The 71,831-nt window shown below is 50.7% G+C and overlaps 1 protein-coding gene across 1 annotated transcript; it reads left to right on the plus strand.

Annotated features, from left to right (window-relative positions):
- Positions 1–3,176: 3,176 nt before the first annotated feature.
- MYG1 (MYG1 exonuclease) lies at positions 3,177–37,561 on the plus strand. The gene is made up of 7 exons (XM_075334534.1): positions 3,177–3,412; positions 6,846–6,958; positions 7,039–7,198; positions 11,196–11,345; positions 26,205–26,327; positions 26,452–26,633; positions 37,287–37,561. Exons 1-7 carry the CDS (start codon positions 3,191–3,193, stop codon positions 37,444–37,446), a joined length of 1,110 nt encoding a protein of 369 aa, XP_075190649.1. The 5' UTR covers positions 3,177–3,190; the 3' UTR covers positions 37,447–37,561.
- The last annotated feature ends 34,270 nt before the right edge of the window (positions 37,562–71,831 follow it).

The following is a 71,831-nucleotide window of genomic DNA, read 5'->3' on the forward strand; positions in this document are numbered from 1 at the left end:
AAGCACAGTGTGCAGGAGATTTCTATAAATCCATCCACTGTGCCTGTACTGTACAACGCAGCGTTTTGGAAGCAGTGAAAATACGCCAAGTCAAAAAGCAGCAAACACAGATCGCACACAGCCTAAGCCTCTTTACTCTGCCTCTGTTTGTTGGTGTCCGGTTTACCGATACTATATGTATGGATTTGTAAGCATTTGCCGCTTTATGGATAAGTACTCACAGAGATTTTTGAGGAGGTGAAATACATGAGTTTTTAAAGCAGAAAGTTTCAGGAAACCTATTTTTGGTGAGTTATTCTAACAGTTTACATTTCTGAAGTACGGTATTTGTGTCTTGGGTGCATAGTCTGAGGCGTGGGCCGCCGTGGCTTCTCCCCTCACTGACCCCATAACTGACAGGTCACACGTAGGGACAGACCTGTCACACAGCTGGGCTGGGAGAAGGCACTGGGCACAGGCCTCCTGGAAAACTCATTCAAGACACTGGGCTCTTGATTTATTAAGACTCATGTATCAATCTTAGGCCGGTTTCAGACATCCGTGTTTCAGGTACTGTACGTGTGACATCAGTTTTTAACACGGATGCCACACATACCCATGTTATTCTCTGGAGTTACTCACATGGTTATGTTTTCACACGGACAGTGTGACCCTGCATAGCCCCGCACGCACACACAGAGACATGTCCGTTTTTCCCCCGGCATCACGGGTGTCACACGGATCGGGACACTGGTGTGATCTGTGACATCAGTGTGACACATAACAGAGAAAACACGGGTCTTTGAAATAAAAATATTTTCTATATTTACCTATATCTAGAGGTTTTCTTCGGCTCTGCTGCCTCCTGCTTCCGACCCCCAGTAAATATATTCATTGATTATTCACTGCACTGAGGACCTGGAAGCCGGAGCATCGCCGGTGACAGGTGAGTATCCAGCAAGCAGTGTGTGTTTAGTGACGTCCAGGAGGTCTTTGGAGTTCCCAATGAGCTCTGATGAATCAGTGAAGTCACTGTGGTGACACCCGATGTAGCGTGGGTGTTGCAGGGGTGTCATCAGGAGGTCATCAGAGTTCAAATTACCTCCTGGACGTCACTACACACACACTGCTTGCTGGATACTCACCTGTCACTAGCGATGCTGTCCCCGATGCAGTCCTCGTCACTGAAGTCTCCAGTGTAGCTCCAGCTTCCAGCTCCCCATTGCCGGGAATAATCAATGAATATAATGAGCGGGGGTCAGGAGCGGGAGGCAGCAGACAGCAGAGCCGAAGAAAACAGTGTACACATAAATACACATAAATATAGAAAATCTTTTTATTTCAAAGACCCGTGTTTTTTCCGGTAATGTCACATGTATGCAAACACAGATGTCACACGTGTGACACACGTATGACCATAACCATGCGAGGCTTGTACCTGATTAAACACGGACATCTGAAACCGGCCTTAGGGCTCATTCGTATGAGAAAAACAGTCAAATTACTGCAGCATGAATGAGGGGACAGGATTTATAAACTGGCTAATGCATACATATACCGTAGTATAGGTACAATGGATGCAGCCATACGGTGAGGGATACATACATAGTATAGGTACAATGGATCCAGCCATACGGTGAGGGATACATATATAGTATAGGGACAATGGATCCAGCCATACGGTGAGGGATACATCCATAGTATAGGGACAATGGATCCAGCCATACGGTGAGGGATACATACATAGTATAGGTACAATGGATGCAGCCATACGGTGAGGGATACATACATAGTATAGGTACAATGGATGCAGCCATACGGTGAGGGATACATACATAGTATAGGTACAATGGATCCAGCCATACGGTGAGGGATACATACATAGTATAGGTACAATGGATGCAGCCATACGGTGAGGGATACATACATAGTATAGGGAGAATGGATGCAGCCATACGGTGAGGGATACATCCATAGTATAGGGACAATGGATCCAGCCATACGGTGAGGGATACATACATAGTATAGGGAGAATGGATGCAGCCATACGGTGAGGGATACATACATAGTATAGGGAGAATGGATGCAGCCATACGGTGAGGGATACATCCATAGTATAGGGACAATGGATGCAGCCATACGGTGAGGGATACATACATAGTATAGGGACAATGGATCCAGCCATACGGTGAGGGATACATACATAGTATAGGGACAATGGATCCAGCCATACGGTGAGGGATACATACATAGTATAGGTACAATGGATCCAGCCATACGGTGAGGGATACATACATAGTATAGGTACAATGGATCCAGCCATACACTGAGGGATACATACATAGTATAGGTACAATGGATGCAGCCATACGGTGAGGGATACATACATAGTATAGGTACAATGGATGCAGCCATACGGTGAGGGATACATACATAGTATAGGTACAATGGATCCAGCCATACGGTGAGGGATACATACATAGTATAGGTACAATGGATCCAGCCATACGGTGAGGGATACATACATAGTATAGGTACAATGGATCCAGCCATACGGTGAGGGATACATACATAGTATAGGGACAATGGATCCAGCCATACGGTGAGGGATACATACATAGTATAGGTACAATGGATCCAGCCATACGGTGAGGGATACATACATAGTATAGGTACAATGGATCCAGCCATACACTGAGGGATACATACATAGTATAGGTACAATGGATGCAGCCATACGGTGAGGGATACATACATAGTATAGGTACAATGGATGCAGCCATACGGTGAGGGATACATACATAGTATAGGTACAATGGATCCAGCCATACGGTGAGGGATACATACATAGTATAGGTACAATGGATCCAGCCATACGGTGAGGGATACATACATAGTATAGGTACAATGGATCCAGCCATACGGTGAGGGATACATACATAGTATAGGTACAATGGATCCAGCCATACGGTGAGGGATACAATATTACAGATTATGTAAGGTACTAAGTGTAAACAGCACCCCGGATACTGGATAATTGGGCGCTGTGATATCAGGACAGCAGCCAGCTCCCACCACCATGTACCTGCTTCCCCTACACTCACTGAGCGCTACTGTGGGCAACACCCTCACTAGCAATGGTAGAATCGGCTCCCGGAAGTGCCAAGTCCGCACTTTTTTCCTTTCCGCCTCCAGGTCTATTTGGTTCCACATGGTGTGGCGGGCCCTGCAGTCCCGCACCGTCCATCTGCTCTGCCGCGCCAGCTTCTCCATCACTGCAGGCAGATTCACTCCACTCTTGATGCCTGAAGACCCAAAGCGGCCCCGGCGGGAGGAACGACTCATGGCGCCGAGAATTGGCACCCACAACGGCACCTTCCACTGCGACGAAGCGCTGGCGTGCTACCTGCTGCGGACGCTGGAGCCCTATAGAGTAAGACGGTGTATAGGACGTGGGCGCCGCGTGTGCTCACCCGGGACTTGTAAATAAAGTTTATTGAAGTGAACAGTGTGATTAGGGCAGACAGTCTTGGTGTGGCCCCCATTGTACAGTGCAGCCCCAGTGATGCCCACATTGTCATTACCATACTGTGCGCCATCTGACCACCCCACAGTTATGGACCCTGCCCCTGGCGCACTTCCCCTACACTTTATGAGCAAAGAGCATTTGTGGCATGGGAGACCTATATGGGATGTGCAGATTGTCCTATAGTGGAGACCAACCGCCTGTCAGACTCCCTCCGTACACACCCGCCGTACATATACGGTGACCGTGGCGGTGTTTGAAGCTTTGTATCAGCCCGCGGTCCTGGCTGTGTCCTACACCAGGCACCCACCATTATAGCAGCGACCGGAGCTTTCTCCGATTACTATTTAACCCCTTAAAAGCTGCTGTCATTAACTGACCGCACAGTGATTTCACCCCATGACGATTCTGGCATACATAGCAGCGGTTGGGTTGCCATGACAATTGGAGGCATCAGCAGGCCCACCACCACTGCTATCGTTGTTCTCCTATAGGAGACTGTAGTTTTCACTATATACTGTGGTAGTTAAAGTGGTTGTCTACTAGTTGGATCAGAAAAACGCCATATACTGGGCCCAGCAGTAGTGGTGATTGAGCACTACCACGCTCAGCTGCTCAAAACCTGCAATTAATGCTTAGATGGGGGCAACTCGGGCACGCGAGTATAATGGAAGTCAACGGGGAACTCGAACATTTTTCCTGATGATTTCCCAGAGAAATCTTTGAGTTCCCCATTGACTTCCATTATACTCGGGTACTTGAGTCACCCCCATCTGAGCATTGAAGTGAACCAATCACCAGGATTTTCGTATATAACCTAAAGCCAGTGCTATACCGGCACTATCAGGCGGATTCTCTACATGCCCGTAGTGGTCACGGTCAGCTCAGATGTTTAGGTTTTAATATTCAAGAAAGTAAAGTTTATAAAATCGGCAGAGTCACAGCACCTGAGGATCAGGTACTATTTGGGGGGTATTCATAGATATCCCATCCCCCTGTAAGGCTTTGTCCCCATGTTGCGTATTTGCGTGTAGTTACGATGCGTATTGCACTGCAGCGTAACTGCATGCGTCCTGCGTCCCCAGCACAATCTATGAAGATTGTGCATAATCCATGCGCACGTTGTGTTTTAGAATGCAGCGATTTGCATGCTACCAAAACGCTGCGATCTAAAAAGCAACATGTCACTTCTTTTGTGCATTGTGGTTGCAATGTCGGTCTCTCTCTCTGTCTCCCGGTCGGTCGGTCTCTCTCTGTCTCCCGGTCGGTCTATCCCTCTCCTACCTCTCATACTCACCGATCACTGACCGAACACCGGCGCTGCACGGCTATCACACTGCGGCGGCTTCTCCAGCTTTTGAAAATGCCGGCTGCTCATTATTCAATCTCTTATTCCCTGCTTTACCCGCCCACCGGCACCCATGATTGGTTGCAGTCAGACGCGCCCCCACGCTGAGTGACAGCTGTCTCACTGCAACCAATCACAGTCGCCGGAGGGCGGGTCTATGTAGTGCAGTAAAATAAATAATTAAAAAAAACCGGCGTGCGTTCTTCCCCAATTTTGATACCAGCCAAGATAAAGCTACAGGGCTGAAAGCTGGTATTCTCAGGATGGGGAGCCCCAGCTTAAAAATATCAGCCCACAGCCGCCCGGAATTGCCGCATCGATTAGATGCGACAGTCCTGGGACTCTACCCGGCTCTCCAGAACTGCGCTGGTGAGGTGGCAATCTGGGTAATAAGGAGTTAATAGCAGCAGCCCATGGCTGCCACTAAGTCCTACGTTAATCATTCCAGGCGTCTGAGACACCCCCAATGATTAACCTGTAAGTGAAAGTATATAAACACACACACCCAAAAAAAATCCTTTTATTTTTAATAAAAGACAAAAAAACCCCTCTTTCACCACTTTATTAATATCCCCAAACACCCATCCAGGTCCGGCGTAATCCTCATGAGGTCCCACGACGCATCGAGCTCTGCTACATGAAGCTGACAGGAGTGGCCGAAGAATACCGCCACTCCGGTCAGCTCCACGCAGCAACTGAAGTGAGTCGCACTGTCAGCGGAGACGTCACTCAGGTTACCCGCGGCCACAGGTCTCAGGTGGAGGACTCGAGCTAGCCGCGGGTAACCTGAGTGATGGCACCGGTGATCGCGTGGCTCACTTCAGTCACTCAGGAGATTTGTGGTCACCGGTGAGTCTTTCACCTGTGATTGCAAATCAAGCCGTGGCGCGCACACAGAGCCGCGCGATCACAATGAAGTCGGGCGAAGTTCATCCGAGTTCATTCTGATCGCGCGGCTCTCTCGCAGCCAGCCATGCTCTTTTTGACAGTCCGGTCCCACTCAGCTCTGCTGCAAGTCTATGTGGATTCAGCAGAGCCGAGTAGGACCGCACTGTCAAAAATGTGCGTTCTGGATGCTTTTCCCATGGCAGAGCAAGCATCCAGAACGCAGGAATTCTGCAGTTACAATGCATCTCAGAACGCAGCTTTTCGGCTGAGACACACATGCAGTGACTTACACGCTGCGTAATAGAACGCAACATGGGCACATAGCCTTAGAATTAGCATAAATATTATACAATTGACCTATCGGGACCTCTGCTGAGATCATACCCATGTGACCAGCTGGTATAAGCTTTGTTGGCTGAGGCCCCGCCCCTTCTGCTCACATGGGTATGACCTCACACAATTCCTGCTAGGTCGAATGTATAATACTTATGCTAATTCTAACGGGGAGGGGGATAACTATGAAACCACCCACCCCCCAATATTATCTGATCCTCAGCTGCTGTCACTCAAGAAGCTGATGATTTTATAAACTTTACTTTCTTGGGTTTCAAAACCTAAACATCCAAACGGACAACTACAGGTATGTAGAGAATCAGCCTGATAGTGCCAGTATAGCACTGGCTTTAGGTTATATAGGAAAATCCTGGTGATTGGTTCCCTTTAACTGTTGGTTATGATTACCCAAGCATGGTAGTGTTCACTCATCACAACTCTGTACCATTTCAGTGATGGCAGGACTCCCTCACCGGGCATAACAATCAGCGGTCATTGTTGGGCTGCTGCACTCTCGCTTCTTCCGCTTGTCCAATGTTTGTCCTAGGGAAGTGAGAGGGCAGCAGCCAATAGCAACCATAATTGGCTGCAGGATTCAAGGAGTGTAACAATGTGATGTAAGCCACAGTTCAGGAGGTGAGTTTATTTTTCAAGGGCGTTCTCACTGCATTTGAAAAGGGATTGTCCAGAGTGACCTAACATTACATCTTGCTTTTCCTGTAAGCGTCCCAATTTATATATAGATATATATATATATATATATTTCTTTAGGAAGCAGAAATTGTCAGAACCCGGGACCCTCAAATTTTAGCCCAGTGTGATGTTGTCGTCGATGTAGGTGGCGAGTATGATCCTTCCCGGAATCGTTATGATCACCATCAGAGGTAAAACTACGTCTCTGTGTTTTATGTTTTATTCTGCCATATTTTTTTTTTTTTTTACTTCATTCATTGAAATGTTGCAGATCTTTCTGCGAAACCATGAACAGCTTATATCCTGACAAGCCATGGGTCACCAAGCTGAGCAGCGCAGGCCTGGTATATGCTCACTTTGGGGCACAGATACTAGCCACACTTCTAGGAACGGATGAGGAAGACCCAATTATACCCATTCTATATGACAAGGCAAGTGAGAAAAATGTTAAAAGTTGATTTTTGTGTGTTTCCTAGCTGCATCGATCATTTTAATCACCAGTGTACGTGGGCAGCGAATCGGTTCTATCAATTACAATACAATTACTATAAAACACGACTATTAGAGATGAGCGGGTCAGGCAGACTTCAAATTTACCTGTTGTTGCTTTATTTTCTCCTGAGAGATTTGATTTGTGGAGAAATTATTTTCTGACCTTTAAATGTCTCTTATTAAGCTTTGTGGTCTATTAAGGCCCCAGAGCATAATAAATGTAATATGTAAAGAATAAAGTAAAACATATACTCTGCTTAAATGGAACTTGTCAGGTCCAATATGTACCAGAACCACGGGCAGTTCTGGGTGTATATTGCTAATTCCTGCCCAACTGTCCCTGTATACTTATACACTCGCATAGATAAAGAGATCTTTAGAAAAACATTTCTAAAGATCTTTTATCATATGCTAATGAGCGTAGGGACTAGTCCCAAGGGCGTTATATCCCCCGACCAGTCTGCTCTCTTAGCATGTTAGTACGCAAACAGGGGCGTACTAATGTGCCATTCAATGCAGCATCACCAGGGGTGCCGCGCGTACCTGTGTTCGCTGTGACAGCGCTTCTGAATGCTGGGCACTTCTGGTCATGCGCAGTATGAAGCCGGGTGTACACGTCCTGGTTTCAGAGAGGTCTACTGCGCATGACCGGAAGTGCCCGGCATACAGAAGAGTGGTCACAGCGAACACTGGTATGCGCATCAACGCTGGTGATGCTGAATTGAACAGCATGTTAGTATGCCCCTGTGAGCATGCTAACATACTAAGAGGGCGGACTAATCAGGGGATATAATGCCCTTGGGACTAGTCCCTGCGCTCATTAGTATAAGATAAAAGATCTTTAGAAATACTTTTTCTAAAGATCCCTTTATCTATGCTAGTGTATACAAGGATTAGCAACATGTATCTAGAACTGCTCATGGTTCTGGGTGCATATTGCACCTGACGGGTTTCCTTTTATTGCTCACCTTTCCATCCCCTCCATTCCTCACTATTGTGGCCCCTCGCCCTGAAATTTCTGGGCTAGGACCAATACCAGATATGGGTTTTGCACATGTGCACGCAGTGACGGCATGATGCTGTGACCTTGCACGCACATGACCCCTCCAAGGTCATCATCAAAGCCAGATATTTTGACTTGGTGTGAGAGTCCTGTGAATTTCAGCACGAGCCGTGGGGATCTGAAGATGCGGCAAAGACCAGACAGGTGACCCGGAGGGGTAAGTATAAGGAATTTTTTTTACATTCGTATTATCTTTTACGGCTTACAAAAATGACGGCCAGCGCAGAAGCGAATTATAAAGAATTTCGCATTTTGACGTTTGTAGATTTTTGTAAAGTTTAAATTCACTCAAATTTATTTTCTTATCTCTAAAGGCATGGGTGCATTAAAAGTGGTTAATAGAAACTTCTTTGAAATAAAAAGATTTTCTATATTTATCTGTATCCAGCACGGTTTTCTTCGGCTCTGCTGCCTCCTGCTTCTGACCCCCGCTCATTATATTCATTGATTATTTACTGTATCTCGGACCTGGAAGCCGGAGCATCGCCAGGGAAAGCATCGCCGGTGACAGGTGAGTGTTGAGCAAGCAGTTTGTGTTCAGTGACATCCTGGAGGTCATTGGAGTTTCACGGGTTCATCAGAGTTCATTGGGAACTCTGATGACCTCGTGGACATCACTGCACACACACTGCTTGCTGAATACTCACCTGTCCCTGATGATGCTTTCCCCAGCGATTCTTCCAGGTCCGAGGTACAGTGAATAATCAATGAATATAATGAGCGGGGGTCAAAAGCATGAGACCGCAGAGCCGGAGACAGCAGCGCTGGATACAGGTGAATATAGAAAATCTTTTTATTTCAAAGACCTGTGTTTCCTCTGGTACGTGTCACATATATTACATCAGTGTGCGATCCGTGTGACACCTGTGCTGCCAGAGAAAAAAAATGGACACGTCTCCGTGTGCGCATACAGGTACACGAGGAGGCTCACACGGTCCGTGTGAAAACATGGACATGTGTGTAACTCCAGAGAATAATATGGGTACGTGTGGCATCCGTGTTAAAAACTGACTTCACGTGTACCTGAAACACAGATGACTGAAAGGAGCCTAAACTGTAGTGGTGGACTTTATCAAATACAGGGGCTTCCCAGAAATCTACAAGGTGGTCACACACAGATGGCTGTTGGCCGAATGCTTGGTCGGCTAAAAGTTCTTTTTATCATCTCACACATACACACGCACAGTAATGGAGTAAGCTGCAGTCACACGCTCTGGTGACACTTATCTTCCCTGTGAACAAAAGAATTGAGCATTACAGAGGTCTTCTGGAGCGCTCCTGATGGCTGACCGTTGAACCTCTGGCTCTAACTGCTGTCTCTGATTCTGCTAGCAGACGCGGCTTTGCCTTTGTAGCCTCGGAGCACTGTATGGACGGATCCTGCGAGCTTATCCATTTCAGAGCAGCGCTTGCCAGCTGTATAGCAAAGATCATGCTTTTTACTTGGGAAATTGGCCGCTTCTCATAAACTATAGAAATAAAAATCCCTCCCATTCTTGACAACAGAAAATATATAAACTAAGGGGTAAAGTGCACGTTTTTACAAGTATTATCCATTTTGATAACATGAGAGAAACCCCCTTTAACTTTAAAGGGAACCTGTCAGGTCACATTGGCCTCCAAGCCAACAGCATTTACACTTGCATGTCTAAATTCCCTTCCTAACCATCCCTGTATAACATCATTCTCTAAAATAAAACTTTCAAGAAGCATTAATTAATCATTTTTACTTATTCAAATTAGGCCGTTGACTAGTCGCAGGGGCTTTAGTTCCCCTGACTAGTTGGCCCTCGTTCTGTGTTAGCATGCCTCTGTGGGCGTAATAACATGATTTTCGACTAGTCAGGGGAACTAAAGCTAAACTAAAGAATGATGTTATACAGGGCTGGCTAGGAAGGAAATTTGGTATGTAAATGCTGCTGTCTTGGAGACCATAATGGACCTGATCCGTTTCTCTGACCATGCCCGATCTTTATCTCCCTCATAATCTTTCATAAAGTTGGGAGTCCCTCGTACACATTAAATAGTGATCCAATCCCTCAAATCTGCAAGTTCATCCAACATTGCTCTAATGGCTTTGACCAGCTTAAAGGTGGTGTCACACATAGCGACGCAGCAGCGATCACGACCAGCGATCTGACCTTATCAGGATCGCTGCTGCGTCGTTACATGGTCGCTGGTGAGCTGCCATCAGGCAGATCTCACCAGCGACCAGTGACCAGCCCCCAGCCAGCAGCGACGCGTGGAAGCGTAACTAAGGTAAATATCGGGTAACCAAGGAAAGCACTTCTCTTGGTTACCCGATATTTACCTTAGTTACTAGCGTCCGCCGCTTTCACGCTGCCAGTGCCGGCTCCCTGTTCCCTGCACTTCTAGCCAGAGTACAAATCGGGTTAATTACCCGATGTGTACTCCAGCTACGTGAGCAGGGAGCCAGCACTGGCAGCGTGAGAGCGGCGGACGCTAGTAACTAAGGTAAATATCGGGTAATCAAGGAAAGGGCTTCTTGGTTTACCCGATGGTTACCGTGGTTACAGCTTACCTCAGGCTGCCAGGCGCCGGCTCCCTGCTCGCTTCAGTTCGTCGCTCTCTCGCTGTTACACACAGCGATGTGTGCTTCACAGCGGGAGAGAAACGTCCAAAAAATGAAGCAGGACATTCAGCAATGACCGGCGACCTCACAGCAGGGACCAGGTCATTGCTGGATGTCACACACAGCGACAGGACGTCGCTGCTACGTCACAGAAAATGGTGACTTAGCAGCGACGTCGTTGTCGTCACTGCTATGTGTGACACCACCTTAAAACACCTTTTTGTTAAAGAAGCCAAGGTGTGGATTTGTTGTGTAAATTTAGGACATTTCTGTTTTCCAGATGTATGAGAATTTTGTTGAAGAAATCGATGCAATAGACAATGGGATATCGCAGTTTGATGGGGAGCAGAGATACAACATTACCACCACCCTGAGCTCCCGAGTGGGACACCTGAACCCGCGCTGGAATGAACTTGATCAGGACACAGAAGTAATAACTCAGTCACGGGGATCATTATATGGGGTTACCCTGGTAAACTGAAAAGCTAATGCTGTAAGCATAAGGACCTCCTGTAGTGGATATGTTTCTTTCAATGTATCCAAAGTGAATGCAATATTACACAATAGCCCCCACTGGGATCACAGTCAGAAGAAGGGAGATGATGCTCATAATAATTCACAGGATAATGTGCATAGAGGTGTCACAGTTTGGGAACCATGCAAACAGTAATGCCACTATAGTCGGATAATGCACATTATGCCCTAGTACAAGAAACAGTCAGCTCACCAGTCTTGTAGTGGGGATAATGTTATTCCAAGGCCGGAGAAGGTAGGAGCTACCGCATATAGAATAAGTAATGGGAAAAGATTCCCGCGAAGGATCCACATCCAGGTGTGTGTCCGTGTCCGGGATTGGCATCTGCACCGTCACAGTTAGAGCCACAAAACTTGCACACTCACACGTCTGGACCCCGAGAGCATCATAGGCTATGTTGTGAGGCGGAATTTTAACCCCGCGCGTTCCAATTTGCCAATCAATTTTGCCCCTATCTACATAATGGGGAAAAAGTGAAACGAAAAGTGTATCCGCAATGTCGCATTTACAATCGCGAAAATTTGCACAGATGCCTCATGTGACCCAGGGAACGTTGTAGACTATGTTTTGACAGGAAAATTTAACCCCGCGCTTTACAGTTATTCTCCAAAAAACATGCCTCCATTAAAGTAAATGGAGCCTGGAACTACAGGTTATTAGTAGGAGCTGTGATTGGTTGCTATAGGAACAAAAGACATTCATAGTATAAGAAGCTTATATGTGAGGTAATAAGATGTCGGAGAGGCAGACGGTGAAAGAGGCAGACGGTGAAAGAGGCAGACGGTGAAAGAGGCAGACGGTGAAAGAGGCAGACGGTCAGGGAAGGAGGAGACAGCAATAGAGACAGAGAAATAGAGACAGACAGGGAAAGAGTCAGACGGAGCACATTACTTGGCAAATTTAGTTAAATCTGTGTGGAATATCTGTGGTGTTGAAATATATGTTGTGAAAAGCTATTTACGTCTTCTTCATGATCTTAGTCCAGACCATGAAGAAGGCGTAAATAGAAGGATTTTTGTGTATTCACCGTAAAATCTTTCTCTGAGTCTTCATTGGGGGACACAGGACCATGGGTGTATGCTGCTGTGACTAGGAGGCTGACACTAAGTAGACATAAAAAAAGTTAGCTCCTCCCTAGCAGTGTACACCCTGAGCCGGAGGCGGATCTATGCCAGTTTAGTGTACAAGCAGTAGTAGGAGAAAACTGAACAACCATAACTATTCAAGGTAATAACAAGAAACACACAGTATCTTATCTAAACCTATACTGTATATAAATATACATATAAAAATAATAAATACGCCGGGTACGGAAGAACGTGTTTCCACAAGGAACCAGTAACATCCGGCAACAAAGAGCAACCCAATATCCAAATAGGGTGGGTGCTGTGGCCTGGGAATATGGCCACTGAGGCAACAGGCAGGTAATATTTAACAAAAAAACACAAGCAGGGTGGGTGCTGTGTCCCCCAATGAAGACTCAGAGAAAGAGATTTTACGGTGAGTACACAAAAATCCTTCTTTCTCTATCGCTTTCATTGGGGGACACAGGACCATGGGACGTCCAAAAGCAGTCCCTGGGTGGGTACAGGAGTAATCCTGCAGATTCAAAAACATATCCAAACTCTGTAGGAATGCTCGTTGCAAAAATATACCGGCTTATCATATTGTGTGACAGCCACTTGCTGTATCCAGGAAACCCTGGAAAAGGTATGAAAAGCTTGACTACGCGGCAGCTCTGTAGACTTGTTTGGCTGACGCGTGGTATCTGATTGTCCTAGACGCCCCAATTGCACAGGTGGAAAGGCTTTTACACCCCTCGGAGTAAACCTGGCTCTATTCCTGCAGACCTCTGATATGGTCGGCCTGATCCAACTTGCCATGGTAGCCTTGGGCGCCGGCATGCCTTTCCTGAGTCCAGTAGACCGGACGATTAGGCCGTCCAAGATGCAGAAGGGCGCGGATCTCGAAACGTAACTCCTCCGAGCTCGCTCTAGATCCGGTGTAAGCCGTGACCTCTCCAAGGAACGAATGGAGGCTGGCACGAAGGATGGCGCCGCCATCATCTCATTCAGATACTACATCCGGTAGGAAAAAAAACTGAGACTGGTGCCGAACAATTTCGTCTTGGTGAAAAACACAAGAAAAAAAGTGACCCGCATGAGAGGGCTGACAGAACAGACCTTCCTTTGATTGAAGTGACTGCCCTAAACAAAGCCACCTTCCCGGATAGGCGAGAGATTGCGGATCGAACGGGGCTAATTAAAGAGACCCTAGAGCCAGCTGGAGGTTCCATGGTTCTAGCGGGGAACGACCTAGCGGTGCCAGATGGAGGACTCTTTGAATGAACGTCCTGACTTTCGGCCGAAATGCATGATTTCTCTAGAAAAGCCAGATAGAGCCGACATCTGCCCTTTGAAGGTTGCTGGCGAGAGACCCGCCTGCAAGCCTGACTGTAGGAAGGCCAGTAACACTGGGAGTGACAGATCCAGTGGAGATGAGTTGACTTTGACCTCACACTCTTGAAAGCAGATCTATCTGGTGCGGTAGTAGATGTTTGAAGACTGAGGCTTCTGAGTTCTGACCATGGTCTGTAACACCTGTGGGATAAAGCCTGCCTGGGCTAGTAGCCATGGTTCCACAGCCATGCGGTCAAATTGAGAACCCCTGAATATTGATGGAAAAGAGGACTTTGCGACCGGAAGTTCAGACGATCTGGAAGCCACCCTGGGGTGTCTGATGAGCTGCGTGAGCTCTGCGAACAACGCTTGCCTGGGTTAACGCAGGCAATGAGAGTCACTGGTATGCCCTCTGCTCTGAGTTGCTTGAGGACTCCCTTGACTTGATTGTTGAATCGAGAAGCCATCAGGTCCACATTCGGAATATCTCATCTGAGGCAGATCCATTCGAAAGCCTCTCTGTTGAGGGATCATTCGCCTGCCGCCAGACCTTGCTGATATAGTCTGCTGCCGAATTATCTGCGGCGGGGAAAAATGATTGCGGGCAAAATCTGGAGTGGTGAAGCTATGCCCACTGTAAGATCTTCTTCACCTATGTCACCTCCGTGACGCTCCTTGTTCCGCCCAGGTGATGTCCGACTGGATTCTGGATGGCGATTCTTGTATGCAAGGCTGAAAAAAAATCTGTAGGGCTCGGAGAAAAAACTCTGATCCCTAAAAAAAAAATTGATAGGCAGACTGCTCTCCTGGGAGGACTACCGACCGTGAGCCGTATGTTTCGGAACACCGCTCTCCAGTCAGAAGACTGGTATCGGTGGTGACTGCCTGCCAGTGTACTGGTATGAAAGACATTTCACTGGACCGATGAGGGCCGCTGGCTCACCATAAAAACGAGCGGCGGGTTCCCGGAGTCAATTGGATCCTGCGATTCAAGGTAAATAGAGAATTGTCCCATCTGTTCTGCCAAGTCAGCTGAAGGAGACAAAGGCGGAAGCGGCAAACTGAACCGCCTCTATTTCTGCCCCCATCCGACTGAGGACTCTCCGGCTTGGAGTGACTGAGGATCTGGCGGTCTCTTTGTAAGGACACGCATCCTTGGATGGTATCGAACTCCATGCCTAGACAGGTAATCCTGCTGGCCGGAGTCAGAGAGGGATTCTTCCGCTTGATGAGCTAGCCGAGTCGGGACAGGATATTAATGGTGACCTGAACACCTAGGAGACAATCAAAGAACCCTGATCAACAACGTGCCCAGGTGCGGAAACACCAAAAATGATCGTCTGCTATTGCGAGACGCAGAAGGATCTGTGCTGTTGTCAAGTTAGGTGCGACCTGTATGTCCGACGATGGACTTGCTGAAAACTCCTTTTATGTACCCTGAGTCCAGTATCTCTCTGACCCAGGCGTCCGTGATCCAAGTCCGCCAGACGTGAATGAGAAGAGACATGCGCCTCCCCCTCCACCTGGTCTGCGCCCGCGCGCAACGACCAAGAGTCATCAGCGGGGTGGCACTGTGAACCGGACGTCGTCTTTGATGGCTGGCGTGGCTGAGAAACGCCAGAAAAAGCATGTATAAAAGGACAGGAACTTCCTGTTCCTCTGCAGAGGTCTGGTTTTCTTGTGTGTGTGGAATCGAAGCTCCTGTGATCTCGTCGATATCTGATCCAGCCAGTCCCCAAACAGACGACTTCCTGTAAAGGGGGGGTTGTAAGTGATATCCTAGAAGCCGCGTCCGCATACCAGGTTCTGAGCCAGATCGCCCGACAGATGGCCCCCGTGCTGCCAGCCGCTTGCACTGCGCAGTAGGCTGCTGACAGATATGCGATGAGTATGTACTCACCCGCCAGAGCGATCTGTGTAGTCGTGACGAGAACTCCAGATTGCTCGATCCCGCACGAAGACCGTTGTGGAGGTAGCGGCCCAGGACATCATGGATGCTGCCAGCCAGATGGCGGTGAAGACAGTAGGAGTACCGTGCCTGCCGTCTGAAGACAAACTGAACGGGCCACTCTCTCGGTGTCTTGATCCGTGGCGATTCGGAGCGATGCTCAGTGCAGGAGAGAGAGTATTGGAAGATGACAGACGGAAAAAAAAAAACACAGAAGGGCGACCCTAGGCGAGCCTGCCCATTTCTTCCCGAGAGCCTCAGGGAAGGGGAAAAAGTAAATCAAACGACTTACCATTGTTGGATATCTTGACCGGTTGTCGTCTGTGCTTGTATAGAATTTCCGCAAATTCTGGATGGTCACCGAATTGCCTGTGTGCCCGCTTAACCTGTTTTGAATGAGACATGCAAGCACTGGGTAGCCACAGAGTCCGTCTGCAGCTTTAGCGTACGACTTACCGCTTTGACCGGACTATCCACCCTACCTCTGACATCCGCCCTCTGATCTGGACTCAGCATCGAGGCTGCATCCGACTCTTCTCCTGAAACGGGGTCGGCCGGTCTTGGAGCCGAGGAGCACTTGGAGTCTGGAGGTGATAGAGATGTCCAGGAGGACTTGAGAGGAGACCCCGCAGGTCCCCTTCTGCGCTCCAGCAGTAGGGTCTGGATCAGACAGACTGTTGCCCAGAGCCAGCTGGACCGGGGGAGCATGGCCGGGCGTAGGGAGCGACTGCAACGTCCTGCGCGATAGTCATAGACGCCCTTGGGAGAGAGCCCACAGACTGGGATAGGGGGTCTACCCCTCTGGTTAAGGGAGCGCAGCGGAGGTCGGGTGCTGGCGGTGACAGGGTGGTTTGTGGCGCAAGCTGAGCGGGGGGTGCGAAGCCTGGCTTGGGAGAAATTTACCTAGCAGGCTGTGCAAGCCTCAAAAAGGCTATAAAGGGGCCCGGTCTGTATGGGGAGACTAGCGTTAGCCATGGCGCTTAGGAAAAAAAACACTAGTGACGCTAGGGGGGAGACAGGAGAAAAGAGTGAAAAAATTAAGAAAAATAATAAAAAAGGGGAAGGAAGCTATAGTCTGTTCCTAAGCAAGAGCAGCCCTCACCCAGGTGCTGTGTCCCACCCAGGTCAGCAGAGGTCTCAGAAACTGCGGGGACAGCATTGCTGAAGAAAAAAAACGCAGCCCTTCATCTTTTTTTTTTTTTATTATATAGTAGGGGGGCTGGCTGGTTTTGGGACCGGGCAGGAACTGTAGGGGTCTGCTTGGGAAAAAACGCGCGCGCAAGCGGTGAGATGGAGGACTATGCCAAAGCAGGGGACTAGAGTAGTGCGCGGCCCCCGGGAGCGCAGCGCTGCGCGCAGAGCAGTCTTACCTGCGTTCTGCCGGTGTCGCTGTGATCCTCGGCCCCATCCTGCCTGCCGGAGAGTTGCCTGGGGAGAACTGTGTGATCACGATCCCCTGCCTGGGTTCAGGGAAGCAGTGAACACTGTGGAGGCCTGGAGATGCAGAGCGCTCCTGCGCTGCAGCTGTGATCCTCCCCCCTGGGGCCTGTCACGTAGGGGATGCTGGGAAGCTGTCCCTGGGCAGAAGGGGGGGCGTGGCCGGAAAAGCGCGCGCAAACAGGGGGTGGAGCGCTCCGGCCCGAGGTAGGCCCAAGCCGGGGACTAAATTAGTGAGCGGCGGCCGCCGGGAGCACAGCAGATCTTACCTGCGTCCATGCGCGGCGCCCAGATCCACGGGTCCCATCCTGGATGCTGCGGCCCCCGATGAGTGCAGGCTGCTGCTGGCAAGCGCCAGGGGAGGGCTGCTAGGGGGCTGTGGGGGAGGCTGCAGAGCGCTCCTGTGCTGCAGTGTCAGATCCTCTGCCTGGGCCCAGTGAATCAGGGAAGAACACTGGGGGAGGCCTGGTGCTGTGGGCGCTCCTGCGCTTGCGATCCTGATCCCGGTGAAGAGCGTCCTCGCCGTATCCACCCGAAACACCCCTTGGGACGGTACCATAGGGGTCGACGGGGAGTGAGCCCATAAAAAATAAACGTGTGGGACCCCAAGCAGCCCCTGGAGTGGTACCGTGGGGCCGGAGGGGGATAAGGGCTGGTGTCTCGATCCTCAAGGAACCCTGGGGACGACACCCCGTAGGGAAAGAGCAGGCGAGGTTTCTCTCTGATGCAGGGCCTAAAGCCCTGCAGAAGAGACAAAAAATGTAAAAAGATGAGAAGGCTGAGCGGCGCTGTATAGCAAGAAAAAAACGGAAAAAAGGAATAGCCTAGGCTGAGGTTGGCCCACAGAGATATGGGCCCACATCAGCCTCCTACGACACTAAGCAAAAAACTGGCATAGATCCGCCTCCGGCTCAGGGTGTACACTGCCAGGGGAGGAGCTAACTTTTTTTATGTCTAGTGTCAGCCTCCTAGTCACAGCAGCATACACCCATGGTCCTGTGTCCCCCAATGAAAGCGATAGAGAAAGTCGAATAGTCGAAACGCATAGTTTTAAGGGACTGCATCAGATGTATTGCCAGCTTTATTGCACAGAGGGACTTTTAATTGAATTTTGGAAAAAAAAAATGTTTTATATATTGTCACAAACCACCGGGGGGTCACTCAGAAATCCCCCGCGCTGGCTACCAGTACGTCACAATCGGGGGGTAACAAGTGGGGGTCACCCCTCCTTTATACCTCCCGACCGACAGACAGAGCACGTGACGCGCTCTCTAGCGCCCCTCTTATAGTCAGGCCAATTATGGAATTGCCCGACAATAAGCAAGGAGGCCGCTATACTACTTATGCCGATTATTGAAGGGTCCCCGGTGAGAGTAGGGTATATATTCCCCCGACCTCCGCGGGCGGAATATATAAAACCTCCCTGAATCTCACTGGCCTCCCCACAATAATCCTTGGCACAACTCGCTGCCACCAACCGCTTCACGGTAACTATTAGCCGAACACACAGACGTGGGATTCAAGATCGAGATAACAGAACAGCCCAAGATTAATTATATAATTTAATCAGCCTAAAGCACACTAGAAACTACAATATATACAATAGGGAATCTACAGAATATACATATGTCAGAGTACAGTTACAGATAAAGCATGGTTTACAAACAGGTATGCAATTCAATCAGTTACCTTGTGCGTCTGGCCACAGGGGGGCGCTGTAGACCAGGTTTCCAGGAACTCCCACAGATGTTTCCTGCACGTGACCCCCAGCGAAAGAACACTGGAAAATGGCCGAAGTAGGGTTATCAACCTGGACAAATCCAGGTCCCCTCCTACCTTCGTGACCTCAGAGGGAGCACTGCTCCACCCCTGGCTGGAGTTATGGACAAAATCCACAACATGGAATATGGCCATAACTTGGCCTGGGAGCGTCGTAGGCGGACGCCAATGCTCTCATTGTGACAGTTATGAATTTAGCTACAGAATGAGAGGTTTCATGACTTGTCTACTAGTTCCACATTGGCTGATATCACGCCTGGGGTATTTCCCAAGCTCCCGCTCCCATAAAAAAGGTGTGCCAGCATCGTCCGCATGCGAAAACACCATTTTTATGGTTGCCGTATTTATCGGAAATATGGCTTGCGAGATATGAACCATTTTTTACTGGAGTCGTTCTGTCTGGCTAGTTCCAGAGCCTTATAATGAGATACAACTCTTGTTACAGGGTGACGGCAGGGAGTCATCCTGTGTCCTTTGTTCCCACATCACCTAATTTCCATATCACAGGAGATGGCCATGGGATGGGTTGCTAAACAAGTTGTGTGAAGGAAAGGGGGGGTGACACCAGGAGAGGGCTTCCTGACATAACTTGAATATCATGATTTATCGTCATATCTCCGGATTTACCTCACATATATATTTTATAATTTTATTATATTTTATAATATTATGCATATATGTGCACATACCTACACCCCTGGATGTGGATCATTCACAGGAATCTTTCTTCATCGTTCCTTATGGGACACCCAGACCATGGGTGTATAGCTTCTGCCTCCGGAGGACACACAAAGTACTACACTCAAACGTGTAGCTCCTCCCTCCGGGCTATATACACCCCCTGGATGACAATCTAACCAGTTCAATGCTTTGTGTTTCAGGAGGTCACACGCACACATGCATTCTCTGATTTTTAATTTTTAAGATTTTTGATTTTAAAGATATGGAAGAAAAGCGGGTCCAATCTGGACTCCCGGCATGTCCCTTCTCGCCCCACTGTGTCGGCGGTGCTGTTAAGGTTGACTTACAAGGCTGGAGCCTTCACATGCCGCGCTCCTTCACCATCCTCTGAGGCTCTGGCTTGAAGTGGGAGCCATCACGGTCCTCTCTGCTTTGCAGGAGACCGGTCTCCATCCACAGCCCTGTCAGGATCCTGCCGGACGGAGCGTTTAACCCCCCCCCCCCCAGGGACCTGGCCCTGCGTCTCAAAAGCTAAGTATTGAGACGTTTTTCAGGGGTCCCGGGTACATTTATTAAGGGGAGAGTGTGTCTTTTGACTTTGCTGTAAATTCCGGCCGGTTCTCTGGGTTTTTCCTGAGAACCGCGCCGAGGGTGCCTGCTCGTCGGCCGCATGTCAAAATCTAGGCCCCGGCTTCAGTTGCGGCCTAGTTTCGGTTTCAGTCCCCCTGCATGTCAGTCTTGCAGGGGAACAGTGCGGCGCCGCCCACCGGCCGTTCAGCAGAGGGGAGGACACTCCTCTCTGAGGAGATGTTCCCCTCCCCTGTATCTCTCCTTGGCCCTCCGGATTCCCGCTCTTGGGCTAAACCCCGCCCCCCTCCTCACTCCGGCGCCATTTTATCAGCGTTCACACACTGATCGGCGCTGGCTGCTGCAACTTCTGCATCTACTGGGGGTCCGAGCTGTGGAATCCAGAGGGCACACAAAAACCGGTCTGGTAAGCCACAACCTCTGGTTGTGGGCTTTATTATACACTCTCAGGGGGTCATTCTATAGGAGTGTATTCTTTACTGCAGAGCCTCCACCTCAGCAGCATGTCTGTCACTAGGAGCAAGTCTGCTAAGCTGTATTCTATATGCACTGCATGTCAGCTCATTCTGCCTGAACCGAGCACATATCGACATTGTGTTGCCTGCTCTAACATGGTGGTGCCTCAGCCTGGAGCCTCTTCAGGGGTCCTCCCGGCTGCTCCGGCCCCGTTGGCTGAACCCCCGGTTTGGGTAGCATCTTTTTCCAGAGCTATCTCCCAGTCTTTTGCCGACTCCATGGGACAGCTGTCCCGGACTCTGCTGACCATGCATCAGCCCCCTTCTCAGGGCGCCTCTGCTGCTCCGAGCTCTGCAGAGCTCTCAGAGCATGTTTTAGGACCCCGTCTTCCTAAACGGAGACGCAGGGACCCTTCTCCTTCCTCGTCCCACGGCTCTGATTCACGAGCTGAGGTGCAGGGCGAGGAGGATACTTTTACTGTGGGCTCAGACGCTACCTCTATGTACCCCATTAACTTATCTGAGGGTGATGCGGATGTTAGTGACTTGATTGCATCCATTAACTCCGTCCTGAACCTCAATCCACCAATGTCAGAGGAACAAGCCTCTCTGGTAGAAATACACCAGTTTACCTCACCTAAGAGAGCAAGGAGTATGTTTTTTAACCACTCCAGTTTTCAGGCCACTGTTACCAAGCCCAGGGCCTGTCCTGACAAACGCTTTCCAAAGCGTAGTTCTGATGACCGTTTTCCCTTTCCACCAGAAGTGGTTAAGGAGTGTGCTCACTCTCCAAAGGTAGACCCTCCGGTGTCTAGAATCTCAGCACGGACAGTTGTATCTGTGGCCGATGGCACCTCTCTTAAGGATCCCACTGACCGCCAGGTTGACCTTCTGGCCAAATCTGTATATGAGGCGGCAGGAGCCTCGTTCTCCCCGTCATTTGCAGCAGTGTGGGCTCTTAAGGCAGTCTCTGCCTCTCTGGCGGAGATACATTCCCTCGCCAGGGACTCTATACCCGAGATGGTGGCCTTAACTTCCCAGGCTTCGGCTTTTTCATCCTACGCCATGTCTGCCATTCTGGAGGCTTCTCACCGCACGGCGGTGGCTTCCGCTAATTCCCTCGCGATCCGCAGAATCTTGTGGCTTCGAGAGTGGAAAGCAGACGCTTCTTCTAAGAAGTACCTTGCTGGGCTCCCCTTTGCTGGGTCCCGGCTGTTCGGTGAACAGCTGGATGAAATTATTAAGGAAGCTACTGGCGGGAAGAGTACTTCCTTGCCACAAACTAAAACCAGGAAACCTGTCCAGGACAGGAACCAGTCGAGGTTTCGTTCCTTTCGTTCCTCTAACTGGTCATCCTCTAAGCCCTCAGCTTCGTCCACTAACTCAGCCAAGGATCGAAAACCCAACTGGCGTGCGAAGCCGCGTCCTCAGAAGAACGGAGGAGCCGCTGCCACTAAGGCAGCCTCCTCTTGACTATCTGGCTGCGCCAGCAACGTCCTTGGTCGGTGGCAGGCTCTCCCACTTTGGCGACGTGTGGTTTCAACACGTCTCCGACCAGTGGGTGCGGGATATCATCTCCCATGGCTACAGGATAGAATTTTCTTCCAGCCCGCCAAACAGATTTTTTCTGTCCACTCCCCCTGCTCCAAAGCCACCGCCTTCTCACAGGCCGTGGCATCCTTGCAGGCCAACGGAGTAATTGTTCCGGTTCCCGCCCGGGAACGGTTCAGAGGTTTCTACTCAAATCTCTTCCTAGTCCCCAAGAAGGACGGTTCCTTCCGGCCCATCCTGGATCTCAAGCTTCTCAACAAGCATGTTCAGGTGCAGCGCTTTCGCATGGAATCTGAGATCGGTCATTGCCTCAATGACTCAAGGAGATTTTCTAGCATCCATCGACATCAGAGATGCTTATCTGTATGTGCCTATTGCGGTTTCATACCAGCGTTGGCTACGCTTTGCAGTCGGAGAGGAACATTTACAATTCGTGGCTCTCCCCTTCGGGTTAGCCACGGCCCCTCGTGTTTTCACCAAGGTCATGGCAGCAGTGGTTGCGGTCCTGCATCTCCAGGGGTTGGCAGTAATCCCCTACCTGGACGACCTTCTAGTCAAGGCCTCATCCAGTGCAGACTGTCAGCGGAGTGTCTCGCTCACTCTCGCCACGCTTGTTCAATTCGGGTGGCTTGTCAATCTGCCCAAGTCCACTCTGACCCCGACCCAGGAACTTGCGTACCTAGGGATGCAATTCGAGACTCTGCCGGCACTTGTGAAGCTGCCCCTAGTCAAACCGCAGTCCCTTCATCTGGCGGTGCGCTCTCTGTTGAAGCCCCACCGTCATTCCATCAGGTACCTCATGCAGGTGCTGGGTCAGATGGTGGCGTCAATGGAAGCGGTTCCCTTTGCCCAGTTCCATCTGCGTCCTCTGCAGCTGGACATTCTCCGCTGTTGGGACAAGCGGACCTCTTCCTTGCACAGGCTAGTGGCTCTGTCGCCACAGACCAGGAGCTCTCTTCAGTGGTGGCTTCGGCCCCTCTCTCTGTCACAGGGACGCTCCTTCCTGACTCCGTCCTGGGTGATCCTCACCACGGATGCCAGCCTCTCCGGCTGGGGAGCAGTATTTCTCCACCACCGAGCACAGGGCACTTGGACTCCGTCCGAATCAGCCCTCTCGATCAATGTGCTGGAAATCAGGGCTGTTCTTCTAGCTCTCGTAGCCTTTCACCACCTGTTGGCGGGCAAGCACATTCGAGTCCAGTCGGACAACGCGACAGCTGTTGCCTACATCAATCACCAGGGCGGGACTCGCAGCCGCCTGGCGATGTTGGAGGTTCAACGAATCCTTCAGTGGACGGAGGACTCCAAATCCACCATATCCGCAGTTCACATCCCAGGCGTATGAAAACTGGGAGGCCAATTATCTCAGCCGTCAAACCGTGGACAGCGGCGAGTGGGCCCTGCATCCGGCAGTGTTCCGGTCAATCTGCCGCAAGTGGGGCACTCCGGTAGTGGATCTAATGGCATCCCGGCACAACAACAAGGTCCCGGTTTACGTGGCTCGCTCCCACGATCCTCAGGCCTTCGCAGCGGACGCGCTGGTTCAAGATTGGTCCCAGTTCCGTCTGGCCTACGTGTTTCCCCCTCTAGCTCTCTTGCCCAGGGTTCTGCGCAAGATCAGAATGGAGGGCCGTCGGGTCATAATCATTGCTCCGGACTGGCCCAGGCGAGCTTGGTACCCAGACCTGCTCCGTCTGTCCGTAGAAATGCCGTGGCATCTCCCGGACCGCCCAGACCTTCTCTCTCAAGGTCCGTTTTTCCGCCAGAATTCTGCGGCTCTCAGATTGACGGCGTGGCTCTTGAGTCCTGGATCTTGATGGCTTCCGGCATTCCTCCCGAAGTCATCTCCACTATGACTCAGGCTCGGAAGTCTTCCTCGGCCAAGATTTACCACAGGACTTGGAAGATTTTCCTGTCCTGGTGTCGCTCTTCCGGCCATGCTCCTTGGCCGTTCTCTTTGCCGACCATCCTGTCCTTTCTACAGTCCGGTCTGCAGCTAGGACTATCCGTCAATTCCCTCAAGGGACAGGTGTCGGCTCTGTCGGTATTATTCCAGCGGCGTATCGCCCGACTGGCTCAGGTGCGCACCTTCATACAGGGCGCATCTCACATCATTCCTCCTTACCGGCGGCCTTTGGATCCCTGGGATCTTAATCTGGTCCTCACGGCCTTTCAGAAACCCCCCTTTGAGCCTCTTAGGGAGGTTCCTTTGTTTAGACTGTCACAGAAAGTGGTTTTTCTGGTGGCCATAACTTCTCTCAGGAGAGTCTCTGATTTGGCTGCGCTCTCTTCGGAGTCACCTTTTTTAGTGTTTCACCAAGACAAGGTGGTTCTCCGTCCGACTCCGGACTTTCTCCCTAAGGTGGTGTCTTCTTTCCACCTTAACCAGGACATTTCATTGCCTTCCCTTTGTTCGGCCCCTGTGCATCGCTTTGAGAAGGCGTTGCATACCTTGGATTTGGTGCGGGCGCTCCGAATCTATGTGTCACGCACCGCTGCTCTTAGGCAGTGCACCTCTCTTTTTGTGCTAACCACGGGTCAGCGCAAGGGTTTCTCGGCTTCTAAACCGAGCCTAGCTCGTTGGATTAGGTCGGCCATCTCCGATGCCTACCAATGTTCTCAAGTGCCTCCCCCGCCGGGGATCAAGGCGCACTCGACCAGAGCTGTCGGTGCCTCCTGGGCTTTCAGGCACCAGGCTATGGCTCAGCAGGTTTGTCAGGCTGCCACTTGGTCTAGTCTGCACACCTTTTCGAAGCACTCCAAGTGCATGCTCATGCTTCGGCAGATGCGAGCTTGGGCAGACGCATCCTTCAGGCGGCTGTCGCCCATTTGTGAAGTTAGGTTTTGCCTACTTCTCAGTTTTATTTATTTCCCACCCATGGACTGCTTTGAGACGTCCCATGGTCTGGGTCTCCCATAAGGAACGATGAAGAAAAAGAGAATTTTGTTTACTTACCGTAAATTCTTTTTCTTATAGTTCCGACATGGGAGACCCAGCACCCTCCCTGTTGCCTGTTGGCAGTTCTTGTTCCGTGTGTTTCACCGGCTGTTGTTGTAGACAGAGGTTCCGGTTATTCCGAGTTTTACTCTATCTCTACTTATGGGTGGATGTCCTCCTTCAGCTTTTGCACTGAACTGGTTAGATTGTCATCCAGGGGGTGTATATAGCCCGGAGGGAGGAGCTACACGTTTGAGTGTAGTACTTTGTGTGTCCTCCGGAGGCAGAAGCTATACACCCATGGTCTGGGTCTCCCATGTCGGAACTATAAGAAAAAGAATTTACGGTAAGTAAACAAAATTCTCTTTTTTCATATTCCTTATTTTATATGCAGTAGCTCCTACCTTCTCCAGCCTTGGAATAACGGGACTTTTAATAACTTTTATTCAAAATTTCCATTTTTTTTTTTTCGTTTTATAAACCTATATACACCCCTGGATGTGGATCCTTTGCTGGAATCTTCCCTCTTTCTAGTAAAAGAATGATACATATAATGATGCTCATCATTATGTCATATCATAGTAACTTCCTTTCCATGGTCTTCCAGTGACATTACATTTTTTCTGCTTTCCTCGTATAGTCCATAGTAATTTTTTCACCCATATCAATGTGTAGGTGGGCTCACTTGTTGGAGTTAAATAAAACACTTACTGGAACGCATTAGTAAAGGCCCTTATTAGTGATGAGAGAGCATGTAGTGCTTGGTACTCGTAACGGGCAGGTTAGATGCGCTCAGTTACGGAGCATAATGAGGATCAGTGTAGGTCATGGTAGGTTTTTGATATTGTAGCTGGGAATGTTTTATGCATGGCTTGTATAAGTATTTAATTTCAGGCTTCCCTTTATATAATTCCACTTTTATGCAATTTGTAATGTGTTTTTATTATTTGCAACTCAGAAATATATTTACTTTTGTAGATCGGATTTAGAAAGGCTATGGACCTTGCGGGAACAGAGTTTGTGTCACGTTTGGATTTTTACCACCGATCTTGGCTGCCCGCTCGTGCTTTAGTGGAAGAAGCCATCAGACAGCGATTCCAGGTCTAGTAGCCATGAGTGTTGTAATTTTCTGAGGCTGACATGAGACGATTGCTGCGCCGTAGCATGCGCTTCACTTTGCTTCTCGGGACAGTAATGTGCAGTAATGATTATGTCTTTTTTGCAGGTGGATGACAGTGGAGAAGTGGTGGTTTTGGCCCAGGGTGGATGCCCTTGGAAGGAGCACTTATTTCAGGTTGAAAAGGAAACCAGTCTGGATAAACAGATTAAATATGTGATCTATTCAGATCAGAGCGGTAAATGGAGGGTGCAGTGCGTCCCCACGGGTCCCAGCACCTTTCAAAATCGGTTAGTATTAATTTGACTTGAAATTGCATAAGCAGCAAAATCCTAAAGTATACATATGTGATATTTTACTTGGAAGATGGCAGTGGATTTACCATAGTTGTCAGCTAGACACAGTAAGGGGTAGGGGAACTTCGCACGCTGCGACATCGCTACTGCGATATCGTCGGGGTCAAATCAAAAGTGACACACATCCGGCGCCAGTAACTATGTCGCAACATTGTAAATCGGCGATCTGTGTAGCGTCGGTCATTTCCATAATGTCGTTACGATGTTCCTCGTTCCTGCGGCAGCACACATCAATGTGTATGAAGCCGCAGGAGTGAGGAACATCACCTTACCTGCCTCCACCGGCAATGCGGAAGGAAGGAGGTGGGCAGGATGTTTGTTCCGCTCATCTCCGCCCCTCCGCTTCTATTGGCCGCCTACCGTGTAACGTCACTGTGACACCGCACGACCCATCTTAGGAAGGAGGCGGGTCGCCGGTTAAAGCGACGTCGCAGGGCAGGTAAGTGCGTGTGAAGCTGTCGTAGCGATAATGTTCACTACGGCAGTTATCACAAGATATCGCATCTGGGGCGGGGACTATCGCGCTCAGCATCGCTACAATCGGCTAGCGATGTCGCAACGTGCAAAGTACCCCTAATTAACCAGTTTACAGCAATTGAGGCAAATCACAATTTGATTCTCTAGCTAGACACCAACGTTTGAATGGTGGAGTACAATAAATGACACAGAGCAGTTGTTGGTTTTCGAGAACAATAAATTGTAACGGGACAGAGTTTCCGAGAAAATATAATTTTAAGATCCAGCTAGGGACCATAGCTCCCAGTCGGATTTTCCGCTTGCTACTCAAGCTGTTTTGACAGGTCTCTCCCATGGGTGTAAATTTAACCGTTTAGAGTCCGCCGACGGTAAATATGTCCGCTTCTGCTGGGCTTTGTGCAGCACTGATGTTTAATTATGATCGGCGGTCAGGAGGGGATTGCTACCCTCTGCATGCTGCCATCACCCGGTTTCCGGTGCAGAACGCTAATTCTGCCTGCAGACTTCATCAAGACCTGATTGGATCAGGTCCTGATAATGTTAACCCTTTGCAATCTATGTGCTGCTATCAATAGCGATCGCAGCACATAGCCTAACTTCTATGTTCACATTTCCGTTGTTTAGGATCAGTCACAATCTGCCACTCTGATAAACATTGCAATCTGTTTAGCGGATTCCGTTGTTTCCATAGACTTTTATGAGCGGCAGATTGCGACTGATGCACTTGCGTTGCATCCGCCGCCCGATTGATCAGTCGTGGAACAACTGACCGTCGGGCGGCAGGAACGCAGCATGTAACGTTTTTTGAGCAGCAGAATCCTTTTGTTTTCACTGCGCATGCTCAGATCTTGTGTTTAATCATTCAAATCAATATCTGTCTGTCTCTCTCAGCGGCCGAACGATCAGCTGATCGCCTGGCGGCCGGCTTCTGTGAACGATCAGCTGATTGGCCGGCTTCTGTGAACGATTGGCCGGCTTCTGTGAACGATTGGCCGGCTTCTGTGAACGATCGCTCTCATAAAAGCCGTGTGCCGGGAGATCAGCTGATCGTTCACAATAGCCGGCGGCCGGCTTTTGAGAGCGAATAGCTCTCTCTCTCATTTTTATACTGAAAGCATTTCACCAACGGAATCCGCTTTCTCATGACCATTCTTGTCACCCATTGTACAACGCATCAGTCACAAGCGTCAAGCAACGCAGGTGACTGATGCAAAACAACGGAAATGTGAACATAGCCTTAGAGAGAAGTAGGGAGCTCCTTCTCTTGCTCCCCCGTGACACAATCACAGGGAAGCTGAGGCTTCTCATGGCAGCCAGAGGTGACATGATGACCTCTTGGTCTGTTATGTATGGTGACCTGTGAGACCCAGCCTGCAGCAGGGTTTGACAGGCGATCTGCAGCCTGACTCTAATAGGATAATACATTGCTATTCTGGTGCACAGCAATGCGTTATACATTGATCAGACTAAGAAAAGTTTAAGTCCCATATAGGGACGAAGTAAAAAAATAAACAAACTGCGAAATGTAAAATAAAAAAATACCAAAAATATATTTTATATAAAAACAAAAAAAAAGTACACCCAAAGTTCCAGGGACTTCAAATCATGCGCACTGACCCCCAAGCCTGGCTTTCTGAAGCAGTGGCAGCGGACACAAGTACAAGAATCACCGCTGATGACGCGAGGCAATGGGCATTGAATAGCATGTTAGCATGCTGACAGAGGTGGGCTAACATGCTAAGAGGGTGGAATGAGCGCAGGAACGAACACCCTTGTGACTACTCCCTGCACTCATTAGCATGTCATAAAGGATCTTTAGAAATATTTCTTTTTCGCTCCTAATTGGGAGACCCAGACAATTGGGTGTATAGCTATTGCCTCCGGAGGCCACACAAAGTATTACACTTAAAAGTGTAAGGCCCCTCCCCTTCTGGCTATACACCCCCAGTGGGATCACTGGCTCACCAGTTTTGTGCTTTGTGCGAAGGAGGCAACACATCCACGCATAGCTCCACTGTTTAGTCAGCAGCAGCTGCTGACTATGTCGGATGGAAGAAAAGAGGGCCCATACAGGGCTCCCAGCATGCTCCCTTCTCACCCCACTTCATGTCGGAGGTGTTTGTTAAGGTTGAGGTACCCATTGCGGGTACGGAGGCTGGAGCCCACATGCTGCTTCCTTCCCCATCCCTTTTTACAGGGCTCTGGGTGAAGTGGGATTCTATCGGTCTCCAGGCACTGAGACCGTGCTCCATCCACAGCCCCTGGTATCTGCTGGACATGGAGCGGAGTATCTTCAGGGACATGGCCCTGCTACATGGAGGTACTCTGTGTCCCTGTGGGGACCGCGCAGACACACGGCAGCACTGCTGGGTGTGTTAGTGCGCCAGGGACAGCGGCGCTGTCCGCACTAGTGCCATCGCACACCACAGCGTTGCTGGGTGTGTTAGTGTATTGGGTGACTACTGCGCTAACCGCCGCTGCCATTTTTATTTAAGGCGCCGCTGGGATTTGTGGTGCGCCGGGGACTTCCGCGCCGGCCAGCACTGATATGCCGGCCGCGCTTATTAACTAGAGTCCCCGGCTTCTGGGCCTAGTCTCCCTTCGTTACCGCCCACAGGCCTGACAGTCAGGGTAGGGGCGTGACGCTGCATAGCACAGCAGCGCTGAGAGCTGGAGTATGTTTTGCATACTCCACCCCTCTCACTGTGTGCACTGTGAAACCGGATTCCCGCACTTTCTCAGGCACGCCCACGGCTTCCTTCTCTACAAGGACGCCGGCAGCCATTAGTGTCAGTTTCTGTACGATACAGAGACAAGTGTGGAAGACCCTGGCATTCTGATAGTCACACAATCGCTGCAACAGGCGTTAAGCAGCACCTGTGGTGCTAACCCCACTAGTGCAGAAGTGCACTTATAGATATGCTTGTACTATATACATTGCACTGTTTGGTCGCACGTTGTATATACCCTCCTGGATTGTGCGGAGGAGTTATCAGCATATTCTCTGTGTAAAACAAAGGTGCAGAACCACATGTTTTTCTATGCAGCCGGTACAGCATGTACGGCTATACGGCCGGCAGGTTACATAGACCCCCATTATATCCAACTCAGCCGGAGTCTCTGCTAATGGCCAGAGGATGAGGACGGTGTCTGCAGTATTTACTGACAGATTTTCTGAGACTATGGGCTATGATACTAGAAGCCTAGCAGTCCGGACATGTCTCTCACAACATGGGCACTGTTGAATCATTGATCCATGGCCCCCCTCAGTGTGAACAACTAACAGCTCCGGGAATGTCACACGCATCCCAGAGTCACGGCTCTGCACAGACGTCAGTCCCAGACAGCCTAAGCGGGCTCACTATGAGCGGCCCTCGGTTTCATCAGGGTCCTAGCAGAAGGACTCTCTGTGTAATGAGGCGGAAGTAGCGGCTCAGGATTCTGATCCTGAGACCGCTCTCAATCTGGATACACCTAATGGTGACGCCATAGTGAATAATCTTATAGCGTCCATCAATAGAATGTTGGTTATTTCTCACCCAGCTCCTCCAGTGGAGGAGTCAGCTTCACGTATTTTTCTGGACCACTCTGCCTTCAGAGAGGCAGTCCAGGAACACCACACTTATCCAGATATGCGCTTCTCCAAACGGCTTAGGATACACGTTATCCCTGCCCCCTGACGTGGTCAAGGACTGGACCCAGTGTCCCAAGCGGCATCCTCCAATCTCCAGGCTTGTAGCTAGATCCATAGTTGCAGTGGGAGATGGAGCTGCACTTAAAGATGCCACTGACAGACAGATGGATCTCTGGTCTAAATCCATCTATGAGACTGTCGGCGCACCGTTGGCTCCAGCATTCTCACCCTTGGGGCACTCCAAGCTATTTCAGCTTGTCTTACACAGATTGACACGGTTACACGTACATCTGTGCCGCAGGTGGCATCCTTAACCTCTCAAATGTCTGCATTTGTTTCTTACGCGATTCAGGTTGCCCTAGACTCTGCGAACCGTACGGCAGTAGCCTCCGCTGCTCCGTGTTTTTAAGCAGAGCCTGGTCTGCTCGTTAAGTGAATGGAAGGCAGATTCTGCTTCCAAAAAAGGTTGCTTAACCAGTTGCCTTTTTCTGCTGACCGACTGTTTGGTGAGCGTTTGGATGTAACCATTAAACAGTCCAGGGGTAAGGATTCATCCTTTCCTCAGCCCGGACACAACAAACCCCAACAGAGCAGGAGGCAGTCGTGGTTTCGGTCTTTTCGAGGCTCGGGCAGGTCCCATTTTTCCTCGTCCAATATGGACTCAAAAGGATCAGAGGAGCTCAGATTCTTGGCGGGCTCAGTCACGCCCAAAAAAAGAGACAGTCTGAAAACCCGCTTCCAAGGCGGCTTCCTCATGACTTGCGGCCTCCTCTCTCCGCATCCTCGGTCGGTAGCAGGCTCACCCGCCTTGGAGATATTTAGCTGCCATAGGTCAATGACCGTTGGGTGTGAGACATTCTGTCTCACGGGTACAGGATAGAGCTCACTTCTCGTCCTCCAACTCGATTCTTCAGAACTTCTCCACCTCCCGGCCGAGCCGCTGCTCTTCTGCAAACAGGGTGCACTCTATAGGCAGAAAGAGTGATGACCCCCGTTCCTCTTCAGGAACAAGGTCATGGTTTTTACCCCAAATTATTTGCGGTGCCTATAAGAACGGGCCGTTCCGTCCCGTTCTGGATCTAAAACTGCTCAGCAAGCTCGTGGACACCAGGCGGTTCCGGATGGAATCCCTCCGCCATGTCATCGCCTCAATGTCCCAAGGAGATTTCCTAGCATCATTAGGCATCAAGGATGCTTATCCACATGTGCCGATTGATCCAGAGCACTAGCGTTTCTACGCTTCGTTATAGGAGACGAACACCTTCTGTTCGTAGCTCTACCTTCCGGCTAGCGACAGTCCCACTGGTCTTCGCCAAGGTCAGGGCAGCAGTAGTCACAGTCCTGCACTCTCAGGGTCACTCTGTGATCCCATATTTAGACGATCTACTTGTCAAGGCACTCTCTTAGGAAACATGCCGACACTGCCCGAACGTTGCGCTGGAGACTCTCTAGAGTTTTGGGTGGATCATCAACTTTTTGAAGTCAGATCCGACCCCGACCCTATCGCTAACATATCTAGGCATGGAGTTTCATACTCTCTCAGCGATAGTGAAGCTTCCGCTAGACAAACAGCATTCACTACGGGCTGCAATCTCTTCTTTAAGAACCAGTCGCACACATTGAGACGCCTCATGCACTTCCTACGTAAGATGGTAGCAATGGAGGCAGTTCTTTTCGCGCAGTTTCATCTGCGTCCACTACAATGTGACATTCTCCGCCAATGGGACGGGGAGTCGACCTCCCTCAACAGAGTCGTCTTTCTTTCTCAGGCGGCCAAGGAATCTCTACGGTGGTGGCTTCTTCCCACCTCATGGTCAAAAAGAAGGTCCTTCCTATCCCCATCCTGGGCGATAGTTACGACAGACGCGAGTCTATCAGGGTGGGGAGCAGTTTTTCTCCACCACAGCGCTCAGGGTACGTGGACTCAGCAAGAGTCCACCCTTCAGATCAATGTTCTTGAACACAGAGCAGTGTATCTTGCCCTACAAACCTTCCAACAGCAGCTGGACAGCAAGCAAATCCGACTTCAGTCGGACAACTCCACAGCGGTGGCATACATCAACCACCAAGGAAGAACGCGCAACCGGCAAGCCTTCCAGGAAGTCCGGCAGGTTCTGATGTGGGTGGAAGACACGGCATCCACCATATCCACAGTTCACATCCCAGGCGTGGAAAACTAGGAAGCTGACTTCCTAAGTCGCCGGGGTGTGGCCGAAAGGGTATGGTCTCTTCACCCGGACGGGTTTCAGGAGATCTGGCGCCGCTGACAGAGGCCGGACGTCGATCTAATGGCGTCACGGCACAACAACAATGTGCCAGCTTCATGGCACGGTTTCACAATCATCGAGCTCTGGCGGCAGACGCCTTAGTTCAGCATTGGTCGCAGTTCCAGCTACCTTATGTGCCACCTCTGGCATTGTTGCCCAGAGTGCTGCGCTAGATCAGGACCGACTGCGGCCGCGCCATCCTCGTCGCTACAGATTGGCCGAGGATGTTGTGGTTCCCGGTTCTGTGGTGCCTCACGGTAGGCTAACCGGGGGCACTACCAGACCAATCAGACTGGCTGTCTCAAGGGCCATTCTTCCATTTGAATTCTACGGCCCTCAACCTGATGGTGTGGCATTGAGTCCTGGAACCTAGTGTCGTCAGGATTACCTCAGGACGTGGTTGCCACCATGAGACAGGCTAGCATACCAACGTCCGCCAAGATTGACCACAGGACGTGGAAGATATTCTTATCTCGGTGCTCGGCGCAGGGTGTTTCTCCCTGGCCGGTTGCATCGTCTATGTTTCCTTCCTTCCTGCAATCTAGGTTGGAAAAAGGGTTGTCGCTCAGTTCCCTTTAGGGACAAGTCTCAGCGCTATCTGTATTTTTTCAGAAACGACTTCCTCAGGTACGCACGTTCCTACGGGGAGTTTGTCATCTCAGCACTCCGTACAAGCGGCCGTTAGAGCCCTGGGATCTGAACAAGGTTCTAATTGCTCTCCAGATGCCGCCTTTCGAGCCTTTGAAAGAGGTCTCCCTTCCCGCTTTTCTCGGGAAGTGGCCTTCTAGTAACGGTCTCGTCTCTTAGGAGAGTTTCCGAGCTAGCAACGCTCTCATACAAATCTCCCTTCCTGGTCCTTCACCAGGACAGGGTAGTTCTGCGTCCGATTCCGGAATTTCTCCCTAAGGTGGTATCCCATTTTCATATCAATCAGGATATCACCTCACCTTCTTTGTGTCCTCGTCCAGTCCATCAATTTCAGAAGGATTTGCATCTGTTGGTTCTGGTGAGAGCACTCAGGTTCTACTTCCCGCATGGCGCTCCTGCGCCACCCGGATGCACTCTTTGTCCTTGTCGCTGGTCGGCGTAAACAGTCGCAAGCTTCTGAATCCACCCTGGCTCGGGGGATCGAGGAACCAATTCTTGAAACCTACAGTTCTATTGGGCTTCTGGTTCTCTCAAGGCTGAAGGCCCATTCTACCAGAGCCGTGGGTGCATCCTGGGCATTACGGCACCAGGCTACGGCTCAGCAGGTGTGTCAGGCACCTACCTGATTGAGTCTGCATGCTTTTACCAAGCATTTTCAGGTGCATACCTACGCTTCGGCAGACGCCAGCCTAGGTAGATAAGTCCTTCAGGCGGCGATTGCCCACCTGTAGGAAAGGGCTGTTTGACGGCCCTATCACGAGGTATTCTTTTACCCACCCAGGGACTGCTTTTGGACGTCCCAATTGTCTGGGTCTCCCAATTAGGAGCGAAAAAGAAGAAGGGAATTTTGTTTACTTACCGTAAATTCCTTTTCTTCTAGCTCCAATTGGGAGACCCAGCACCCGCCCTGTTTTCTCGGGGTTTTTCTGTTTTTTCGGGTACACATGTTCATGTGGTATGGTTCAGTTCTCCGATGTTTCCTCGGATTGAATTGGTCTTTAAACCAGTTATTGGCTTTCCTCCTTCTTGCTTTGGCACTAAAACTGGTGAGCCAGTGATCCCACTGGGGGTGTATAGCCAGAAGGGGAGGGGCCTTACACTTTTAAGTGTAATACTTTGTGTGGCCTCCGGAGGCAATAGCTATACACCCAATTGTCTGGGTCTCCCAATTGGAGCTAGAAGAAAAGGAATTTACGGTAAGTAAACAAAATTCCCTTCTTTCTAAAGATCCCTTTATCTATGCTAGTGTGTACAGGGACAGTTAAGCTGGTGTCACACATAACGACGACGACAACGACGTCGCTGCTACGTCACCATTTTCTGTGACGTTGCAGCGACGTCCCGTCGCTATCGCTGTGTGTGACATCCAGCAACGACCTGGCCCCTGCTGTGAGGTCGCCGGTCGTTGCTGAATGTCCAGCTTCATTTTTTGGTCGTCACTCTCCCGCTGTGACACACACATCGCTGTGTGTGACAGCGAGAGAGCGACGAAATGAAGCGATCAGGAGCCGGCACTGGCAGCTGCGGTAAGCTGTAACCAGCGTAAACATCGGGTAACCAAGGGAAGACCTTTCCCTGGTTACCCGATGTTTACGCTGGTTACCAGCCTCCGCTCTTGCTGCCAGCGCCGGCTCCTGCACTGTGACATGTGGCTGCAGTACGCATCGGGTAATTAACCCGATGCATACTGTAGCAAGGAGAGCAAGGAGCCAGCGCTAAGCAGTGCGCGCGGCTCCCTGCTCTCTGCACTGTGACATGTAGCTGCAGCACACATCGGGTTAATTAACCCGATGTGTGCTGCAGGAGAGCAAGGAGCCAGCGCTAAGCGCGGCTCCCTGCTCTCTGAACTGTGACATGTAGCTGCAGCACACATCGGGTTAATTAACCCGATGTGTGCTGCAGGAGAGCAAGGAGCCAGCGCTAAGCGCGGCTCCCTGCTCTCTGAACATGTAGCACAGCGACCTTATGATCGCTGCTTCTGCTGTGTTTGACAGCTAAGCAGCGATCATAACAGCGACTTACAAGGTCGCTGTTACGTCACCGAAAATGGTGACGTAACAGCGACGTCGTTGTCGCTGTCGTTTAGTGTGACACCAGCTTTAGGCTGGGATTAGTAATTTGCATATTGCACCTGACAGGTTCCCTTTAAGTACATCTATCTCCACTACCCTCTTCTTTGATTCACAGCTCTAGATTTATAGAGCTAAAGAAGAATGGAAATGAATGTAAATGGGAAGGTGCACTTAAAGGTTTGTCCACGTCAAGGGTGCCCCGAGCGTCTATGCTTGTTTGAACAGTCATTCTGTACTGACAGAGTTCCTAAAAGTTTATTCTAATGTTCCCTTTTTCACAAATGCATTTCTCCTCTGTCTTCGATCTCCCTGCTTTGCCAAGGAGGGTGGGGGGTGGTTTGTGCTCCTGAAAATTGTCAGTTTAGACTAGTGACCTGGTCACTCCACTGGTCTGAGCTGCCATTTTTCAAGCTGCCTCTTCAACATGGGGGAAGCATGGGGAGCAGTGCAGCCGATCAGATCCAGCCGGCCCCAGAGCTGCGGGAGCCGTCTGTAAAGAAGAGCCTACATGGGGCGCGCGCTCCATTCTTATGTAAGGCGGCTTTCACACTACGTTTTTTTAACATCCGTCATGAACGTTCTTTTAACACAAAAACGGATCCAGTGCAAATGCGTTTTCATCTCAATGCATTTGCAATGGACTCGCGTCAACATGCGTTCACCTGCGTTTGCGTGCGTTATAGTAGGGATCCAGCGACTTGCAGTTTTTTTTTTTACTTTTTTCAAAAACACTACTTGTAGCGTTTTTGAGCTGCGTCCATATACCGTATTTCACTGGATCCTGACTATACTGCATGCAAACGCATGTGAACGCTGGCATGCTGATACACAGGATCCTGCTTGCTCTACGGAGCATGCCCAGAAACCAGCCTGGCATGATCAGTCTCTCTCCCTCTCCCTCTCCCTCTCCCTTTCCCCCCTTTTCCCCCCTTTTCCCCCCTTTTCCCCCCTTTTCCCCCCTTTTCCCCCCTTTTCCCCCCTTTTCCCCCCTTTTCCCCCCTTTTCCCCCCATCTCCCCCATCTCTCTCCTCTCTCTCTCCCCCGCCTGAGATCGGCGGACGCTCGTAACCAAGGTAAATATTGATTATCCAAGCAAAGCACTTCGCTTAGTTACCAGCGTCCGCAGCTGTCAGATGCCGGCTCCCAGTCTGTCACGTTCAGTTCCCCTCACTGCCGATCACATGACTTCAATGCCCGCCCATAAACTTCAAGTGACAGGATCCTGCAAAAATAACACATGCGTTTGCATGCGTCTTTCTTTGTAAAAACAGGATCCACTTTTACAGCAAAAAAAAACATTCATGACGCATGTTAAAAAAACGTAGCCTAACCAGTCACTCGGAGAGTGCAGGGTGGTTGAGGACCTCAGCATTGAACTTTTACAATGTAAAATTTTAAACATCCCCACGTTCTAGGGAGAAGATTTTTAATAAGTGGTAAACTGGAAAGTTGGGGGAAGATTGGGTAACCTGTTTCTTTTCTTCCTTAGGCTTTCTTTACCAGAGGACTGGCGTGGGCTTCGAGCAGATGACCTCTCCTCTGTCAGTGGCATTCCTGGTTGTATTTTTGTTCACGCCAGTGGCTTCATTGGTGGAAATGAGACACAGGAAGGAGCTCTGGAAATGGCACGGAAAGCGCTGACGTCCTAAGGCTGTCGCTTTGTATAAGGCGAGGTTACAGCCGCGTTCATCATGCAGAGCAGGACGTCTGATATTTTGTATTTATACCATGTGACATCAGTAAATATTTTTGTATTGAACTCTCTTCTGTAGTACCAATTATTCTTACCCACCCATCTACAGTATGTCAGTGACAGTCTATGTCCAGCCATATGTAACCTGAGGCACTCTGCAAACCCACCTTAGGTCCTGAGTTATATTTGCCTTTGTGCGTGGTTTTTTTTTTTTTTTGTTTTGTGGCTTTTTAAAAAGTTGCAAAGTTTCACTTTATTTCTCCTCTGGAGAGACTTTCTGAACTTAGATTAACCCCTTTATGACCAGACTATTTCTTCAGCGCTCTATTGGGAGACCCAGACGATTGGGGTATAGCTACTGCCCTCCGGAGGCCACACAAAGCACTACACTAAAAAGTGCAAGGCCCCTCCCCTTCTGGCTATACCCCCCCGTGGTATCACGGGTACTCCAGTTTTCAAGCTTTGTGCGAAGGAGGTCAGACATTCCATGCATAGCTCCACAGATTTTAGTCAGCAGTAGCTGCTGACTATTTCGGATGGAAGAAAAGAGGGCCCATATAGGGTTCCCAGCATGCTCCCTTCTCACCCGTAGATGGTGTTGTAAGGTTGAGGTACCTATTGCTGGTACAGAGGCTGGAGCCCCACATGCTGTTTTCCTTCCACATCCCCTTGTAGGGCTCTGTGGAAGTGGGATCCTGCCGGCCTCAAAGCTCTGACGCCGGGCTCCATCCACAGACCCATAGCACCTGGTGGATGCCGAGCAGGAGTACCATCAGGGACAAGGCCCTGCATCATACAGGTACTCTGTGTCCCCGGCAGGCACAGACACACTCCGGGCTGGCTGGGTGTTGTAGTGCGCCGGGGACCGTAACGCTAGAGCTAGTGTTCCTACAGTTTAACTGGGGGACTTTTTTCTGTGTTGTGGGAACGCAGCGCCGACCCCCGCTGGACCGGCGGCGCTGCTGTGACTTTTAGTTCGCCGGGGACACGCCGACCGCGCTTTTACGGCGGTGGCGTTTATAAATCGAGTCCCCGGCTTTTGCGGCCTAGGACGCCGGCAGCTCCGATTCGTTCCCGCCCCCACCCTGTCAATCAGGGTAGGGGAGAGACGCTGTTTCACGGCAGCGACGAGGGCTGGAGCCTGATTTACATGCTCCAGCCCTCTCACTAGGCACAGAGGGAAGCAGGCTTCCCGCTCTTAGTCAGGAACGCCCAGGGCCCGCCCCCCCTCCTCTCTCAGGACGCCGGCAGCCATTACATGCATGTCTGGCTGGAGGAAGGACGCAAGGCTCTGGGAGACCTGGACTAGGGGGCTTTGGAGATCACACACCCGCTCTTAAGCGGGCGGTAAGCGGCTTTTCAGCTGGCCCCTCTAGTGCCTCAGTGTGTATTAGTGTACTGTGTCACTGGACATATATATATTTCCTTATTGCTTGCACTGTGAGGTCGCTTCCTGGCTGTATACCCAGATCGCTCTGAGGAGGCAGCAACATGTCATCCACAAAACGCAAGGCTGCCAAGGCTAGGGCTGTGTACACTGCGTGTGCTGCATGTGGGGCTGCTCTACCAGCAGGCTCCAAGGACCCCCATTGTGTGCAATGCTCAGATCCGGTGCTGCTTCGCCAGCCGGAGTCAGGAGAGATAGTGACCCAGGCTGAGACGCCTGTAAGTCCTGCCCCGGTGTCAGGGACAGACTTTGCAGTTTTTGCTGATAATATGTCTGTGACTATGGCAAAAATCCTTGAAACTTTGCAATCCATGCCTGGGGCTCAGTCTATGGACACGGCGAGGTCTCTGTCCTCTAATCCCCCTCAGTTGGATTTAATCCAGACTGCAAGGGGGTCCCCGGCTTCACAGGCTGAGTATTATGACTCAGATGATAGCCCCAGCCACCCTAAGCGGGCTCGCTGGGAAAGACCCTCAACGTCATCACACTGCTCAGGGTCTCAGCGTAATCAGTCGCTCTGTGATGCGTCTGATGAGAGTGATCAGGAGTCTTATCCTGGAACCCCTCTCAATCTGGATACCCCGGATGGGGACGCCATGGTAAACGAGCTTATCTCAGCCATCAATAGACTGTTGGATATTTCTCCCCCAGCCCCTTCTGCAGAGGAGGCAGCTGCAGAGCAGGAGAAGTTTCGTTTTCTCTATCCCAAGCGTAAATTAAGTGCTTTCTTGGATCACTCTGACTTCAGAGAATCAATCCAGAAACACGACGCTCATCCAGAAAGGCGTTTCTCTAAACGTTCTAAGGATACACGTTTTCCTTTCCCCCCTGATGTGGTCAAGCGCTGGACCCAGTGTCCAAAAGTTGACCCCCCGATTTCCAAACTTGCAGCTAGATCCATAGTTGCAGTGGAGGATGGCGCTTCACTTAAGGATGCCAATGACAGACAGATGGACCTCTGGTTAAAATCTGTCTATGAAGCTATCGGCGCGTCGTTTGCTCCAGCATTCGCAGCCGTATGGGCACTCCAAGCTATTTCAGCAGGGTTAGCAAAAGTGGATGCTATCTTACATCCAGCGGTGCCGCAAGTGGCGTCCCTTACCTCGCAGATGTCCGCGTTTGCGTCTTACGCTATCAATGCGGTCCTAGAATCTACCAGCCGCACCTCAATGGCGTCCGCCAATTCGGTAGTTTTGCGCAGAGCCTTGTGGTTAAAGGACTGGAAAGCAGATGCTGGTTCCAAAAAATGTTTAACCAGCCTGCCTTTATCTAGAGATAGACTGTTTGGCGAGCCATTGGCTGACATTATTAAACAGTCCAAGGGTAAAGACTCTTCTTTGCCCCAGCCCAGATCAAGCAAACCTCAGCAGAAAAAATGGCAGCAGAGGTTTCAGTCCTTTCGAGGTTCGGGCAAGACACAATTCTCCTCGTCCAAAGGGACTCAGAGGACGCAAAGAAGCTCAGATTCCTGGCGGGCTCACGCGCGCCCCAAGAAAGCAAATGGAGGAACCGCTTCCAAAGCGGCTACCTCATGACTTCCAGCTTCCCCCCTCCGCATCTCCGGTCGGGGGCAGGCTCTCCCGCTTTTCCGACATTTGGATGTCACAGGTCAAAGACCGGTGGGTGACAGACATTTTGTCTCGCGGGTACAGAATCGAGTTCAGTTCTCGTCCTCCAGCTCGGTTCTTCAGAACCTCCCCACATCCAGACCGAGCAGATGCCCTGCTGCAGGCGGTGGACTCCCTAAGAGCGGAAGGAGTAGTGGTTCCTGTACCGCCTCAGGAACAAGGGAGAGGGTTTTACTCCAATCTCTTTGTGGTTCCAAAAAAGGACGGCTCGTTCCGTCCTGTTCTGGATCTAAAGCTGCTCAACAAACATGTGCACGCCAGGCGGTTCCGGATGGAAACCCTCCGCTCTGTCGTGGCCTCAATGTCTCAAGGAGACTTCCTTGCCTCAATAGACATCAAAGATGCTTATCTCCACGTGCCAATTGCTACAGAACATCAACGTTTTCTACGTTTTGTGATAGGAAACGAACATCTTCAGTTCGTAGCTCTGCCATTCGGTCTGGCGACAGCCCCACGGGTTTTCACCAAGGTCATGGCGGCAGTGGTAGCGGTCTTGCACTCTCAGGGACACTCGGTGATCCCTTACCTAGACGATCTACTTGTCAAGGCACCCTCTCAAGAGGCATGCCAACTCAGTCTACATGCTACACTGGAGACTCTACAGACGTTCGGATGGATCATCAACTTTCCAAAGTCGAATCTGTCTCCGACACAGTCACTAACGTATCTTGGCATGGAGTTCCATACTCGAGCAGCGAGAGTGAAGCTTCCGCTGAACAAGCAGCGGTCACTACAGACAGGGGTGCAATCCCTCCTTCAGGGCCAGTCGCACCCCTTACGGCGCCTCATGCACTTCCTCAGGAAGATGGTGGCAGCCATGGAAGCAGTTCCCTTTGCGCAGTTTCATCTGCGTCCACTTCAATGGGACATTCTCCGCCAATGGGACGGGAAGTCAACGTCCCTGGACAGGAAAGTCTCTCTTTCCCAGACGGCCAAGGACTCTCTACAATGGTGGCTCCTTCCCACCTCATTGTCTCAGGGAAGATCCTTCCTGCCCCCATCCTGGGCAGTGGTCACGACAGATGCGAGTCTGTCAGGGTGGGGAGCAGTGTTTCTCCACCACAGGGCTCAGGGGACGTGGACTCCGCAGGAGTCCACCCTTCAGATCAATGTTCTGGAAATCAGAGCAGTGTATCTTGCCCTACTAGCCTTCCAGCAGTGGCTGGAAGGAAGGCAGATCCGAATTCAGTCGGACAACTCCACAGCGGTGGCATACATCAACCACCAAGGGGGGACACGCAGTCGGCAAGCCTTCAAGGAAGTCCGGCGGATTCTGATGTGGGTGGAAGCCACGGCCTCCACCATATCCGCAGTTCACATCCCCGGCGTAGAAAACTGGGAAGCAGACTTCCTCAGTCGCCAGGGCATGGACGCAGGGGAATGGTCCCTTCACCCGGACGTGTTTCAGGAAATCTGTCGCCGATGGGGAGTGCCGGACGTCGACCTAATGGCGTCCCGGCACAACAACAAGGTCCCGACATTCATGGCGAGGTTGCGCGATCAAAGAGCTCTGGCGGCAGACGCATTGGTTCAAGATTGGTCGCAGTTCCGGCTCCCATACGTCTTTCCACCTCTGGCACTCTTGCCCAGAGTGTTACGCAAGATCAGATCCGATTGCAGCCGCGTCATACTCGTCGCCCCAGACTGGCCGAGGAGATCGTGGTATCCGGATCTGTGGCATCTCACGGTCGGTCGACCGTGGTCACTGCCAGACCGACCAGACTTACTGTCCCAAGGGCCGTTTTTCCATCAGAATTCTGCGGCCCTGAACCTGACTGTGTGGCCATTGAGTCCTGGATCCTAGCGTCTGCAGGATTATCTCAAGGAGTCGTAGCCACAATGAGACAAGCTAGGAAGTCAACGTCTGCTAAGATCTACCACAGAACGTGGAAGATTTTCTTATCTTGGTGCTCTGCACAGAGTGTATCCCCTTGGCCATTTGCATTGCCCACCTTTCTTTCCTTCCTGCAATCGGGGTTGGAAAAGGGCTTGTCGCTCAGCTCCCTTAAAGGGCAAGTCTCGGCACTGTCGGTGTTTTTTCAGAAGCGTCTAGCACGTCTTCCTAAGGTGCGCACGTTCCTACAGGGGGTCTGTCATATTGTGCCCCCGTACAAGCGGCCGTTAGATCCATGGGATCTGAACAGAGTACTTGTTGCTCTGCAAAAGCCGCCCTTCGAGCCTCTAAAGGACGTTTCCTTTTCTCGCCTGTCACAGAAAGTGGAGTTTCTTGTCGCGATCACATCGCTTCGGCGAGTGTCTGAGCTGGCAGCTTTGTCATCCAAGGCTCCTTTCCTGGTGTTCCACCAGGACAAGGTAGTGCTGCGCCCCATTCCGGAGTTTCTCCCTAAGGTCGTATCCTCGTTTCATCTTAATCAGGATATATCCTTGCCTTCCTTTTACCCTCATCCGGTTCACCGGTATGAAAAGGACTTACGTTTGCTAGATCTGGTGAGAGCACTCAGAATCTACATTTCCCGAACGGCGCCCATGCGCCGTTCCGATGCTCTTTTTGTCCTTGTCGCTGGTCCGCGCAAGGGATTGCAGGCTTCTAAAGCCACCCTGGCTCGATGGATCAAAGAACCAATTCTAGAGGCCTACCGCTCTGCGGGGCTTCCGGTTCCTTCAGGGCTAAAAGCCCACTCAACCAGAGCCGTGGGTGCGTCCTGGGCATTACGACACCAGGCTTCGGCTCAACAGGTGTGCCAGGCAGCAACCTGGTCCAGTCTGCACACTTTCACCAAGCATTATCAGGTGCATACCTATGCTTCGGCGGATGCCAGCTTAGGTAGAAGAGTCCTGCAGGCGGCAGTGACATCCCCGTAGGGGAGGGCTGTTTTTTTGCAGCTCTAACATGAGGTATTTCTTTACCCACCCAGGGACAGCTTTTGGACGTCCCAATCGTCTGGGTCTCCCAATAGAGCGCTGAAGAAGAAGGGAATTTTGTTACTTACCGTAAATTCCTTTTCTTCTAGCTCTTATTGGGAGACCCAGCACCCGCCCTGTTGTCCTTCGGGATTTTTTTGTGGTTTGCGGGTACACATGTTGTTCATGTTGAACGTTTTTTTCGGTTCTCCGATGTTTCTCGGAGTTAATTTGTTTAAACCAGTTATTGGCTTCCTCCTTCTTGCTTTGGCACTAAAACTGGAGTACCCGTGATACCACGGGGGGGTATAGCCAGAAGGGGAGGGGCCTTGCACTTTTTAGTGTAGTGCTTTGTGTGGCCTCCGGAGGGCAGTAGCTATACCCCAATCGTCTGGGTCTCCCAATAAGAGCTAGAAGAAAAGGAATTTACGGTAAGTAACAAAATTCCCTTCTTTCCACTTTTTTCTCCCCTGCTTCCAAGAACCCTTTTTTTATTTTTTGATTTTTCTTTCCACATAACTTTTTTTTTTCTTTTTTTTTTTTTTTGTCGGAAAGTTTTACTTTTTAACGACACTATATTAATTTTATCATGTGATGCACTGGAAAGTGGGAACAAAATTACAACTGCTGTGAAATTGCAAGAGAGTGCAATTCCACAATTGTTGTTTTGGGTTTATTTACCGTGTTCACTATAATGGTAAAACTGACCTGGCATTATGATTCTCCGTGTCCGGACAATTAGGGTATGTGCGGGTTTTACCGCGTTTTTCGGGTGCGTTTTTGGCCTCAAAACTGCATGCACTTCTTTCCCCAGCAAAGTCTGAGATTTCATTTTTGCTGTCCGCACAGTGCAGTTTTGTTTGGCTGCGTTTTTGTGGTGACCTAAAAAAAGCAACATGTCAATTATTTCTGCGTTTTTGCCAGCGTTTTTCACCCATGCAATGCATTGGGAAAAATGCTGGAACAAAACCGCAGCAAAAAAAGTATGCGATTTTTGGATGCGTTTTTACCGCAGGTGCGTTTTTATGCGTTTTTTGCTGCCACAAAGCACAAAAATGCTGCATCTTTGTGGTCACATAAAAGCAACGTGCGCACATACCCTTAGGCGGATGCCAAACGTATAGGTTTTTTTTTTTGTTTTTCTTCTATTTAAGTGGCAAGTAAACATTTTGAAAAGTTTGTAGAGAGAGAAAAAAAAGAAGATTTTGTTTTGTGTTGCCATTTTTTGAGACCCCTTATATTTTCATTTTTCGGGCTATTGCTTATGGGGCTTTTGAGCACTTATTTTTTTGCGCCCTGAGCGGACATTTTCACTGACACCATTTTGTGGCAGATATAATGTTATTGCAATGTTGCAGCAGCCGAAAAAAAACATAATTCTGGTGTATTTTTTTTTTTTTATCTTTTTAAACGTTTTTTTCCACTTTTACTGCATGTTAGGGGATTTGAAGCAGAGTAGAGGAATTTCACTTAAACCTTCAATGGCTTGATCGCCTATTGAATACACTGCAATACATTAATGGGAATCTGTCAGGAGGTTTTTGCTACTTCATTGGAGAGCAGCATCTTGTAGGCAATAAGATTCTGAAAGTAATCATGTTTATCTTAGATTACAGTGTGCAGCCATTCTGACTTTATCTCAGAATTGAGCTAGCAGAGCTGAGAGCTGTCCCTGCCCACACTCCAGGCTGTCTATAGAGATTGACACCGTACTTTTCACATAGCGAGATTACTAGCGAGATCGCTGCTGAGTCACAGGTTTCTTCGGCGCTCCATTGGGAGACCCAGACGATTGGGTGTATAGCACTGCCTCCGGAGGCCACACAAAGCAATTACACTAAAAAGTGTAAGGCCCCTCCCCTTCTGGCTATACACCCCCAGTGGGATCACTGGCTCACCAGTTTTCTGCTTTGTGCGAAGGAGGTCAGACATCCATGCATAAGCTCCACTGTTCAGTCAGCAGTAGCTGCTGACTATATCGGATGGAAGAAAAGAGGGCCCATACTAGGGCCCCCAGCATGCTCCCTTCTCACCCCACTTGCGGTTTGTAAGGTTGAGGTACCTATTGCTGGTACGGAGGCTGGAGCCCACATGCTGTTTTCCTTCCCCATCCCCCTGAGGGGCTCTGAGGAAGTGGGATCTTTCCGGCCACCAAGCCCTGAGGCCGGGCTCCATCCACAGACCCATAGAACCTGCTGGATGTGGAGCGGGAGTGCCGTTCAGGGACAAGGCCCTGCAACTTTCAGGTACTCTGTGTCCCCGTATGGCAGGCCACGCACACTCCAGGCTTGCTGGGTGTGCTAGTGCGCCGGGGACTGTAGCGCTGTGCGCTGGGCTTATAGTCCCTGCAGATTACTGGGGGACTTTACGTGTGGGGACCGCCGCGCCGACCGCCCCTGGAGCGGCGGCGCAGCTGCGACTTGTAGTGCGCCGGGGACGCGCCGACCGCGCTTTTACGGCGGCGGCGCTTCTAACTTTAGTCCCCGGCTTTTGCGGCCTAGCGCCGCTTCGTTCCCGCCCCCACCCTGTCACTCAGGGAAAGGGAGAGACGCTGTTCTATAGCAGCGCCGAGGGCTGGAGCCTTATTTGCATCTCCAGCCCCCTTCACTAGACACAGTGGGCGCCGGGTTCCCGCTCTTGTCTCGGGCACGCCCTCGGCCCGCCCCTCTCCTCTGGACGCCGGCAGCCATTCCGGCACGCAGAGCGGGAAAACGGAGACACTGAGCTACCAGCAGGATTCCGGCGCCACACACCCGCTTTTGTGCGGGCGGTAAGCGGCAACTAAAGTGCTGACCCACTAATGCCGAAGTGTCCTGTTGTACTTTTGTACGGTCGCTATTCAGGATGCAGACCTAGAAACAGCAGCAAAAGATCAGGGGTGCTAAAGCACAGACTCTATATGCTGCTTGTCTTGCATGTGCTGCAGTGTCATGTGTCCTTTATGCTTGTATGCTTTACATTGCACTGTAAGGGCTATTCTTGGCTGTCTTCCCGCCTAGATGGCTAGACAGCGGCAGCAAACAGCAATGGTGCTAAGGCACAAGCTTTCAATGCTGCTTGGATTGCATGTACTGCAGAGTTTATTTTCATGCTTGTACATTCACTGCATGTCGCTATTCTTGGCTAATGCTCCTTGATGACTAGACAACAGCAGCAGAAAAGCAAGGGTGCTAAGGCACAAGCTTTCAATGCTGCTTGGATTGCATGTGCTGCAGTGGTTATTTTCATGCTTGTATGCTATACATTCACTGTATGTCGCTTTTCCTGGCTAATGCTCCTGAATAACTAGACAACGGCAGCAGAAAAGCAAAGGTGCCAAGGCACAGGCTTTCTATGCTCCTTGTACTGCATGTGCTGAAGTGTTTATTGTACTTCATGCTTGTATGCTATACATTGCACTGTACGGTCGCTATTCTTGGCTAATGCTCCTAGATGGCTAGACAGCAACAGCAAAAAAAAAAAAAAAAACCATGGGTGCCAAGGCACAGGATTTCTTGCTGCTTGTACTGCATGCGACTGTTCCAGGACCCCCAGTGTGTGCAATTACTCAACGGGGTCTCTGCTACAGGTGGCCAAAAGAACCACCTGTGATCCCTGTCCAGGGACAGGGACGTAGTTGCAGTTTCCGCTGATATATTGTCTGTGGCTATGACTAACATCTTACAGACTTGCAGTCCAGACAGACCTTGGGCAATGTTGATTCAATGCCCCTGGCCACCCTGATTTCGAAACAAATCATGGCTCCAAGAGGGTCCCATGCATCCCAGGGTGCAGGCTCTGACACGGACGACAGTCCCAGACGGCCTCAGCGAGCTCCCTAAGAACGGCCCTCGACTTCATCACAGTACTCTCTGTATGACGAGGCAGACGTAGCTGTTCAGGACTCTGATCCTGAGACCGCTCTCAATCCGGATACACCGGATGGTGACGCTATAGTGAATAATCTTATAGCGTCCATCAATGGAAGGTTGGGTATTTCTCCCTCAACTCCTCCAGTGGAGGGGTCAGCTTCACAGCAGAAGAAATCCCTATTTCAGTATCTCAAGCGTATATTGAGTACTTTTCTGGTCACTCTGACTCCAGAGAAGCAGTCCAGGAACATCACGCTTATCCCGATAAGCGTTTCTCCAACCGTATTGAAGATACGTGTTGTCTCTTCCCCCCTGACGTGCTCAAGCGCTCCAAGTGTGGATCCCCCAATCTCCAGGCTTGCGGCTAGATCTATAGTTGCAGTGGAAGATGGGACTTCACTTAAAGATGCCATTGACAGACAGATAGCCCTATCGGCGGGTCGGTTGCCCCGGCATTCGCAGCCATAGAGGCACTCCAAGCTATTTCAGCTAGTATTGCGCAGAGGGACGCGGTCACATGTACATCTTGGCCGCAGTAGCGTCCTTCACCTCGCAATGTCGGCATTGCGACTCAAGCTGTTTATGCTGTCCTGGACTCTACGAGCCGTACGTCAGTGGCGTCCGCCAACTCCGTGTTGTTACGCTCCTAGTGTTAAGGGATTGGAGTAGATGCTGCTTCCACAAAAGTGCTTAACCAGATTGCCTTTATCTGGTGACAGACTGTTTCGTGAGCGGTTGGATTAAATCATTCAACTGTCCAAGGGTACGGATTCTTCCTTACCCCAGCTATCAAACAAGACCCATCAGGAGAAGGGACAGTCGAGGTTTCGGTCCTTCCCAGGCTCGGGCACGTCCCAATTGCCCTCGTCCAACAGGACTCAAAAGGCTCAGAGGGGCGCAGGTTCCTGGCGGGCTCAATCACGCCCGGAGAAGGCAGCCGGAGGAACCGCTACCAAGGCGGTTTCCTCATGACTTTCAGCCCTCTCTCTCCGCGTCCGCGGTCGGTGGCAGACTCCCCCGCTTTAGCGACATTTAGCTGCCACAGGTCAATGGCCGGTGGGTGAGAGACAGTTTGTCGCAAAAACTTCCTCACCGGCCGAGCCGAGGCTCTTCTGCAGGCAGTAGGAGTCGTAATCCCGGTTCCTCCTCAGGAACAAGAGACACTTTTTACTCCGATCTGGTCGGGGTGACAAAATAGGACGACTCCTTCCGTTCCGTTCTGGACCTTAAACTGCTCAACAAGCACGTGAAAACCAGGCGGTTCCGGATGGAATCCCTCCGCTCCGTCATTGCCTCAAGGTCTCAAGGAGATTTCCTAGCATCAATAGACATCAGGATGCTTATCTCCACGTGCCGATTGCTCCAGAGCACCGGCGTTTGCTACGATTCGTTATTGAAGACGAGCATCTTCGGTTCGTAGCCCTACCCTTCGGTCTGGCGACAGCCCCACGGGTTTTCACCAAGTTCATGGCAGCAGTGGGACCGCTCCCGCACTCGCAGGGTCACCCTGTGATCCCTTACTTAGACCATCTACTTGTCAAGGCACTCTTTTAAGAGGCATGCCAACACAGCCTGAACATGGCGCTGGAGACTTCCCAGAGTTTCGGGTGGGTCCTCAACTTTTCAAAGTTAAACCCAATCGCTGGCATATCTTAGCTTGGGGTTTCACACTCCCTCAGCGATGGTGAAGCTTCCACTGGACAAACAGCGGTCACTACAGACGGGGGTGCAGTCTCTCCTTCAAGGAGACACCTCATCCAGAGGCAGTCCCTTTCACGCAGTTTCATCTGCGTCCACTTCAATAGAACATTCTTCGCTAATGGGAGGGGAAGTCGATGTCCCTACACAGGAACGTCCCCCTTTCTCAGACGATCAAGCACTCTCTTCAGAAGAGTCCACTCTTCAGATCAATTGTCTGGAGCTCTGGGCAGTGCATATGGCACTGCAAGACTTCCTGCAGTGGCTGGAAGGCAAACAGATCCGAATTCAGTCGGACAATCCACAGCGGTGGCATACATCAACCACCAAGGCGGACTACGCAGTCGGCGAGCCTCCCAGGAAGTCCGCCGGATTCTGCTAGGGGTGGAAGACAGAGCATACACCATATCCGCAGTTCACATCCCGGGTGTAGAAAACTGGGAAGCAGACTTCCTCAGTCACCAGGGCGTGGACGCAGGAGAATGGTCTCTGCACCCGGACGGGTTTCACGAATCGGCACAACAGCAAGGTCCCGGTTTTCATGACAATCAAAGAGCTCTGGCGACAGGCATCTCACAGTCGGTCAACCGTGGGCACTACCAGACCGGCCAGACTTACTGTCCCAAGGGCCGTTTTTCCATCTGAATTCTACGGCCCTGAACCTACTGTGTGGCCATTGCGTCCTAGATCCTAGTGTCCTCAGGATTATCCCACGGGGTCGTTGCCACCATGAGACAGGCTATGAAGCCCACGTCTGCTAAGATCTACCACGGAAGTGGAAGATTTTCTTTTACTGGTGCTCTGTACAAGGAGTGTCCCCCTGGCCATTGGCATTGCCTACTTTTCTTTCCTCCCTGCAATCTGGGTTGGAAAAGGGCTTGTCGCTCGGCTACCTTAAAGGGCAAGTCTCGGCGCTATTGGTGTTTTTTTCAGAAGCGTCTAGCACGACGTCCGCAGGTACGCACGTTCCTGCAGGGGGTTTGGTCATATCGTCCCCCCGTACGAGCGGCCGTTAGATCCATGGGATCTGAACAGGGTACTAGTTGCTCTCCAGAAGCCGCCTTTCGAGTCTCTGACGGATGTTTCACTCTCTCGACTATCACGGAAAGTGGCCTTTCTGGTAGCGATCACGTCTCTTCGGAGAGTGTCTGAGCTAGCAGCGCGGTCATCCAAGGCTCCCTTCCTGGTGGTCCACCAGGACAAGGTAGTGCTGCGCCCCATTCAGGAGTTTCTCCCTAAGGTAGTATCCTCGTTTCATATTAATCAGGATATCTCCTTACCTTCTTTTTGTCCTCATCTGGTTCACCGGTATGAAAAGGATTTTCATTTGTTAGATCTGGTGAGAGCACTCAGAATCTACATTTCCCGCACGGCGCCCCTGCGCCGCTCTGATGCACTCTTTGTCCTTGTCGCTGGCCAGCGCAAGGGGTCGCAGGCTTCCAAAGCCACCCTGGCTCGATGGATCAAAGAACCAATTCTTGAAGCCTACCGTTCTGCTGGGCTTCCGGTTCCATCAGGGCTGAAGGCCCATTCTACCAGAGCCGTGGGTGCGTCCTGGGCATTACGACACCAGGCTACGGCTCAACAGGTGTGCCAGGCAGCTACCTGGTCGAGTCTGCACACTTTCACCATACATTATCAGGTGCATACCTATGCTTCGGCGGACGCCAGCCTAGGTAGAGGAGTCCTGCAGGCGGCAGTTGCCTCCCCGTAGGGGAGGGCTGTCTTTGCAGCTCTAACATGAGGTATTTCTTTACCCACCCAGGGACAGCTTTTGGACGTCCCAATCGTCTGGGTCTCCCAATGGAGCGCCGAAGAAGAAGGGAATTTTGTTACTTACCGTAAATTCCTTTTCTTCTAGCTCCTATTGGGAGACCCAGCACCCGCCCTGTTGTCCTTCGGGATTTTTGGTGGTTTTTCGGGTACACATGTTGTTCATGTTGAATGGTTTTTCAGTTCTCCGACGTTACTTCGGAGTGAATTTGTTTAAACCAGTTATTGGCTTTACTCCTTCTTGCTTTTGCACTAAAACTGGTGAGCCAGTGATCCCACTGGGGGTGTATAGCCAGAAGGGGAGGGGCCTTACACTTTTTAGTGTAATTGCTTTGTGTGGCCTCCGGAGGCAGTGCTATACACCCAATCGTCTGGGTCTCCCAATAGGAGCTAGAAGAAAAGGAATTTACGGTAAGTAACAAAATTCCCTTCTTTGTGATGTACCAGTGACCTCATTAGCGATCTTGCTGTGTGTGACACTAAGCAGCGACCTAGCCCCTGCTGTGAAATCGCTGATCGTTACACACTGTTCTGGTTCATTTTTTGGTCGTCGGGCTCCTGCAGGGCAGCACACATCGGTGTGTTTGACACCTTACCCAACGGCCTCATTCGCGACTCACGCAGGCGTGCATCTTCGTTGTTTTGAGCGCCCTCTTTGTTCCGAGCGGTGATTGCTACTGCGTTCGGATTGGCCGATTCCATCCTCTGTTCTGGCTTGTAGATCGCAGTACATTTTAGAGGGCTGAATTCACTTGTCCCGGACCGCGTGTAGCAGCAGATAGTAATACAGTCTCCATTCTGCATCAGGACTGTAGGATTGAGAAGGATGGAAGCGCTATTATGTTGCCTTCTCTAAAGGTAAGGCCGCCCAGTCACAACGCAGTTACGACCACCAATCGGAGCAGAGGGGGTGCGGAAAAGGCAATGTAGATGCACGCCTATGTTACTAATCAAGATTTGAATCGTGCTATCTGACAGGGTCCCAGCAACCGCCGATATCATTGTGCGGGTCGTTATGGGTCGCCGTATCGTTGCTGCGCCATTGGGAAGATCTGACTGTTTGACAGCTCACTAGCGACGTACCAGCGATCCTGACCAGGTCGTATCATGGTCTGAATCGCTGATACGTCGTTTAGTGTGACGGTATCCTTACAGTCAATGCACAATCACAGCAGGGGCTTGCCAGTTTGCTCTGTGTGCGCAGAGGAGTTGCTCCAATGTTAATCACAGAGCAATAAACCCTTAGTATGAGTAAATAGCTCATGAATGAAAGGAACAGTTTTTTTCTTTTTCGTTCCTTTGGGAGACCCAGACCATGGGTGTTTAGCTTCTGCCTCCGGAGGACACACAAAGTACTACACTTAAAAGTGTAGCTCCTCCCTCTGAGCTTATACACCCCCTGGTAGCCAGTCCTAGCCAGTTTATTGCTTTGTCAGGAGGCATACATCCACACATGCATTCTCATCTGATTTGTTTGACTTTTGGAAAGAGTTTGAAGAAAAGCGGGTCCATGTCTGGACTCCCGGCATGTCCCTTCTCACCCCACTGTGTCGGCGGTGTTGTTAAGGTTGATTTACAAGGCTGCAGCCTTACATGCCGCGCTCCTTCACTATCCCTTCTGGGCTCTGGCTTGAAGTGGGAGCCAGCACGGTCTCCATGCCTGGCAGGAGTCCGGTCTCCATCCACAGCCCCTTGAGGATTCTGTTGGACCGCAGCACTCATCCCCAGGGACATGGCCCTGCGTCTCAGCAGCTAAGTACCTGAGACGTTTATGTTGGGGGTCCCGGTTCTTTATTGTAAGGGGAGAGTATGCTGTATGTGATTGTTTTAACTTTTCCGGCGGGTTCTCTAGCTTTTGCCTGAGAACTGCGCCGATGGTGCCTGCTTGTCGGCCTCGCCGCTTAAATTTAGGCCCCGGCTTCGCCGGAGGCCTAGTTTCATTTTCCTGCCCTCACATGTCACTCATGCAGAGGGACAGGTTCGGCTCCTCCCGGCGGCCGTTCTACACAGGGGAGGGACACTCCCCACTGCTGTGGCGTCCCTCCTTCCCTGCAGGTCTCTATAGCCCTCCAGTTCCCGCTCTTTTATAGGAACGCCCTCTTCTCAGGCAGAGTTCACTCTGCTCTGGGACATCCTGCATTCTGCATCTCTGCTGAGGTGCTGCGACTGGGGGACCGGGCTTCGGGATCTGGAGGGCACACAACACCGCGCTCAGCGGTCTGGTAAGCCACAGCCGGTCTTCGGTTGTGGACCTCTGTATATTCTCCCTGGGGTTCATTCTCTGCAAAGCCCCCACTCCAGCAGCATGTCTCAAACAAGGAGCAAGGCTCCAAAGCTTTATTCTTCATGCACTGCATGTAAGCTCCTGCTGCCTGAGCCGAGCACCTATCCACATTGTGATGTCTGCTCTAACTTGGCGGTGCCACAGCCTGGAGTCTCACCCCCAGTGGTCTCTCAGGCTGCTGCTGCACCTGTGATTGAACCCCCGGCCTGGGTAGAGTCCTTTTCTAGGTCCATATCCCAGTCATTTGCTGAGTCCATGGGACTTTTGTCCAGGACTTTGATGAATATGCATCAGCCCCCCTCACACAGGGTGCCTCTAATACTCTTGACAGGACTCCTATCCTCTGACCTCCGTCCATCAGAGCTCACGGAGGATTCATCATCTGATCCCAGACCCCGTCCTTCTAAGAGAAGGCGCAGGGTTTCCTCCCCCTCCCCATCCCACGGCTCTGTCTCAAGAGCTGACTCTCAAGATGAGGAGGATGCCCTCACTGGGGGCTCGGAGGCTATGTATCCCATCGATTTCTCTGAGGGTGACTCAGATCTTAGTGATTTGATTGCTTCTATTACTTCTGTGCTGGATCTCAATCCGCCAGTGTCAGAGGAACAACTCTTTGGCAGAAAAACATCAGTTTACCTCGCCTAAGAGAGTGAAGAGTGTGTTCTTTAACCACTCCAGTTTTCAGACCGCTGTGACCAAACCCAGGGCCTGCCCTGACAAACGCTTTCCAAAGCGTGGTTCTGATGACCGGTTTCCATTTCCACCTGAGGTGGTCAAGGAGTGGTCTCACTCCCCAAAGGTAGACCCTCCGGTGTCTAGGCTCTCAGCCCAGACCGTTGTGTCGGTGGCTGACGGCACCTCACTTAAGGATTCCACTGACCGTCAGATTGACCTTCTGGCCCAATCTGTGTATGAAGCTGCGGGGGCCGCGTTTTCCCCGACTTTTGCAGCAGTGTGGGCTCTCAAAGCCATCTCTGCTTCTCTAGAGGAGATGCATTCCCTCACCAAGGAATCTATGCCCAAGATGGTTACCTTAACTGCTCAGGCTTCAGCTTTTTCATCCTATGCCATGTCTGCCATGCTAGAGGCTGCTCACCGCACTGTGGTGGCTTCAGCTAATTCTCTTGTTATCCGCAGGATTTTGTGGCTTCGAGAGTGGAAGGCAGATGCTTCTTCCAAGAAGTTTCTTGCTGGGCTCCCTTTTGCTGGTTCACGGCTGTTTGGTGAACAGCTGGATGAAATCCGTAAAGAAGCTACTGGCGGGAAGAGTACTTCCATGCCACAAACCAAGACCAGGAAACCCGCCCAGGGTAGGAATCAATCGAGGTTTCGTTCCTTTCGTTCCTCCAACTGGTCATCCTCTAAGCCTTCCGCCTCGTCCGCTAACTCAGACAAGGATCAGAAATCCAACTGGCGCCCAAAAGCGCGTCCGCAGAAGACTGCAGGAGGTTCTGCCACTAAGGCAGCTTCCTCATGACTCTCGGCCCGCTCCAGCCACGTCCTTAGTCGGTGGCAGGCTCTCCCACTTCGGAGACTTGCTTTAACCAAGCGTCGCCAATCAGTGGGTGAGAGACATCATATCTCACGGCTACAGGATAGAATTCTCTTCCAGCCCTCCAAACAGATTTTTTTCTCTCAACTCCCCCCTGCTCCAAGGCCGCCGCCTTCTCGCAGGCCGTGGCGTCCTTACAGGCAAACGGAGTGATTGTCCCAGTTCCCGCTCAGGAACGGTTCAGAGGTTTTTACTCAAATCTCTTCCTAGTTCCAAAAAAGGACGGTACCTTCCGGCCCATCCTGGATCTCAAGCTTCTCAACAAGCATGTCCGGGTGCGGCATTTTCGCATGGAGTCTCTGCGATCAGTCATTGCCTCTATGACCAAAGGGGAGTTCCTGGCGTCCATCGACATCAGAGATGCCTTTCTACATGTGCCAATCGCAGTGTCACATCAGCGTTGGTTACGTTTTGCGATAGGAGAGGATCATTTCCAATTCGTGGCTCTCCCCTTTGGGTTAGCCACGGCCCCTCGTGTATTCACCAAGGTCATGGCGGCAGTGATTGCGGTCCTGCACCTCCAGGGGTTAGCAGTGCTTCCTTATCTGGACGACCTTCTGGTGAAGGGTACATCCAGCGCAGACTGTCAGCGGAGTGTTTCGCTCACTTTCGCCACCCTAGCCCAATTCGTGTGGATTGTCAATCTTCCCAAATCCACTCTGACTCCGACCCAGAGTCTCACGTACCTAGGGATGCAGTTCGAGACTTTGCCGGCACTTGTGAAGTTGCCCTTAGACAAACAGCTGTCACTCCGGTTGGCGGTGCGCTCTCTCCTGAGGCCCCGCCGTTATACCCTCAGGCGTCTGATGCAGGTGCTGGGTCAATTGGTGGCCTCCATGGAGGCTGTTCCCTTTGCCCAGTTCCATCTGCGTCCTCTACAGCTGGACATTCTCCGCTGTTGGGACAAGCGGCCTTCCTCCTTACAGAGGTTAGTGGCTCTATCGCCACGGACCAGGAGCTCTCTTCAGTGGTGGCTTCGACCCCCCCCCCCCCTTTTCCTGTCCCAAGGGCGCTCCTTCCTGACTCCGTCCTGGGTGATTCTCACCACGGATGCCAGCCTATCCGGCTGGGGAGCGGTACATCTCCACCACAGAGCACAGGGCACTTGGACTCCGTCCGAGTCAGCCCTTTCAATCAATGTGCTGGAAACCAGAGCTGTGCTTCTAGCTCTCCTAGCCTTTCACCACCTGTTGGCGGGCAGGCACATTCAAGTCCAGTCAGACAACGCGACAGCGGTTGCCTACATCAATCACCAAGGCGGGACACGCAGCCGCCTGGCAATGTTGGAGGTCCAACGCATTCTTCAATGGGCGGAGGACTCCAAGTCCATTATATCCGCAGTCCACATCCCTGGCGTAGAAAACTGGGAGGCAGATTATCTCAGCCGTCAATCCGTGGACGGTGGCGAGTGGTCCCTGCACCCGGCAGTGTTTCAGTCAATCTGCCGCAAGTGGTGCACTCCGGTCGTGGACCTAATGGCATCCCGTCACAACAACAAGGTTCCGGTTTACGTGGCTCGCTCCCACGATCCTCAGGCCTTCGCCGCGGACGCTCTGGTTCAAAACTGGTCCCAGTTTCGTCTGTCCTACGTGTTTCCCCCTCTAGCTCTCTTGCCCAGAGTCCTGCGCAAGATCAGAATGGAGGGCCGTCGAGTCATCCTCATTGCACCGGACTGGCCCAGGCGAGCTTGGTATCCGGACCTGCTCCAACTGTCCGTGGAGATGCCGTGGCATCTTCCGGACCGTCCAGACCTGCTCTCGCAAGGTCCGTTTTTCCGCCCGAATTCTGCGGCACTCAAATTGACGGCGTGGCTCTTGAGTCCTGGATTTTGACAGCTTCTGGTATTCCTCCTGAAGTCATCTCCACTATGACTCGGGCCCGTAAGTCTTCCTCCGTCAAGATCTATCACAGGACTTGGAAAATTTTCCTGTCCTGGTGTCGCTCTTCCGGCCATTCTCCTTGGCCATTCTCGTTGCCGACCCTTCTGTCTTTTTTTACAGTCCGGTCTGCAGCTAGGACTGTCCCTCAACTCTCTCAAGGGACAAGTCTCAGCTCTATCAGTGCTGTTCCAGCGGCGTCTCGCCCGGCTGGCTCAGGTCCGCACCTTCATGCAAGGTGCGTCTCACATCATTCCGCCTTATCGGCGGCCCTTGGATCCCTGGGACCTTAACTTGGTCCTCACGGTATTGCAGAAACCCCCTTTCGAGCCCCTTAGGGAGGTTTCTTTGTATCGTCTTTCTCAAAAGGTGGCCTTTCTAGTTGCCATAACTTCTCTCAGGAGAGTCTCTGATTTGGCTGCGCTCTCCTCGGAGTCACCTTTTTTGGTTTTTCACCAAGACAAGGTAGTTCTCCGTCCGACACCGGACTTTCTTCCTAAGGTGGTCTCTCCCTTCCACCTTAACCAGGATATTTCCTTGCCTTAATTCTGTCCGGCCCCTGTTCATCGCTTTGAGAAAGCGCTGCATACTCTAGATCTGGTGCGTGCTCTCCGGATCTATGTGTCTCGCACCGCTGCGCTTAGGCGGTGCACCTCTCTTTTTGTGCTAACCACAGGGCGGCGCAAGGGTCTCTCTGCTTCTAAGCCGACCTTGGCCCGTTGGATTAGATCGACCATTTCGGACGCCTACCAGAGTACTCAGGTGCCTCCCCCGCCGGGGATCAAAGCACACTCGACCAGAGCTGTTGGTGCCTCTTGGGCTTTTAGGCACCAGGCTACGGCTCAACAAGTCTGTTAGGCTGCCACTTGGACTAGCCTGCATACCTTTTCGAAGCACTACCAAGTGCATGCTCATGCTTCGGCAGATGCGAGCTTGGGCAGACTCATCCTTCAGGCGGCTGTCGCCCACTTGTGAAGTTAGGCTCCGCCTACTTCTTAGTTTTTTCTGTTTATTCCCACCCAGGGACAGCTTTGTAACGTCCCATGGTCTGGCTCTCCCAAAGGAACGATAAAGAAAAAGAGAATTTTGTTACTTACCGTAAATTCTTTTTCTTATAGTTCCGTATTGGGAGACCCAGCTCCCTCCCTGTTGCCTGTTGGCAATTTTCTTGTTCCGTGTGTTATCACCGGCTGTTGTCGTGGACAGAGTCTCCGGTTGTTCCGGTTCTTACTCGGTTCTACTTGTGGGTGGCTATTCTCCTTCAGCTTTTGCACTAAACTGGCTAGGACTGGCTACCAGGGGGTGTATAAGCTCAGAGGGAGGAGCTACACTTTTAAGTGTAGTACTTTGTGTGTCCTCCGGAGGCAGAAGCTAAACACCCATGATCTGGGTCTCCCAATACGGAACTATAAGAAAAAGAATTTACGGTAAGTAACAAAATTCTCTTTTTTTGTTTAACCTTTTTTTTTTTTTTAACCCTCGTAGCATGCTATCCTCAGTTTACATTGCAAAATCCCGGTGACAGATTCCCTTTAATATTGTGGAATTGTTGGACATCATAGGGGTTATATCATGGCAGACCTGGAAGTCTTCTGCTGGCCCCCGTCTGCTATCTGGCTCCCTGAGACCTACTCTCAGATGCCAGCTATGTAATAAAGCTTGACAAAATGAAGGGCATCAATCATGCAATGCAGGACTTCTTTAAAATTAACAAGTAACTTCTATATTTAATTCCGATTAAAGTTCTTCTGAAAGGTTATTGGAAAGTTAATTGTCTGTTTTATGTGAGAAATATGGGCTTCTAAAACATTGTTCCCAAAGTGATGAGCGAGCACTACTATGCTCGGGCGCTCTATAGTCTCTACGAGCAGTTGGATGCTCGGCTGGGCTGTGACTGGAGCATCTGAGTATAATGGAAGTGAATGGGGAACTCCCAACATTTTTCTGGAAGATTCTTGGAAAAATGTTGGAGTCTCCCATTGACTTCCATTATATTCTGTACACAAGTCGCACCCATCCGAGCGTCGCACTGCTCTTAGTGAGTGCTGAGCACCCCAGCATGGTAGTGCTCGCTCATCACTATTGGTATGCTCTGTTAAGGTGATCTCCAGAGTTAAAATTTATTTCCAGTTCAATATTAAAGATTTTTTTAAAATTTACAATTATTACTGTTGATGTACTCAAAGTGGTGCGGGCACTACATCTCGATCCCATACCATTAACATATCCTCTATTTTCTGTCCGTACCATTTAAAAGGTTTATTGGTGAAGCCAAAAGATTCCTCCCCCGGTGTCATTACCACTCTCTCAAGTGCAGAGGAGCATTTGGACCCCATTGAGCTTTCTATCTCGTCTCTTCTGTCTGTGAACATTTTATTGAAATAAAGAAGTTACTTGTTAACTTTCAAGAAGCGCTGACTTGTACGATGTATTCCTTTTTTATTTGGTCGGATGCTCTGCCAATCTGCAGGTTCCTTGTGCTTTTGGCTGATGTGAATTAAAGGGAATCTGTCACCAGGTTTTTGCTATTTCATCTCAGACAAGCATAATGTAGACAAAACAATCACTGATCTCGGGGAGACCAGCCAGAGAAAACACTGCCGGCAGCCAGCGAGGGCGCTCAAGACAGTGAAATCCTAGGTACATTGCCCACTGGGAAATATGCAAATCAAAAAAGTCCGTGGAGCCTCTGTTAGGAGTGTCAACACAGAAAACAGCCAGATATCCCTCCGGGAAGGACCCAGCCAAGGGGAGGCCCTTTTTAGGAGACCACCATAACCACCATATTAAGTGGCCCTTTTAGTCAATATCCAACTTTTTGACAAGTTTAAAGATATGGCAAGGGAAATACCAAGGCCAGGTATCCATCCACAGACAGGTGTTTCGGGGTATTTCCCCTCATCAGTGTGGAGTAGGATTCTGGCTGGGTGGGAGCAATGCCTAGTAGACCAACAAGACAAAACAATCACTGATCTCGGGGAGACCAGCCAGAGAAAACACTGCCGGCAGCCAGCGAGGGCGCTCAAGACAGTGAAATCCTAGGTACATTGCCCCCTGGGAAAGGTTTCTGTGTTACGCATAATGTAGAGACAGAGATCCTGATTCCAGCGATGTGTCACTTACTGAGCTGTTTGCTGTCATTTTGATAAAAATCAATGTTTTATCTGCTGCAGATCTAGCAGTTAGGGTATGATTCCACTTGCATATGACTCATGTGAGTCTCGCATCGCTATCACCCGGCATGGCGCACACTCTCTTGACAGGAGCGGATCGGCTGCATGTATTTCCATGCAGCCGAGGCGCACCTGTCAGGAGAGTGTGCGGCCATTCTGGGTGATACCGATGAGCGACTCACATGAGTCATATGCAAGTGGAACCATACCCTTATACAGAGCTCATGAATATGCTGGACTACCTGGCAGCAGGCCCAGTAGTCCGCTAATGATAATCTGCTGATTAATTAGTGATTTTATAAGAATCTTCATCATACTGCTGTCAGATTAGGTGGCAAAAACCTGGTGACAGATTCCCTTTAATGGCTGGAATCGTCAAATTTACTGCCGGCAAGCACGTAGCTCTCTTTTGTTGTACTACAAGGGTAAGAACGCACTTTGCTTTTTACCTGCTTTTTTGCTGCTTTTTCAACTGCAGCGTTTAATGCCAAAATGGAGGTGTTCTGCTTTTCAAGCAAAGTCTATGGGAATTTGGGTTTCTTGTCCGCACTATGCTGTTCAAACTGCAGCCTTTTTGTGGCAGAACTTTGGTCAAAAACTCTGCTTTGCAGTGCAAAACCCAAATGGCAAAAACAATTGACAGGACAGTAGTGTATGTAGTAGCTATGCTGTTAGCAAGTACTGTTTGCTATTCGCATATTCGTTTCGCGTAGCAGGCGCAGTGTAAGTCAATGGGAAATACTCGCTAAGTAGCGAGTAACCTGAAAGCCATACTATTCACTACTCGCACGAAAAGTATGGCTGTCAGGTTACTCACTACTTAGCAAGTATTTCCCATTGACTTACATTGGGGCCGCTACTCATAAGGAATATGCGAGTAGTGGACAGTACTCACTAACTACTCGCTAAACACTAGTGATGTTCGGTCATGACCCTCTCACCAATCTGTGACTTTCACCGATTTAATAAAAACAGGTCAGTATCATCCCTATTAATAGGGCACAGAAGTATTCAGGCCAAAATGCTGCTCAATTCATTCTCTGTGGGGCTGCTGAGTACTGTGGTTGGCTTTTAGGCTATGTGCGCACAGTGCATTTTTGCGCGTTTTTTGGGTGCGTTTTTGGCCTCAAAACTGCAGGACTTTGCTTCCCCAGCAAAGTCTGAGTTTTCATTTTTGCTGTCCGCACACATCTGTTTTTTTTACCTGCGTTTTTGAGTTAAAAAAAAAATTGTACATGTCAGTTCTTTCCTGCGTTTTTCTGCGTTTTCCGCCCATGCAATGCATTTGAAAAACGCAGCAAAACGCAGAGATCAAAAACGCAGCAAAACGCAGCCAAAAACGCACCAAATCGCGGCAAAAACGCATGCGGTTTTTGATGCGTTTTTTCGACACAGGTGCGTTTTTGTGCGTTTTTAGCGGCCAAAAACGCACAAACGCAGCGTCAAAAAGACGCAGTGTGCGAACCTAGCCTTACAGGAAACCCCATAGAGAATGTAGCACTGGTTGGACACGTGCATTGTCTCCATTCTATCAGGTATGAAAATTCCCCGCTTTGCATAAAGTGCCTGCCTTAACCCATACTCCAGATCTCCCCCCCCCCCCCCAATCATTATCATTACTGTACAACACTTTTTTAATCTCTCATTTTTTTTCTTCTCCTAAATGCAATGGGCACATTGCACCTTTTTTCCATTGCTGTATTTTTTGGACTATAAGACGCACCTGTTAACAAGAAAAATCTCAATCTCGCGTCTGCACAGATAGCTCACAGGCTCGCGCACGCGCACCTATGTTTTTAGCTATGCCCGCAATGGGACAGAGTGAAGTGAGCTGGGAATGACTGCGCAGGCACATGATTCAGCCCAGCTACGTAATGATGACTGAGGCGTCAGACACGTCAACCATCAAAGGAGGATGGCGAACAGCAGCAGGAGGGGGGGCAGGAGATGAAAAAGAGGACGCCCATCCTACCAGAACAGGTAATTTGCATACGTGGTCGTCAGATTTTTGTAAAGTTATTTTTGGGGTCTGCAAGGGGAGTCGGGGAACAAGGTGCACCTTCATAGAATGCAGCCCAGGAGCTGCAGAAGGTGACACTTTTGGTTCAATACTGAAAATACTGGTGACAGGTTCCCTTTAATAATGTCCATTAAAACATTCATTCAATCAGAATAAAGATGTGTTTTAAATATATTTTGCGGATGCTGGAATTTTTCCATTTTTGCTCCTTATCGATGACCTGATAAGTGGTCCAGGATCTCTGAGCACCGCACCCATAACCAAATTATACTGGTGAGCTGTTAAAGACTCCTTATTTCTGTAGATATCTCATATATTACCTAGTAAACAATTGGTGAAGAGCAGCCAATTTAGGATGCCATCCAACTCCTGTACGTGGTTTTCCTGGACTCTTTTATGCCGGCGTCACACGGTACGATATATCGGGCGATATGCCGTCGGGGTCACGCTGTTAGTGACACACATCCGGCATCATTTGATATATCGTACTGTGTGACACCTCCAAACGACTGTGAAAGAGCAAAAGAAGGGAATTTTGTTTACTTACCGTAAATTCCTTTTCTTCTAGCTCCTATTGGGAGACCCAGACAATTGGGTGTATAGCTTCTGCCTCCGGAGGCCACACAAAGTATTACACTTTAAAAAGTGTAACCCCTCCCCTCTGCCTATACACCCTCCCGTGCATCACGGGCCCATCAGTTTTGGTGCCAAAGCAGGAAGGAGGAAACTTATAAATTGGTCTAAGGTAAATTCAATCCGAAGGATGTTCGGAGAACTGAAACCATGAACCAAAAGAACAATTCAATATGAACAACATGTGAACACAAACGAACAAACAGCCCGAAGGGAACAGGGGCGGATGCTGGGTCTCCCAATAGGAGCTAGAAGAAAAGGAATTTACGGTAAGTAAACAAAATTCCCTTCTTCTTTGTCGCTCCATTGGGAGACCCAGACAATTGGGACGTCCAAAAGCAGTCCCTGGGTGGGTAAAAGAATACCTCGATAAAAAGAGCCGAAACAACGGCCCCCTCTTACAGGTGGGCAACCGCCGCCTGAAGGACTCGCCTACCTAGGCTGGCATCTGCCGAAGCATAGGCATGCACCTGATAGTGTTTTGTGAAAGTGTGCAGACTCGACCAGGTAGCCGCCTGACACACCTGCTGAGTCGTAGCCTGGTGCCGCAATGCCCAGGATGCACCCACGGCTCTGGTAGAATGGGCTTTCAGCCCTGAAGGAATCGGAAGCCCAGAAGAACGGTAGGCTTCAGAAATCGGTTCCTTGATCCACCGAGCCAATGTTGACTTGGAAGCCTGCGACCCCTTACGCTGGCCAGCGACAAGGACAAAAAGCGCATCAGAACGGCGCAGTGGCGCCGTGCGAGACACGTAGATCCGGAGGGCTCTCACTAGATCTAACAAATGCAAATCCTTTTCACATTGGTGAATTGGATGAGGGCAAAAAGAAGGTAAGGAGATATCCTGATTGAGATGAAAAGTGGACACCACCTTAGGGAGAAAGTCCGGGACCGGACGCAGAACCACCTTATCCTGGTGAAATACTAGGAAAGGGGCTTTGCATGACAGCGCTGCAAGCTCTGACACTCTTCGGAGTGATGTAACCGCCACTAGAAATGCCACCTTCTGCGAAAGACGTGATAGAGAGACATCCCGCAGCGGCTCGAAGGGCGGTTTTTGAAGAGCCCGTAGAACCGTGTTGAGATCCCAGGGTTCCAGCGGACGCTTGTAAGGTGGGACTATGTGACAAACTCCCTGCAGGAACGTGCGTACCTGCGGAAGCCTGGCTAGACGCTTTTGAAAAAACACGGAAAGCGCCGATACTTGTCCCTTGAGAGAGCCGAGAGACAAACCCTTGTCCAATCCAGATTGAAGGAATGAAAGAAACGTGGGTAAGGCAAACGGCCAGGGGGTAAACCCCTTCTCAGAGCACCAGGCTAAGAAGATCCTCCAAGTTCTGTGATAGATCTTGGCTGACGTTGGTTTCCTGGCCTGTCTCATAGTGGCAATGACATCTTGAGATAACCCTGAGGACGCTAGGAGCCAGGACTCAATGGCCACACAGTCAGGTTGAGGGCCGCAGAATTCAGATTGAAAAATGGCCCTTGAGACAGCAAGTCTGGTCGGTCTGGGAGCGCCCACGGTTGACCCGCCGTGAGGTGCCACAGATCCGGGTACCACGACCGCCTCGGCCAATCTGGAGCGACGAGGATGGCGCGGCGGCAGTCGGACCTGATCTTGCGCAACACTCTGGGCAGCATTGCCAGAGGAGGGAATACATAAGGCAGTTGAAACTGCGACCAATCCTGAACTAAGGCGTCCGCCGCCAGAGCTCTGTGATCCTGAGACCGTGCCATGAATGCCGGGACTTTGTTGTTGTGCCGAGACGCCATGAGATCGACGTCCGGCGTTCCCCAGCGGCAACAGATCTCTTGAAACACGTCCGGGTGGAGAGACCATTCCCCCGCCTCAAGGGGTGCGACTGGGCCCGAAGAAGGGATTGCACCCCTGTTTGCAGCGACCGCTGTTTGTCCAGCGGCAGCTTGATTATCGCTGAGAGAGTATGAAACTCCATCCCGAGGTACGTCAGTGACTGGGTCGGAGTCAATTTTGACTTTGGAAAATTGATGATCCACCCGAACCTCTGGAGAGTCTCCAGAGCAACGGTCAGACTGTGTTGACAAGCCACCCGGGAGGGTGCCTTGACTAGGAGATCGTCTAGGTAGGGGATCACCGAGTGGCCCTGAGAGTGTAGCACCGCTACAACGGATGCCATGACCTTGGTGAAGACTCGTGGGGCTGTCGCCAGGCCGAAAGGCAGTGCCACAAACTGAAGGTGTTTGTCCCCAATGGCGAAACGCAGGAAGCGTTGATGCTCTGGAGCGATCGGCACATAGAGATAGGCGTCTTTGATGTCGATTGATGCTAGGAAGTCTCCTTGGGACATTGAAGCGATGACAGATCGGAGGGATTCCATGCGAAACCGCCTGGTTCTCACATGTCTGTTGAGCAATTTGAGGTCCAAAACGGGACGGAATGAGCCGTCCTTTTTTGGCACCACGAACAGGTTGGAGTAAAAACCGCGACCGCGTTCCTGAAGGGGAACGGGGATCACCACTCCTTCTGTCTTCAGAGTGTCCACCGCCTGAAAAAGCGCAACAGTGCGCTCGGGGGGCGGAGATGTTCTGAAAAAACGAGCCGGAGGACGAGAGCTGAACTCTATCCTGTAACCGTGAGACAGAATGTCTCTCACCCATCGGTCTTGGACATGTGGCCACCAGGCGTCGCAAAAGCGGGAGAGCCTGCCACCGACCGAGGATGCGGTTTGGGGCGGCCGAAAGTCATGAGGAGGCCGCCTTGGAGACGGTGCCTCCGGCGGTCTTTGGAGGACGTGACTTAGACCGCCATGCAGAAGAGTTTCTCTGGCTCTTCTGTGGCCTGTTGGACGAGGAGGATTGGGATCTGGCTGAGGGCCGAAAGGACCGAAACCTCGCTTGAACTTTCCGTTGCTGAGGTCTGTATGGTTTGGGCTGGGGTAAGGACGAGTCCTTTCCCTTGGATTGCTTAATAATTTCATCCAATCGCTCGCCAAACAGTCGGTCGCCAGAAAACGGCAAACCGGTCAAGAACTTTTTGGAAGCAGAGTCTGCCTTCCATTCGCGTAGCCACTTGGCCCTGCGGACTGCCACAGAATTGGCGGATGCTACCCCTGTACGGCTAGCCGAGTCCAGGACAGCATTCATGGCGTAGGATGCAAATACTGACGCCTGAGAAGTCAAAGATGCTACTTGTGGCACAGCGGTACGGGTGACCGCATTAATCTCAGACAGACAAGCTGAGATAGCCTGGAGTGCCCACACTGCTGCAAAGGCTGGGGCAAAAGACGCGCCTATGGCTTCATAGATGGATTTCAGTAGGAGCTCTATCTGCCTGTCCGTGGCATCCTTGAGCGATGCACCGTCAGCCACTGCTACTACTGATCTAGCCGCCAGTCTAGAGACTGGAGGATCCACCTTGGGACATTGAGCCCAACCCTTAACCACGTCAGAGGGGAAGGGGTAACGTGTGTCATTAGGGCGTTTAGTAAAGCGCTTGTCCGGGAAAGCCCTGTGCTTCTGGACAGCATCTCTAAAGTTAGTGATCGAAGAAAACACTCCGAGTACGTTTAGGAAACCTAAACTGGTGTTTCTCCTGTTGTGAAGCTGAATCCTCTACAAGCGGAGTTGGGGGAGAAAGATCTAGCACCTGGTTGATGGACGCTATAAGGTCATTTACTATGGCGTCCCCTTCAGGTGTATCAAGATTGAGAGCAACGTCAGGGTCAGAGTCCTGGGCTGCGACCTCCGCCTCATCCTCTAGAGAGTCCTCAAGCTGAGACCCCGAACAGCGTGATGAAGTCGGGGAAGATTCTAAGCGAGCCCGCTTAGCTGGTCTGGGACTGCGGTCCGTGCCGGAGTCCTGCACGTAATAATTAGAGGCCACATCAGGAGCACGCTTCGTCGCAGACCGAGAGGGGCCTGGGGGTGATCCCGCAGTGCCCGGGGCCTGTGTAAGAGCCGGTCTGGACTGCAAAGCCTCTAGAAACTTAGCAGACCATTTATCCATAGACTGAGTCATGGAATGTGAAAGCGACTCAGAGAGTTTGTCAGCTAAAACAGCAAACTCTGTCCCTGCCATCTGGACAGGGGGAGCCGGCGGTTCTACCTGGGCCGAGGGACCCCCCAGTGCCTCAGGCTCCGGCTGAGCGAGTGCCCCAGTGCCCGAGCATAGCTCACAGTGAGGGTAGGTGGAACCTGCAGGTAGCATAGCCGCACAAGAGGTACAGTTAGCAAAATAACCCTGTGTCTTGGCACCCTTGCTCCTTGTGAACGACATGCTGTTGTTTCCCAGGAGCGTGATCACTGAGGGTATATAGCCACAAGCTAACAGTACAGCCGAACCGGAAAATGTATACAAAAATAATGCATATATATATATACAGTTCAGCACCCTAGGGGGACCAGCACCGGGTAACCGGTGTGGCTTACCGACCGCTCCAGCGGTGTGTGGCCACCAGATTCCCTGCCTCGGGTCTCCCAGAGCTGCAGCCAGAAGTCCTCCACTGGCAGAATATGTTAAAACATGGCTGTCGGCGTTCACAGGGGAGGAGGGAGCCGTGGGCGTAACTACAAAAGTGCTGGAATCTGGTGCCCCAGAGTGATTAGTGAGGGGGGAGGAGGACAGCTACGTGTGCTCCAGCCCTCACTGTCGGCGTCAGACCGACCGTCCCGCCCTTACCCCTGACTGGCAGGCCCGGGGGCGGGAGTTTAAAGGGAACCTGTCATCAGAAATTTCGCCCAAAAGCTAAAAGATTCCCCCTCTGCAGCTCCTGGGCTGCATTCTAGGAAGGTCCCTGTTATTATTGTGCCCCATGTGAGACCAAAATAAAGCCTTTATAAAGTTCTACCTTTTTGTATGCAGCTTCTGTAAATCCGTCACGGGGGCGGGCTCTCTGCCGTCCGTTATTCTGCCTCCTGGTCCTGTATGCCGCCCCCATCGCTCCTTTCCATATCTGATGCACCGCCCACTGCTCCAGCCATCCCCGCGCATGCCCAGTGCCAGTCTCACAGGACTGAGCAGTGTGACCGCTGGTGACGTGTGCGCAGGCAAGTGATTATGGACGGGACTGTGACTGTTATCAGCAAGTACCCGGCCATAATCTCTTGAGCGCGCAAACCTCTCCAGCGGTCACACTGAGCTCAGTGTAGATGCTAGACTGTATGGGCTGCTTCCAGGGATGACGTCCCTTTGTCATGTGATAGGGGCGTGTTCAAAATACTATCACATGACAAAGGGACGTCATCCCTGGAAGCAGCCCATACAGTCTAGCATCTACACTGAGCTCAGTGTGACCGCTGGAGAGGTTTGCGCGCTCAAGAGATTATGGCCGGGTACTTGCTGATAACAGTCACAGTCCCGTCCATAATCACTTGCCTGCGCACACGTCACCAGCGGTCACACTGCTCAGTCCTGTGAGACTGGCACTGGGCATGCGCGGGGATGGCTGGAGCAGTGGGCGGTGCATCAGATATGGAAAGGAGCGATGGGGGCGGCATACAGGACCAGGAGGCAGAATAACGGACGGCAGAGAGCCCGCCCCCGTGACGGATTTACAGAAGCTGCATACAAAAAGGTAGAACTTTATAAAGGCTTTATTTTGGTCTCACATGGGGCACAATAATAACAGGGACCTTCCTAGAATGCAGCCCAGGAGCTGCAGAGGGGGAATCTTTTAGCTTTTGGGCGAAATTTCTGATGACAGGTTCCCTTTAATGCACTAGGCCGCAAAAGCCGGGGACTAAAGTAAAAACCGCGGCCAGCAAGCAGGCACGGTCGGCGCGGTAGTCCCGGTCAAAAATCAACACCGCAGTCGCTGCAGCGTCTGAGGCCAAGGTGCTCCATGCACCGTCCCAAAGGGGACACAGAGTACCTGTAGATGCAGGGTCCTTCCCTGACGATACTCAGTCTCCTGTCCAGCAGATTCCCCCAGGGGCTGCGGAGGGAGCCCGGTCCCAGTGCCTGGATGACCGGTTAGGATCCCACTTCACCCAGAGCCCCTAAGGGATGGGGAAGGAAAACGGCATGTGGCTCCTGCCTGTGTACCCGCAATGGGTACCTCAACCTTAACAGCACCGCCGACTCAGTGGGGTGAGAAGGGAGCATGCCGGGGGCCCTGTTAGGGGCCCTCTTTTCTTCCATCCGATATAATCAGCAGCTGCTGCTGACTAAAACGTGGAGCATTGTGTGAATGTGTGCCTCCTTCAACACAAAGCATAAAACTGATGGGCCCGTGATGCACGGGAGGGTGTATAGGCAGAGGGGAGGGGTTACACTTTTTAAAGTGTAATACTTTGTGTGGCCTCTGGAGGCAGAAGCTATACACCCAATTGTCTGGGTCTCCCAATGGAGCGACAAAGAAATACTCACCTTTATCGTTGCTCGTTGACACGTCGTTTGTTTTCAAAATGTCGGTCCTCCTGTTCTCTGGTTGTTCGTTCCCGTGGCAGCACACATCGCTCCATGTGACACCCCGGGAACGGCGAACACAGCTTACCTGCGTCCCGCCGGCAATGTGGAAGGAAGGAAGTGGGCGGGATGTTTACGTCCTGCTAATCTCCGCCCCTCCGCTTCTATGGGGCGGCCGCTGTGTGACGTCGCTGTGACGCCGAACGTCCCTCCCCCTTCAGGAAGAGTATGTTCGCCGCCCACAGCGACGTCGTCCGGGAGGTAAGTGCCTGTGACGGGGGTTAACGAATTTGTGCGCCACGGGCAACTAATTGCCCGTGACGCACAAACAACGGGGGCGGGTGCGATCGCACGATAGATCGTCTCGTGTGACGCCAGCCTTAGACTTGCATTTACAAGTTTGATCTGAGACTCCGATCAAGGTTGGATAAGGCATGGTAGCCGGGCTGCACTGCTGGAGTCATTCAATTCTTCAACAGTAAGGGTTTTTTGTTTTGTTTTTGTTTTTTAATTCACAATGCATTTCAATGCCATTGGTGTCTTTTGTATCAAGTGGTAAAAAAATATTTTTATTCACTTGATAAAGACGGGGCCACCTTATTTTACTACATTGTTGAGTGCTAATGCTCATTTGCTCATTGTAGGCAGTGTGATTTGTGGTCCACATGGCCATGCTGGCCTGGTAGCCACTATGCAACCTTATATTTAGAAAATTTTGATGCTCTGTGTGTTCTGACACCTTTATATCCAAACTAACATTAACTTGAAATTTGTGCTATAATATCCTCTGTGACATCCAGCCATTGATTACTTTGTCTATCCATTGGCCTTGGGCACCCTCTTTTGGTAAGTAAATAGGTGCACAGCAGGGACACCACACAACACAACGCTATGACCCAGCATTGATCAAGTACATTCAATAGTTCATATTTTCATCTTGGTATTGCATAGATTAATTTATTACCACAAGTGTCCACTCTGTAGGAGACCCTCCAAATCATAAGCAGTTGGGGGTCTGGAGTTGAGAAGCACTAGTGTAGTCATTACAATGTTACCCTTATACAATATCTGTACATGTAATCATTTTTTCCTTGCTCCAACACATCAACTGTAAGAACAGACACATCACTTGCTGTCTAATCTATCCCACACTTGTCACAAGATAATACATGTATGGCTGGCCTCACACGAGCGTATGGCATCCGATGCGAGAGCAACAGATGCAGTATGCTAATGACCCCCAGCTCAGGCTCTGCTGCCAGCGTGAGCCGAGTGGCATGCGACTGTGAAGCTGAGGGTGGGCGCTGCGGAGGAGAGGGAGGGGTTAATCCCATCTCCTCCATTGTCAGCCTGTGCGTATATCGCACTGCACTGGGATAACATCCGAGTGCAGTCCGATGTTTCTCTCACACCCATTCACTTAAATGAATGCGAGGGACACTGCTCTAGCAGAAATTCGCAGCATGTTGCGACTTTTCTCGCATCCAGAATCTGGATGCGAGAAAAGCTGACCAACTGCTCTCCCTCATTGACTAACATTGGTCAGAGTACAATGCGAGATTTTCTCGCATTGCACTCGTCCGTTTTTCATGCTTCTGTGAGTGTGTCCTATGTATGAGGATGCGTGTTGTTTTCTAAAGTCTTGGATAAGTGCAGGACACTAAAGGTCACTTTACACACAGCGACATCGCTAGCGAACGTACCCGCCCCCGTCGGTTGTGCGTCACGGGCAAATCTCTGCCCGTGGCGCACAACATCGCTTACACCCGTCACACATACTTACCTGCCTAGCGACGTTGCTGTGGCTGGCGAACCGCCTCCTTTCTAAGGGGGCGGTTCGTGCGGCGTCACAGTGGTGTCACTAAGCGGCCGCACAATAGAAGCGGAGGGGCGGAGATGAGCGTCCGTAACATCCCACCCACCTCCTTCCTTTCTCATTGCCGGCGGCCACAGGGGCGATGATGTTCCTGCGATGTCACACGTAGCGATGTGTGCTGCCGCAGGAACGACGAACAACCTGAGTCCTGCAACAGCAACGATAATCGGGATTAGAGCGACCGAACGATATGGTATTTTTGATCGTTAGCGGTCACTCGTATGTGTCACACGCAACGACGTTACTAACAAGGCCGGATGTGCGTCACGAATTCTGTGACCCCAACGACATCTCGTTAGCGATGTTGCTGTGTGTAAAGTGGCCTTTAGTGAAGCGGTAATCAATGTCTTGCAGTGTTATATACTAGATCCTTTAAGTGCCCATACTGGTTGAAGACTTAAGCTGGGTTTACACACTGCAACATCTCAAACGACATCGCTGTAACGTCACCGGTTTTGTGACGCAATAGCGATGTTGCAGTGTGTGAAACCTATCAGCGACCCGGCCCCTGCTGTGAAGTTGTAATCGTTACAAATCGTTCAGGACCATTCCTAGGTCCTTTGTTTCCCGCTGTGCAGCATGAAGTTTCAGTGTGTGAAGACTTTGCAGCGACTTTGTTAGCAACTTCCCTTTCAAAAGGCTGCTTATCAACGTCCCCAACAACCAGCTAGGTTGCTCTGCAGGTCCGGATCGCTGTTGAGTTGTTGGCCAGGTTTGCCTGTTTGACAGCTCACCAGCGACTTAGCAGAGACTTAGGGAGGTCGCTATTACGTCACCAAACCGGTGACGTTACAGCAATGTCCTTTGCGATGTTGCAGTGTGTAAACCCAGCTTAAGAAGGCAGTTTCCTGGTTTAAAGGGAATCTGACAAGATAATCAGCCAACATAGAGAGGTTCTAAACTTGTGCAGCGCTTGAAAGATTAAGCCAATCTGTGCCTTTTATTTATAAAATCTGATCCTCCATGACCGAAAAATCCATGTTTTTAATCGTTATACAAAAGAAAAAAGAAAAAAAGACGACTGATATGCTCTGGGTATGATTTACCTCTACCTCCCCAGCTCTATTCCCGGCCTAGTAACATCTTGTTCTACTTCACTGATGGTTCTCGCTGGATACGTCTTGCTGCTTGCCTCCAATAGGTGTAAAATGATGCACAACAGAGCACATTGTAATTCCATCTGTATCATTATAGTCAATGGGCCCCATCAGCGTATACACTTGAATCCCATTTTCTTGGGGTTTGGACATACGAGGCTCGTAAGTCCCGACAGAGCCTCTG

The sequence above is a fragment of the Anomaloglossus baeobatrachus genome, chromosome 2 (assembly GCF_048569485.1).
Source record: "Anomaloglossus baeobatrachus isolate aAnoBae1 chromosome 2, aAnoBae1.hap1, whole genome shotgun sequence".
Classification (NCBI taxonomy): domain Eukaryota; kingdom Metazoa; phylum Chordata; class Amphibia; order Anura; family Aromobatidae; genus Anomaloglossus; species Anomaloglossus baeobatrachus.

Bases quoted from the DNA above. Each gene is read 5' to 3' on its own strand.
- MYG1 (XM_075334534.1), top strand. From the start codon at position 3,191: ATGGTGTGGCGGGCCCTGCAGTCCCGCACCGTCCATCTGCTCTGCCGC. The intron at 3,413-6,845 runs GTAAGACGGTGT...ATATTTCTTTAG, and splicing joins GGACGCTGGAGCCCTATAGA to GAAGCAGAAATTGTCAGAAC. The intron at 7,199-11,195 runs GCAAGTGAGAAA...TCTGTTTTCCAG, and splicing joins TACCCATTCTATATGACAAG to ATGTATGAGAATTTTGTTGA.